The sequence below is a fragment of the Nomia melanderi genome, chromosome 4 (genome assembly GCF_051020985.1).
Source record: "Nomia melanderi isolate GNS246 chromosome 4, iyNomMela1, whole genome shotgun sequence".
Taxonomy (NCBI): Eukaryota; Metazoa; Arthropoda; class Insecta; order Hymenoptera; family Halictidae; genus Nomia; species Nomia melanderi.
In genome coordinates, this window is record NC_135002.1 from 18,383,525 (window position 1) to 18,455,613 (window position 72,089).

The 72,089-nt window shown below is 35.3% G+C and overlaps 3 protein-coding genes across 3 annotated transcripts; 2 read left to right on the forward strand and 1 right to left on the reverse strand.

The window, feature by feature from the left end:
• Nucleotides 1–44,350: 44,350 nt before the first annotated feature.
• On the forward strand, nt 44,351–48,557 carry LOC116425337 (uncharacterized). Its single transcript, XM_076366555.1, has 3 exons — nt 44,351–44,495; nt 45,564–46,020; nt 46,390–48,557. Exons 1-3 carry the CDS (start codon nt 44,412–44,414, stop codon nt 47,928–47,930), a joined length of 2,082 nt encoding a protein of 693 aa, XP_076222670.1. The 5' UTR covers nt 44,351–44,411; the 3' UTR covers nt 47,931–48,557.
• Nucleotides 48,558–52,136: 3,579 nt separating this feature from the next.
• LOC116425288 (uncharacterized) lies at nt 52,137–54,433 on the forward strand. The gene is made up of 3 exons (XM_031972793.2): nt 52,137–52,306; nt 52,772–53,258; nt 53,792–54,433. The coding sequence occupies exons 1-3, from the start codon at nt 52,223–52,225 to the stop codon at nt 54,331–54,333; spliced, it is 1,113 nt and encodes a 370-aa protein (XP_031828653.1). The 5' UTR covers nt 52,137–52,222; the 3' UTR covers nt 54,334–54,433.
• Nucleotides 54,434–56,243: 1,810 nt separating this feature from the next.
• LOC116425336 (3-hydroxyacyl-CoA dehydrogenase type-2) lies at nt 56,244–58,048 on the reverse strand. The gene is made up of 2 exons (XM_031972917.2): nt 57,750–58,048; nt 56,244–56,645 (listed from the first exon to the last, which is right to left on the reverse strand). The coding sequence occupies exons 1-2, from the start codon at nt 57,973–57,975 to the stop codon at nt 56,449–56,451; spliced, it is 423 nt and encodes a 140-aa protein (XP_031828777.2). The 5' UTR covers nt 57,976–58,048; the 3' UTR covers nt 56,244–56,448.
• Between the last annotated feature and the right edge of the window lie 14,041 nt (nt 58,049–72,089).

The window sequence follows — 72,089 nt, forward strand, 5'->3', positions numbered from 1 at the left end:
CGTGCCTCCTAATTGCTGCGAAATGCGCGTTAATATTCCTACACGTTTCCGGTGAAACGCGAAAGTCGGGAATTCCGTGACGGTATTGCGTATGAATTTTTAATTAAATTTAATTAAGGTACGTGCGTGGATTCAATACGTGGTAAACATGTGTAAACACCTCCACGAATGGAATTTCGCGAATATTGAAACGTTTATGGTGCGATTTTATGCTATACCTTTTTGTTTTGTTAAATATAACGGTATGCCACAGTAGATATATCAATTATCATGCAACATTGTTATGTGATAATCTATTGATTTATGCGTTTGCCATTTAAAAAGTAAGCTTAAATGTGCTTCGTTATTTTGAACGTAAACGGCCCTTTACCAGAATAATTAATACGCTTGTTGTTCAGTGATAACAACTGCATATATCATCAATTTCAGGTGCGAAAATTAAAAGTTAAAAACTGTACTCTCTGCTGTGTATACATATAAGAGTATATGTATTGAAATATGTTAGAATTTGTAACTTCCACATATTTCATCGTGTGCAACTCCATCCTTGTTAACTCTTCAGCAACTATAGACTATTATAGTCGTTCTAAATTGTTTTGGAACCAAATGTCGTCTAGTGAGTACTCTACATTACGGTAACATTCTTTTGCTGTGCTTTGCATTAACATAGTCTAATAAAAAACTATATACTTCATTTTCCTCTTAATCTACAAGTTCCCCTGACACGGTAAAAGCAAAACTGAGTAAAAACTGTGGATAACGAAGACTTTCTTCCATACAATAAATTCATAAAACTTTTGAACATCACCGACCGATTTCCAATCAACCCACCATTCACCTTCTCATTCACTTAACAGATTGTATGCGGGAAACGTAAAAGTACTATTTCCATGTACCTCGAGTAGTATTAAGTAAATACTTGTATAACTTCGTTAACATTTTTGGTAAATGTAGATAGTTGATTCCTTTTGCGTATGCTTGAAAGTATTTCTATTTGTAATGGAAACTCTCGAAAATATGTTGAATAATAAATAAATGAATTGAATGAAACTGATATAAGTTGAAATGAACAAAATGGCCCGCACGCAATGTGTTAAAAAGGAAAATATCGCGCGCAAACAATACTCCTTCAGTAATGCTAATCCTCAATGACCATTTTATTGTTACACGGTGCCATTAGTGCTCGGCAAACACTACCTTCGGCAAATTGTCAGGACTAGGTCGACGAAACCGATCATTAACGATCCCTCCCCCTCCACCGGTTCTGCGGCCCGTACACCCGTTCCAGTCTCCGTCCCGTTCGGAATGACCTCCGCGTGCAGTTTGTTTTACGAGACATTCAGAAGTGTGTAACAGTCGATTTGCATTTATATTAGTGTTCGGCGGACCGTGAGTCTTGAACTATTGTCCGTACCACCCCGTCAATTTGAGCGTTGCCCGTAACGAATCGACCTGGTTTAGAGAAACCGTTCCTCCGACCCTTCCTTTTCTGACCCCTCCCCACCGGCCCGCACTCGAAAACTTTAAAGTCTCCAGGGTCTGTGTTTAATCGGACGGAATGATAGCCGAGAGATATGAGAGCGGAATGGCGCAACAGAAGCAGACTATCGGCCCGTCCGCGGGGAGCGAGAGCCGATCGTCGATACAACGGGGGTTAGGCGCGCGCGTTAATTCGCCCGGTGGATCTCCCGGTTATGAGGAGGGCAGATCCGGGAGAACGATAAATGAGAAGGGCAAACGACGCGTGAAATACAATCACTCGCGGCGGAAAGTCGTCGCGTACGCGGAAAGATTGATCGGCGAGCGGCGAAAGTCAGTCGACCGTGTGCACTCGCCGTTCATAAGTCATCGGTCACTTTGGCCGGTGTAAATATAAATTAATCCTTTATACTCGAAAGTTTTTCACTGGAAATATTTAACATTTTTCGACGAGATATAGGCGACATTGTTTGGAACTAATTTCACGATGATTCACAGATAAATTAAGCGACGAAGCTATTTTATTTAAATATTTCCTACAGCGATACAAAGTTTAATTTTAAATACTAAATATTCACTTCATAGTTTTGCTGTGTGAAATTAAGTGGTGACTGTGAGTCACCTCTCGAGTACAAAGAGTTAATACTATGAGTCCACTGGTATTACGGAGTGAATGTGGAACGCTGACGCGCTTATAATTTTAGTAATTTCTTCATTTCCGTGGTTCGTGGATATTTAAATTGAAGTATATTTAGCGGATATCTAGATGAAAATATTCATCGATGTTTTGACAAAATTTCACCGAATTTTTTCATTTCGACTACTATGTGGGATGCTCGTTGAAGTGGAAAATATCTGTATGATAAATATAGGGAATTACTTTCTTTTTATGCCCGGCACTCGAGAGGTAACTCCTAATTATCACTTGATTTGGTGCAATGAAACTATAAAATGTGATATTTAATGTTGAACTGTGTATAATGCATCGATATGTGAAATATTGGAATGTAATAGCTTTGTTCCGCGATTGATGTGGATTTCTTTCCAAGTTACTTTCAAAATATGTCACCGTTGTCTCGTCAGGAAATGTTAAATATTTCTAATGAAAAAGTACCGAGTGCAAAGGGATAACTTTGACTGCCAACTGAAGTCGACTGATACAGTTTTTGAAACACAAGTTTATCATTACAAAGTATTTGTTGTTATATTTGTAATATAATTTATACTGCTTACATTATTAGTTTAAGTTGTAATATTGGTAATAATATTTATTATGATATTATTACATTCGTTATTATTATAAAATAAGAACTAATTTTTCTATTAATCTATTCTGGAATTATACTTCATCTGGGAGAGTAGAAAAAGGTTTATTAAGAACTGAGATTATATTTGTGGTTGAATAGTAAAGTATAACACGCAGAGTTTCTTTAATTTTATAATACTGTAATTTTGAAGTTCATGCAGTCGTAGAAGTGACAAGAAAATTGTATTGTAATATATGTCGCTTAATTACAAATCCACCAAGTAAATAGTATCAGTACCGGAAATCATAATATAGTATACAATAGCATTACTCTTTGTTTATTGCTTCACAAATTTTCAAGGTGGAATTATTTAAAGATACACATGTGCGAATATTAAAAGAATTATCCTACACTCACAACTTACAATTTTGTACGCACTGTTTATTACAAAAGCGACAAGTACATTTTTTAAATAAATGATAAAATAAATAAGTTCCATATTATTTAATTATTATTTATAGGTAATATAAAGTTGGTATTTTTAAGTTTCCACATGTTTTCATTGATTAAAAGTTCATTAGTAAATACCATTGTATTTCCATTTATGATAAAAATGGTAAAGTCCACCCACAAGAAAAACATGGATACAATGAACTATTATAAAAACCATTTATACTATATGTTTATTTATATTTTAATTCACAGAAACGTGAGCAACCTTAATAGATTTCATTCACACTTTTCTATTTTAAACTTTTAAATACCTCAGCACAAATAAAAATGGTCTTACCTTCAACCATTTTTCTAATAAACGATCCCCACAATTCACTTTCTTCTCAAATGTATGGTTAGTTCAAGAGCTCTCTGTATAATGCATCGAATAAATGATAGCGTAAATAGCTCGTATTGCTTGAATGACTTTCACAGCGAAGCCGAGCACAATAAATATATTTCGAGCGGGGCACACGAAACGTAATTCAAGGCGGGACAAACTGAGGCGTTTGATCGTACCGGCATAATGTTTCCACAACGCGAAAAGCGTATCTTAACGGGCCTCGTTTCTCTTTTTAATAGTGCTCTGTCGTGTACGTAAATAATAAGTCTCGCGCGATCGTTTATAAAAGTGTAGATATCCTCTAGAGGCGCGGATCGTTGCGGACAAGAATTATCAAGTTACGTGTTGCATTTCCTAGCTGGGACGTGCTTATTATCGGCGAGCCGAGGCGGTTGCCCAGAAATAGCGAAACATTTTTCTGTCCGCTTATCTGACCGCGTTACGTTCCACCGACGGACACCTGACAGGTTAATTTTACCGGGCTGATTCCGGCGACTGCTTGGCCCGCACTTGCTAAGAAATTAACAGCGAGACGTGTTCAGCGTACACGCGAGAATACCCGCTGTTCGGAAAATATCTGAAATACTTATTTCTCGGCGGTCTTCGTCGTAAGATGACAATATTTTGTGTATATTGTACAGATGTTCCCTACTGAGAAAGTATCTACGTCATAGATTCATAATGGCATGTTAAAAGATTTTACCAAATGTCCTTATAGGATAAATTCTAACGCTTGTAGGAGTTAAACAGAAATGTTAAGAATATGAATTTTCAATATCAAGGAAGGAAATTGTTCAATTGTGAAGCACGTTCGTTACGAAAGGAATTTGAAACTTGTACTCGATAAGAGGACGAACATTTTACAACATAACGATAAAATTTTAAACATTTTGACACATTTGAACTATTCGAACAATTTTATAGACTTCAAGGAACAATGTGTTTTTTGTTTAAACTTTTGTTCGCTATCTCTTACTGTTTTCAAGATATTCCACGGGAAAGAAAAATTTTCATTTTTATCGTGGGGTGGTTTTACCCCTTCAAAGTGAAATTCAACAGAAAAAAATTGCAATGTATTATACTTGGCTTACTCTACTTACATATAAAATTTCATGATTTTTCAAGTTTCCAGGTTCGATACTTTTTCTTGTTAATTACATATTGCTAATTCAAGAAGTCATTAAGCTAATCTATGAAGACTTGTCAACAACTGATTTATTGGAACAACGTTTAAGAAGAAACGCTTAGATTAATAGTAAAAGCTTCAATAACTCATTATGACATACATATTGCAGTATTGAAACTATTAAGTTCGTCAATAATTTAGTACCGAAAAATTCCAATAAAAAGTTATTTCCTACACTTAAAATATTGGAAACAATTTAAACAGCAATGGGACTAACTACTTCAAATTTCATTTTCAAATATTAACTACTATACAAAGGAGTTATGACTGCCTAGAAACACGAATAAGGGACGAGGGAGGGAAGAATCGGTCTAAGAAACCCTATCTACGGAAAGTACAGTGTACGGTCATAGAATAGTTGATTAACTGCAAGTATCATGTTTTACATTTTTGTAGGACATACATAAAATAATACATAAAACTTTAGAAGTGTTTTTCTCGTAACAACAGTTACGTAACTAGCTGACACGGTATCTCAAAACCCAGTGGTCCAATTACCCTCAAACTTTACGTGTATGATCAATATGTAGATTGTCTTTGTATCGCTTGAACTACGACTAATAGTACGTCAATATCCGCATAACATCAATTTTGCTGCTAAAAAGCTAAAATATTTTGTGTGAAAGCAGATAGTTCCTTTTATTAATGTTGCTACAGTTTTGCTTTTCCATGTACCTTTTCCATTCTGATGAAGACAATGACCAGGTTTTTTCAAATTAAAAATCATTTTAGTTCTCTAGTTGTTTTCTAATACAGTAATTCCTGTCATATGGGATATAAATAATAATATTTTCCTACAAACACATCTTTACGTGTTGACAATTCAGTTGCAATTTTCAAAAGGTTTCTTCATGTCTAAATCAATTGAAACACAATTATATCAGAATTGCTCTTATGAAAAAAATACCTGAAGTATATGTGATCATTGAAAATGTACGTTGTATGGTGCAAGATACTTTATTTACCTACGTTTAATATGATTCATATGTTGTCCTTATAAAAGTTGTCACGATAGAGTCTTTCCAGTTTCTTCGTACAGTAATTATAGTACTCAAGTGAAACTGTTCATTTTTAACCCTTTGCACTCTAAAGATGACTCTCAGTCACTATTCGATTTAATATACCAAAATTATAAAGCCTTATAGACAATATTAAATTCTGTATAATTCATAAACATGTAACGTATAGGAACAATAACTTTGTTTCTTAACTTATGTATGTTCTATCATTCAGTGCATTTCAAAAAATGTCGCCTATAACTCGTTAAAAAATGTTGAATATTGAAGTCAAAGATTTCCGAGTCCAAAGGGTTAAAATCATTTCGGATATTTAATACATTCAAGATATGAATAATTGCAAAATAAGAAAACTGAGACCCGTCATTTTGTCAGATGTGGTAGTTCTAGTACTAATATTATATATTGACTACCAAACAAACACTCATCAAACTCTCATACAGTCGAAAGAGCTCCTTAATAAATGCAAGAACTAAAAGATCAAGATTCTTCATAGTGATTAGTCGACTGTCCTTCTATCTTATTCATCCAACAAAATTCTTCGTATTCTTCGATACGTCATTAAGAAAATTAATCTTTGAGACAATTTAAAAAACGATATCACCTGAATTTAGGTAACGTGGCAGCCAACGTATTAACGTTAAACATTTACGATGCTGGTCAGTGTTCTTGTGTAAAGGAGGAGCAATATTTAATTCCTTAATCAAGCGACGATCCAACTGCATACGCATGCAGAGAACAGTTGCTTGACACTTCGGTACCGATGAATGTGCCTCTATGAACTATACGCCTTTGTACGCGATAATTGCTTGCACTTGTTGAATGCCAAGGACAAGCTGTAGCGTGACGATATTAAACGTTTCAATTATTAGCCATATGCAGGAACGAAATATTAACATACAGGATCTCTTATGAATTTGTGGTCTTGCTAATTGCAACTTATTGTACTGGTTAAAACTGACCTTTACTGAGGGTCTGTTTTATATTATAGATATTAATTTTCTTTCTAATTCCGTAGAGTTACATATCTCATTGTGTATAAGATGTAAGGGACTAATACGTTTATTTAAATATTACTTCAAAACATTATACGATAGACAGTACGTGATAATTCATATTGTGAAATGTATTTGTCATTGCTATAATATAATTTTTAATGAAAGGTAAGTTTAAACTGAAATAAATACCAGAAGGAAACATTTTGAAATGCGAAGTTGTAGGCCTAAAAATACTGCAATTGTTAAAATTTAATTATTAGTTTCTACCTTTAATTCATATTGTCAGACTGATTTTATAAATTGAAAATTATACAATTTTTATACTACAAATGAAATTATGTTAGTTGCATGGGTGCGTTTGTATTATTAATATTATATTATTATTACGATATCCAGACGCAAATAAGCCTTGTTGGTACGTTGCTTATTTGCGTTTTATGCTGAGTGAATATCTCTAACATATATTTTCAATCAAACAAAAAATTTGTATTATGTTATGGATAACTACAATAAAAGGACGAAATAAATGCACGAAAATGATTTTAAATAATAAATCCCCATTATGTATTGTTAGAAGAATTTCTTATTTCATTGTTTAAAATTCACCCGATGAATAACTCCCCACTCTAGAAATATGTCGAGCATTTAAATTAAATTTGATTTCGGATAAAATTTACCGGATAATATCGAGAAAGGGGAACAATAAAAAAAGTGAAAATAAAACATCAGGGAAATTTAAAGCAATTAAATATTAATATTTGACTAGTTTCTATTGTCTCACTGTGAGGGACTTAAAAAATTCCGTTGTTTCAATTTCAAATTTACTTATGTATTCGTATGTGATCTTTCTTTTTTCGATTAAATTTACTTTTGGTCTACCCATGTAAATAGTCACAATTAACTGTATTATTCTCGTTTCAACAGAAAGAAATCATCCGTTATTTGTCGTTGTCTTAGCCGACTCTATTGAAGAATAAAAGAAGGAAGACACTGCCAAGTGTATCGTTTTTCAGATACTTCCGTCAGCCAGGAAATTTCTTTAAAAAACCAATCTTGCTGCCGCTTAATAGCTAATTTTTTCTCATAGAATTGCTATTTACGCTTTTACGGAACGAAGCGTTATTATAATATCTTCCCCGCGTGAAGTCATCTTATAAAGTGTTCCTTCCCTTTTAAATGTGATGATATTGCGTAGGACACTTTAAACGCGTAACAAAATATTTTTTTGAAAGAACGTTGTAAGCGTTTGAAATAGATTACTACGATAAAATTATAAATTTTCATTTCTTTCTTAAAAATTATAGATTAATACATTAAGATTATAAATTTTCAGTAGCTTCCAATACATAATTTGCTGAATATAATATTGGTCTTAAGGAGATGAACGTGAATTTTTATCCGACTGGATTCATGTATTATATTCATTTTAAGCTTGATGTCAACTCTATTGATTTATGAGTAGTCTTTTGTTTCAAGTACTTATAATAGGTTATATTTTGTATCGAAAGGAAAATGGCAAAGGTCGCCGTTAGGTGATCAAGAAACAGAATTGTATGAGACACGAGACTATGAGACATTGTGAAGAAATTCATAAAGTGGATCAAAAACTAAGACAATTGTATTGTATCATTACTCAAAAGACGCTAATATTTTTTCACGATAATACACGATCATAGGTCTCCCGAATTACTATGCAAAACCGATAGAACTAAGATATGAAATTTTACCTCATCCCGCATATTCGCTGAAATTTTCCCCAACCGATTTTTATGTTTCCAAGCACATGGACCACTTTCTGTGTGAAAAAATATTGAAGAATCAAGCGGTTCACAAAAAAATTTAAGATGTTGAAATCGAATAATTCCTATTTTGATAGAAAATTTTCATTATAAATAAAGATACATTGTTTGGAAGTTCGAACATTAAAACGATAATTATTTTGGCATTTACCTCATATATTTTTAGAATATTATTTTTCAAAATGGTATAATTATGACTCTTTCCTTAGTTCTTCCAAAATTGTTCACATTTCGTAATTATACAATTTGCGTTTGTACTGTTCGAATTATAGTATTATACAATACCGTCTATTGAATTTGTAGAACCACGAAACATTTATATAAACAGAATTGATCGATTAACCTCCTCAAGGATATTGGCACGTATGTGTATATACATTTGATTTTATTTTAACATTTAAGTTCAAGTAGATACTTGCTTTATTTTCGTATAATTTTCATAACTGTCTTCGTTCGTCTTAGTATTGTTTAATTTGTATCAATTCGAACAAAATAAATTACAGTCAAACGAAAACTAAAATCATCTTTGTCTGCTCCACAAAAAATTCGCCTTTGAATAAGTTTAGGAAAGTTGGATTAATTTCACGAAATTCGAAACTAATTGTTCGTGAGAAACCAAGCCTGATCGCTTAAAAACTTTCTTGGTCCGTATTGACAAATGAATGTAGATGTTCTCATGGAAAAGACTAAAATTCCTGATGGTTCCCGGACCTCCCTCTTCAGTGAATTTTCTTTGAAAGGGAGATAGGAAGGTTGGAACCCTCTTGCTTGGAAGTGGACGACCGTTCTTTAAATTCGCAAGCTTTTCCCAAGATTCCGATCAACCGTACGCAACGACTCTAAAGTTGTGACCAACTACAAAATTACAGTTTGAAGATTTAAATTTGTGACAAATCGATGGTTGTCTCCTGGCTTCTTTTACTCCAATTTATTAGGTTCGTCAAAGAGTTTTGTCGCATATTAAAATGAAGATAAAAGAAAAATTTTACTATAGTAAACTAAACATCATTGAACTATGCGTTGCATATTTAATTCGAAAGTTTTCTATTGTCTTTTAGTTTATCTGTTTGTAACATTTATTTGTAAGATAATATAAACGACAAGAACTTCTGACTAATATTGTGCACGTTTAACTGCTAAAACTCAAGACGAATATTTGTCATCTTTTTATTTTTAATTCTGAACATTTAATGTTTTGGTTATCCGGCGTTACAAATACCTAAAGAGATTGTACTTTAGAGTAAGACAGATTGCTGTAATTCTTTTTGGTTCATAAATAAAATGATTTCTATAAAATTTATTAAGACGATGTATTTGGTTTAAAAATAGATTGAGTCCCTTTTTTGTAAATAAATTTCCTATCTATTCATGAAGACACATCTTTCAGTCTTCGAAAAATTCCCGTACTTTGATGAAACGACTTTGATTATCTTTCAAGAAAAAATGAAAAATCTGAAAAATATTCAATTTAAAATGTGTTCATAATTGTAAAATGAGAAGGCATCAATTGATTTCTAAAGCTAATGATTCCTGTGATATTTCATTATTCTTAAACATATTGTACTACCATGTCTTTTAATGACGAAAGCCTTGATTTACTTTTGTCAGAAGTTATTAGTAATTCTCTCAATACAACAATAAATATTCTCATAAAAGCGCAATCTTATGTAAATAATTCTCAACTTAATTCTAATAAACTAAAGTTGTTACAAAAAAAATTGGCGAATACTTCTTTTTGTCGCTGTGCGAATACTCTTTTTGTGCGTACATTATGTCATAAAAGGGAATCCATTTTCGATCACATAAAAAGCCAATTGCGTACACTTTTAAAATATGCTTTTGATAATTTCTTCTCGATCCTCAATTTATCTGGCCTTCCTGCCTCTCAATTAAGTTCGTTAATCAAGGTTCTACTGTATCCTCAAAAATTCAATAACGAACGCTTCATAAAGCTTGCTTTGTCGAACGTTACATAATTTACTCACAATCAGTAGCATCAAGCTGAAAAAAATGGTCCAATAGTTATTACTTATTAACAGGGACTTCTAGTTCAGCGAGTCGGAAAATGAATTTTCTATCATTTCTTTTGACTTTTACATTGTTAAGAAGGTATCCTAAAAAAGATTTTATATAATTATAAACATATAAATATGTATACAAATTACATATATAGATTACTACAGGAGTTTGTAAAAACTCTCGCAAAAACATTTTCATAATTTAAATACTTACAAAATAAGAATTCTGTAGTGGATGAATTTGATCCGTCTGGTAGTTTTAGTGTTAACGATAGAAGAATAGGTATAAAATTAACATTTTTGCTCTTGGACACCAAAACAGGTAATGATCTTTCATAAAACATTTAAACCTTCGCAATAATCGAATACCTTTGTTCTTTATAGAAAAGTTTCTTCTCGAATATTCGGAATCTTTATGAAAGACTTTCAATTAAGTCTGTCAAGTCAAACCAAGGTACGGTCCACATGCAGCATAATTATGGGTATCAGATTCGAAGCTAATAGTTCTGCGTCACCGAAGCACGGGGTATTGTTGCCACCTCCCTTGTTGCCTCAAGGCTCTCTATGTAATTACCATTACCCACAAGCTGATACCCCACCGTGCTTATCATATTCTGTGGCAATAATAGCGTTGATACAGCGACTATGCCGTGATTGCCTGCGATTCGAGAAACTGTGACTTGATCGGAACTACTTCGGAGACGGCGATCTAGAAACTTCAACTCATGCGATTGAGTTGAAACTGAATTTCGGCTGGAACCTAAGGGATGCGGGCAAAGGAGTCTGTTTCCGACGCTTACCGAGATTTACGAAGCATAAGGTCTGTACATTTGTAAATACTGATGTTATAAACGATATTTATAAATTATATGTAAAATATTATTATAATATAATATAATTATATTATATTATGTTGTATTATATTATTATACTTAAGTACTCACGAAGAAGAAGTTTCACATAAAGAAATTTGAATGAAAATTCTGTCATTTAGAAACTCTGTTGTTAGGTAACGAGATGTTTCAGATTCGAATTTTAGAGTAATTGCGAAAACGAATTGTAAGGCAAGGGATAAAGATTGCTCTCAAAGTAGTCGATTTAAAACAAATCATTTGTGATGATTATAGTTCATGGACTCTATGAAAGATACTTATCGCCAACAACATAAATTAAAAGGACTCTATATATTTCTGGCAAACAAATTTGATCGTGTAGTTCGTTTTGCGTATATTTAAATCCTTAAATCAAATAAAAAGGCTACATCGAGTAAAAACGATTATTTTTAATATTTTTAATTTTAATAGTTTTATTAATTGTTCTAACTATTGTTTACTAGCACGTTACATATAAATCGAAGGGTATTAAATACATCAGTCAACATTTGTTAATGTTCTTAAACTATCTCTTCCATTGCTTAGACATCAGCCACTACTGAACCAAACGTTGGTAGTCAACATAATATAAAAGGAGTAAATTGTAAGATTTTTCAAAAAACGTAAAGATGTAGGTACATGAAGTCGACAAGATTTTCTCAGTGGAACCGAGTAAAAATTTGAAACGGAGAATCAGCGGAAGACAATTGAAAGTGAAGTCAATTTTCTGGCTATTTTGCCAACGTCAGTATTTTATTACCCGTCTAACAGTAGTATGTGTTTACGTCACGCTTAATATTCTATGCTTCCATGAGACAACATGGAACGCTTTACGACCGCCGTAACGTACCATATAATGCAGTTTTAAGCAACGTCGTCTGAGTTCCCGAGACCGATGATAAACTGCTAACAATAATAACGGTTTATATGCAGTCGCTTCTTCCTGTAGGGAATTCATTGCAGAGACTGTCCATTCAGCGATAGTATCGGAAGAACAAATATGTCGCGTTACCACTGTGTCGTAGAAATATCAGAATGTTTATAGTGATCCAGGTTTCTTAAATGACTAGTAGAGTTAAATGATGAGGAAAATATATTCAGAGAAATTTTAGTGAGTTAAGAAAAATATTGCATTTCGATAATATTGGAAATATTGGCTATAGAAAAAGGAAATGGTATTCATTGGAAAATTAATTATACTCATTTAATCGACTCACTGGAAAATATTTATCAATGTAAAGATTTCAATCGTTCAATTTGTACATTATAATTTCTCTTGCGATTTAGAACGTATGTTTTCCTCATACTCTTCATAAGTTTATTTTGATCATATTCCCAAAATGACGATAAAATTGTCATTTCATGAATATTTTTCAATAGTATTATTTTACTAGTAAAAATAAGATAATTAAGAATTATAGAACCGCTCACAAGATTTTTTGAGTTTATTTTTATTTCGATGCTAATTATTAAATATTTACAATCCTTAAACAGAATATTATTTCTTATTTTTAAACCATGAAATAACTAATCTTACTAATATACTCTTCAATAATAAGACTAATCACAATCGTGAACTAGCACGTCACGTCGTATAACGTAATCTAATAATTTTCCTTAGAATTATTATACAAATCATAGTTCAACTCGTTTCAAACACCAATATATCCTCAATAATATCAAAAACACGAATATCGTGTCAACAAAACATCAATTTATAAAAACATTAATATACTCTCTTCGAAAAGTCTATTAATAGGTTTTTAATACGTAAAATGTTAGAATAGCAAATATACCTCATAAATGGTAGACAAATACAAATACTAATATAAATAGATACAAAGAATCACTCTCGCAGATGCGTATCACGGTTCCCGCTTCGTTTGATCAAACATTATCTGTCAAAACCAAGATATCACAAACCGAATCGCTTCAGTTCAAACTGGAAATAATAGTTTCCAAAAGTTTCGTACAACAGTTGCAGAATAAAAATTTCATTCGCCTATTTCGGGATGATCCGGAGCAGCATTGAATTTGATCGATCCCATTCACGAGCGCGAGGAATCAATAGCAGGAGCCCATCACGAAAACCAACCCAGACATTGAATACTTCAGCGATTTCTTTTTATTTTCTACAAGTGTTCAATCTCTATTCGTGAGCAAACGATCCATTCATGCGATAAAATAAATATACTCAGCACGAGCGGCGCTGATGACGAAGGACGAGACGCTGGTCTCGCTGCGCTATCGGTCGTCTCTGCCTGTCTGTTGGGTTGCGATCCCGCATTCAGCCCGTGCTGATAAATATTTCCGCGTTTTGAATCGACGCCGGGAGAGAGATCGTATTGCAACGTGCACCTCGCATACGAGCCGCACATAATGGTCGCGCCTCTTTGAAAAATCCTCTAAAAACCTACGTCACGAGGTGAATACACGCCGCGACGTTGGATTTCATTACACGTGCAATCGCACGCGCCGGCAAATCGTTACGACGCATCAATGTGGCCTCGTTACCTCGTTGGTTCCGCCACGATTTTTCTTTCGGATACGCCTGACCCTCGATTTACGCGGACCTTTTTCATGCGAGCTACTTTTTTATGCGGTAAATTGGAACATTATTTACACGGTAGTTTTTACGCGCCATCCGAATTTAGTAGCAGCGAATAAAATATACTTTTGTTTTCTAAAATGTCATTATTATTATTTCTTTTGTTAAGCTATGTGAAATAAATATACATTTCTAGAACTTATACCAGCTTTTCCTTTCGATATTTTGTTTTCTCTTGTATCGACAGGCTCCATTTACGCGATTTTCGTTCGCGTAAAACGAACCTATGTGGAACGGATTTTTACGTACATCGAGGGTCAAGTGTAATTGTAATGAGCATTATGGTGTCCAACATGCCAATCTGCATCTTTTTTTCTTTTTTCACCTTTTGTGTATGGACATAAATATCGAGCGTGTATATAAAAAATATTTTGACAAGAACAATTTCCACAGTTTCGAATAAAAGGGAAATGGTTTTGGTTTTGTCCTAGAGACAATATAGGATATTGGGACGATAATTGGTGTTCTGTAAGTACTTTTTGCTAACTGGGTTTTATATAAATATTGAAAAAAACATTCTTTGTTCAGAATCGTTTAATTTTTTGAGATGGAACACTATATTTACGAGGAGCGTTATAGGACTATTTAAGCAGTATCAGTTTACGCGGTCTGAATTTAACGACACCGAATAAAATTTACCATTGTCCTCTGGTATGTCATTATTATTCTTTCGCTAAGCTGTTCAAAATAAATAGGTATTTCTGTCATTTATACTAGCGTTTCTTTCCAATATTTTGTTTTCTTTTGTAATCACAGATTCTATTTATGCGATTTTTACTCTCGTAAAACGAACCCACGTGTAGTAGATATTTTGCGTAAATGGAGGGACGGATGTGTTCTCACATGTGTTACATAGTGAAAAAAGGGTCTTGGGAAATGATGAATACGGGTTCTGAAAATAAAGGCGCCTGTACTTCAAAATGGATCAAGGCCGACTGTACATGAAACTGTAACACTTTGAACTTGAGCGATTTTTCAACGAAAATCCTCCGATCCTTCAATTTTGTACACCAGTATGTAAGTAGTTCGTAGATAAAATTTAAGATTGTAAAACTGAAAATAGTTCGATCGAATTTCATTCGTATCTTCCATTCAATACTCACTTTTTCTTCTAATTGTTACGTAAAGAAATACGAGTAATCTTAGAAAAGAAGTGAAATAAATGAGACTTGTAAAAAGTTCTTCTTTTACCTTGTTTGCCTTCTGTAACTGGTTTCGCTAAAAATAAATCATTAGATAACCAATTTTACGTGACATATCTTATGTAACAATCTGAATAAATGTCACACGAAAAAAACTGGTTTGAAAAAATCTGCACAGAAATCTCCCGAATTCGGACGATGCAGCAGTCAAAGTGTTAATCTGAAACACGTGAAAACGATGATCGCGCGGGAATTAAACGAAGATCAATTTGGAAAAACTCTCATTCGTGAAACGACTTTATTACTCGGTTCGGTATTTCGTCGCGCGAATACATCGTTGATTTATAGGGGACTGCGCCAAATGCCCACTAACACGTATAATGAGACATAGAGATAACGTCAATTCAGGCGAATATATTGGTTGGAGTTTCGCAATAAATCTTGTTCCGCATTTTATTTTCGACTTCACCGCAGCTTGATCCACGGACAAAATATTTGCCTGTACTCAACTCGCGGCTACATTAATTCACCGATTCAAAGTAATATATTTCCAGGTTCACCGGCTGAAACAGCTTTATGCGGAAAATTTAATTAATAATCCGGAATAAGATATATGGATCGCGTTACGCAGAAATGTTCTTAGCTGGCAGATTCGGGTTCGGCCACAATTCTCCTGGTAGTTGGACCGATACGGAAAACTTGCTGTTCCTCCATCTAATCGCTTATCTATCGTGGTTCGAAGTTTAACGGAGTTCAATAAACTCCCCACCTATGCATGGTGTGGTATATTTGGAAATTCTGTATATTAAATTGTACCATACGAAATTGCTTTTTTGTGAGTCCAATTAAAAATAACCACAGAGAATAAAATAACTCGATACACGGATGAAATAAATGAAGGAAGCTTATTAATTTTAAATTACGATACTGCGAATAATGCAAATGAATAAAACTAATACAGATAATATTATGTCATGCTTAAAGTAACATCTGCTGTAAACAAAATAACATTTATAATTTAATACAATAAATTGTTTCATTTACACTGAAAATATACTGCTTTTTAATCAAGGTGCAGTCGGATTTCAATTAAGTAGTGAATTAAAATTTCGTTACTTGAAGAGAGAAGGGAAAGAAAATACGTCAAAATTTTAAACAGAGTTATTGGTTCCATTCGACTTTTCGCATCGAGACGTGTATAAACAGTTCAGTGAACATTAGATCAAAGCATCTGTCATTAACTCGAAGGATCGATAACGCGTTACGTTTCACGGAAGCGAATTAAAAAATAGCTACAGCGAACAATTAAGTGAAAATTCAGACTAACTGATTAAGGGAGCAGGGGCGTGCTGCCCATGATAACCCTTTGAATTCCGAGAATTTGATAAAATGATCAAAAGAACAGGTCACCTGTAATTTGTTCTAGCAGAGTCATCACACGTTCTCGCAACGTTCTCGTCACAGGCCCTCTACCAACTGGCGACTCCAAATCACATTTAAAAAAAAGGAGAAAATTTGATTTCTCGTTCGTTTCACTGTTACTCTGATCGTTTGGTAGCTATAATCGAATTATTTTAATTGCATCACATATCTCGCAGGATATCACCCTGTTAGGTTCAAACGTTATGTCGCGGATATTCTGCAAATTGTAAGCATACTTTTGACAAGAATTAAGAAAATCGTATAAATATCTACTAAAACGTCAATTTCGATATTTCTTAAATTCTGCAAATTTGTGAGGTATTAAATTGGACCCAGCAAATAATCCGTATTTGCAGTACTTTTCTGTTCTTTGCTAAGAATGTCATTTAGTTAAACGTTACCTGTTATGTATATATTAATAAAGAATTTGAGTGCATTCATCAGGAGTTATTAAATTTATTTAAAATAGTTACATTACTAACCAATTTGAAGAAATATTAACTTTTAATTGTTGTGGTTAGATTTAAGTTTCTACGAACACAATTTGTACCTTTTAAACATCGCATCTCTTTGTAAATTCATTACGCTTGTGAACAATTATTGATATTTTTGTTACAATTATTTTAATATTTGTGTACTATTGAGTTCTTGAGAAGCATGAAACAATTGATAGATATCCAATGAAGTTAAAACAGTATTAAGTATCGTATAATTATCCATTTACAAAATAGTTATACGAAGAGTGTTTTTATCATTGACAATTAATAATGTTATTTTATTTAAATTTTCCCCTGCTGGTCGATAATCTTTACGATAGAGCTTCGTATATTATTACATTACGAATCCTTTCTTATAAAATCTACACTTCCAAAAAATTTCTGTTTTGAACAAAGGAAACATTGATATGAACATTTAACACATAAAAGCATTTCAAGAGCAATTACAATGTAAACTCGTGTACATATATGTTTCATCATTTAATTTAGAAGTCTTCTGATTTTCACCTCCTTAGCATATATTGTACCATGATATGCAACGTTATATTTATGGACATTTAATTTACAATTCGTTTTATTGAATCTAAATAAATGGATATTCATGCAAATAGATATTGTAAATTGAAATTACGAAAACAGAGAATTGGGATACGTATTCGTATAATTGCATGAATCAAAATCGACACGAATTTTCACCGAACATTGTTTATACAATTTAATATCCATCAAATTGACGAGTTCCATAAATCTAGTCTTCATAAAGTCACACAGTTATTCATTTTAATATCAACAATGTCACGAATAAAAATAACGTATTAAAAACCTGCAAGATTCTGACTGAAAATTCTTTTCTAAAATTTTCATTTTTCGACAGTGTTTTACGATAATCAGATTTGAAGCATTATTTACATAGACAATCCAATCTCGACGCAGGATTGCCAAGGGGGAAACGCGACGTCAAGCCAAACTCGACACATCACCGCAAACGGTTAAGCCAGCCACAGGCCGCCGTTCTTTCCTTTCGATTTGTTCGACAAACATGTCTGAACGAACAGAAGTTAACACCGACATATTTCATCCGAACCGGACCGTCCGTGCGCGCGCGCTATGGAAGCTTTGCGTAAACCTGCATGTCCGTCGGATAAAGGTCGTCGCCCATCTAACAGCATAACGTAGGTCCAGCGTCAAACTAGCTTGTACTCCGATTATTTACATACATTATTTACATACAAGTACACCACACCCTCAATTTACGCGAAAATCCGTTCCACGTGGGTTCGTTTTACGCGAACGTAAATCGCGTAAATAGAGCCTGTTGGTACAAGAGAAAACAAAATATCGAAGAAGAAAGCTGATATAAGTTCTGGAAATACATATTTATTTCACATAGCTTAACAAAAGATATAATAATAATGACATTTTATAAAACAAAAGTATATTTTATTCGCTGTTACTAAATTCAGATCGCGTAAATTGAAATCGCGCGTATAAACTACCGTGTAAATAGTGTTCCATTTCACAGCGTAAAAAAGAAGCTCGCGTGAAAAAAATTTGTGTAAATCGAGGGTCAGGTGTATATACACAGTGTCGATACGTTTAGTGCCAAAATGCTGGAAATAATGTATTACTTTTACTAAATGTAATTGTACAATTAACGGAAATATTTAGAGTATTTATTTGTTTTTATTACATTGTAAATGACGATTAGAATTGTGAAATTTATTATTAGCAGTTGTTGAAGTTTTTATTTTTTTTTAAACACATTGAAATAGTAATTTTAAATAGTACAGTAATTTTTTGTATGATTGTCAATGATTGTCAAGATCATTCATTTCAAGTCACACTTAGTTGTTCACTTTTTTTCATCTTGACAAGAAACATAATCACAACAAAGAAAGATGTAATGGACATAAAATTTGGGGCACTTTAAACAATTTTATCCGTTTTCAATTTTCTATAAAATATGAATCGATTTTGCAATTGTAATCCATTTCTACGACATTTTTTCTTATATAACTTTTTTAAATGTTTATCGAATCTCAATCGTGTGAGGTATCCAGTATACATAATGAAAGACCTCACAAGAGAGCTGTCCAAAACTGCATAATAAAATTTTCCATTAACTACATACAATCCTTAAGATAACACTAAACATAATATCACTGTTTCCCCCGACCAAATCATCTTACTGATCACGAGAATTCTTATATTCCCGCACTATTTTCACTTGTATCTGCACTCACATTAATTTACATTTGCAGACAATACAGGTTCTTGTAAGAATGTTTTAAATCATATCCATTAGCGTATCATTTAAATCATTTCAGTATACTACACACAAACAAATAATAAAATTAAATTTTAAACATGTTTTCCTTAAACAATATCTCCGGTCAGCAAGGTGTCAACACTATATTATATGCAATCATACATTTACTCTACTCGAATAAATGAATAATAACAACCAACGCATTTAATATACGTAAATAAAATCTGTACGTTACAGTTTAAAGGAATAATATTCGAGTAAAATCGCCGGTGAATAAGGTGTTAATAAGTCATCAGCGAAGCCGTCAGCGTTCAGCGGTATCAAATCGAGATCATTCGTCAACTAGTCAACCTCACCCGTTCCCCAATCATCAATATTTTCCCCGGGGAACGGGGACCGATGAGAAACAACCGGCGCAAAAATTTGTTCAGTCCGCGGTAAACGTCAACCGTGACTGACTCGCGTCTGAACTATCGGCGTTAGGCAGTCGTGCAGCGCGAGCGGTCGAGCGCGGGCCTGTAATCGTGCAAATTTGGAAAAGGGTTGAACGGGAAAGCGTCGGGCACGAGAGGATAGGGGGGTACGGGATAGGTAGGTTGGACGAGTGGCAATCCGTAGCGAAAATGCGAGTCGCGCGGGGCTCGTTTCGGACGGACCAGGACAGCGCCAGCGGCTTTTAGTGTGAAATGAATGCTTGTAATTACGACGGTGACCGGGGGACAGCGGATAGAGGGGGAACTCGCAGCAGAACCGGGGTTCGGTCAACGCTGCCAGTGGAAACGGTGAAACCGTTCGGTGGGGATAGTATTTCGGTTACGAAACGGCGGAGGGGTGCGCGAGGGCGGAGGCGACCAGTGGGGAGGAACGGTTCGGTAGAAACACACACTCCGTTTCGCAATGATAGACCGTGCCGATCCGCTGGTCTGGTTCATTCGTGTTGGTACCACGCACCGCTCCGTACTACCATAATGTCCGCTAATTGTAATAGCCACCCTTTGTGTGCTGCTACCGTGTCCCGTCGAAGACGAAAGAATGAGGGGAACTGCCAACGCGATCTACACAGCAACGGGGATATAGGTGTTCCTGCTTTCTGGCGTCACGCATGCGACTCTAATCGTACATTTTTCTTGTAAACTTAACGCGTTATGATTTATTGCTCAATTGTGCTTGATAGAACAATTATGTCGTTAATAATTTAGTAGGAGATTAAACGAATTTTATACTTTGTATTTATACTTACTTCAACCCTTTGCACTCGGGAGGGTGATTCTCTGAAATTTGTATAATGCTTCAATATATGGAATATTGTAATAAAATAGCTTTGTTCCTCGATGTACTTGTGATTTCCGTTTGAGTTAGTTTCAAAGAATATCGTCTTTGTCTCGGCAAAAAATGTTCAATGTTTCTAGTGAGAATCTTCCGAGTGCAAAGGCTTAAAGGTTAGAAATTAATAATAGGCGAGTAATATTTAAATTATGTTAGAAATGAATAAGTACCGCTTAGATTTGTCGAATTCGCTTTGAAATTTTCGGGGGAGTATTCGTTTTTGTTTCTTTTTAAATAATACTGATTTCTAGTTTTCTTATTTGTTTAGGTGTACTTGCGTTAAATTTACTGTGATATAATATGTATAATAGACTGTAATATTGTGATGAGAATATAAATAAAATTGTAATTGTAGTTGCGAAATAAAACGTTATCATTCCGCGCTATTTGTGCCTGTTTGGATATCGCAGTCGAGAATTCACTCGGTTAATGGGTTAAGGTTGTTGCTGGTGTAGCAGCGTAACGCTTGTCCAGCATGGTATCGTCACCGACGTATTCATAACTGTCTCTCATTTTACGAACGTGTCGAAATTCAGTATTAACCACTCAGCGATAACCTTCGTACACCGTATAAGTTGATGGTTTCTCGGATATCATCGAGTTTTATTAGTTTCTAACAATACGGACCTTTTATTTAACTGGTTTTTTTATTGTTGTGAATTTTGTTGAAATCTGGAAACATTTTAAGATGCTTATAGTCCCTAATTCAATATTCAAGCGATACTTTAGCCAAATTTTCGTATTATTTTGCAATAAAAAATAAGAATCGTGATGAACTCATAAAGAAATGAGTTTTTGGTAAGCCTTTAATGCTCCATATTGCCAGTGTAGGGTTAATGTTTAACACTAAAAGTACCGGTAGTTTGTATAAATCTATTTCTACCGTAACCAGTCAAACAATTGATTATCATATAAAGGTAAACCAGTTAGATAATCAATTTCTCTTAGTGGAAACAGAAACGAAAGGAAAAACAAAAATTGAAAATCGATTAATCGGACAATATAAGACTTGATATAAAGTTAAATGGCTGAAAGAAAATGCAGAATTTTGAATCAAATTTAAAAATCGGTCGTTTAACCGGTCGCGGTACGGTTGGTATTAACAGTACATTTTTCTGATGACGAAAATTGTCCTTTCTAAATAAATAAATCTTTGTTACAACAATTTTTCGTTTTTTAGACCGATCAACTTAAATTGCACGTCTATACGTAACAACTGAAGTGAAAAGACCTCGAATCAGAAATTACGATAGCAGTGAGAGTGACGAAGGAAAAGAGAAAGGAAAAAGGGGTAGCGGCAAACCATAGGAGTCGGAAGTTTTTTATTGTCTAAATATCGGACCCAATCAAGCACCCTCGACTCTTTGCGCGCGCGAATATAAATACCCTCCGTCTCGTCTATATAATCATGGGAGTGTGAAATTAAACAGCCAATCCGGCAGCCAACCACAAAACCCGCACACATCGCACGCTCTGAGCCGACGGGCAACCCCGATTGGCTCATTCAGAATTTTCTGCGGTGTCGGAATTTAAATGCAGATCCGAATAAGGGGGTGTTGGTGTTCTTCTGCGTGGAAAGGCTTCTACGCACTGCTGAGAAATGATAAATGTTATCGATGGATTGTATTAAAGGGATTTTCCGCTCTACGGTGACCTCTTAGAAATACCTTTAGAAGTTTTTTTCTTACAATGTACATATTTCATAATCCATATAAGTTTTTAAGTACTTTTAATATTGTTTAAATATTTATGAAATATATGATTTGTCGCAGTTCATTATAATAATTAGAATAGACCGAGGAGAATCGGTTCAGTTCGGATTTAACAGCGGAAAATTAATAGGTAAAACTGAAAATGAACATTTTTTTAATAAATTTGTTATTAATACACATTCAGTTTCAATATCAATAACAAATTTTAAAAAGCTTAAAAATCTCTGTTTCATAAGTAAAAAGCTGAAAAAGATCATTCGGGGATCGAAAAAGAAATTCAGTTTTAAAAATTTAATGACAATAAAATCAATTGTTGGCGCATTGGTAAGAAATATATTGTCCTTTTACACCACTTCTGTTGCCCAGTCTTCGTGACACCACTCTTTGCAATGATAACATCCAATCCAATCTTCTAAAGGCAGGTAGATACATTTTTCATAACAATAAATGCAACATTATTCTCTGAAAGATCTTGTATTTAAATTATTAATTTGTCCTTCCTTATTAGTCTCCATTCATTTAAGTCCTTCTTTGGCCAAGTTTTTAACTTCTTATGTTGTTTTTCAAGAAGAATCATTTTATTAACATTATGAACAGAATTATAATAATTCGCCTGTTTAATTAACTAATATTTAATAACAGACTATTCATCTAACTATCCTTTGTAATTAGTTATGTAACTGCTACTTATCGGAAGAATACGTTTCTAAATGAATTCCAATTACCAATCAATTTGTCTGCATTCAAATTTCTCGACAACACCATTATCAAGCATCACGAAATGATTAGCCCGAAGTTTTAACGTTCGAACACGCGTCCCCCATATCCCGCATCAGCTCCGCCGAGTAGCCTTACCGCTTCACAGGCCCGTGCCGTCATCCCCCACTCAAATTCATCGGCGGTGCCGGGAAATCCACAGCCATCACTACTTTTAATTACATTTGCATGCGATTTGCATATTTCCGGCGCGCGTTCGCGGTTTCTCCGGGGTCGGGGCAACGTGATTTTTCAAAAATCCCATACAGAGAAAAGGAGCGAATCGAACACGTTGTACGGGGCATTCAGCGTGATGAACAAGTGCCAGCGAAGAGGAGATTTGCCGGCGCGTCGTGAGCGAGAAGGAGGGAGAAACGCGGAATCGAAACGAAGAGGATGAGGCGATGCAACAAAGAGACAACACAGAAAATCGGGTTTCCGCGTGGCACAAGAGTGGCCATCGCACAATGGCGGCAGATTAAATGAAACTGCCGCGCGGGGGGTAGTTTCTGTTTATCGCATCATATAAATACGGAATTAATTAAAACTGCGGAGTTAATTGAATTTTTATAACCTTTTGCAGGGACCGTCGCGGCCGACGCCGCCGCTGCGTTAACTGGGTAGTTACCCGAAGCCTCGACGCACCCCTATTCCGCTAAGTGTAATAGCGTCACGGAAATATTACCCTTTTGTGGAGAGAGGAACGCGTTCGCCTCCTGCCGCGCGCGTGCGCGCGCAGCCACGGCTCCTCGCATCCTGATAAAATCGCCCGGAGGTATTTACGACGACGATGCACAATCTGCTCACGAATAAACGGCCGTTGTGTACTTTTAACGAGGTAACCGAGTTACGCCGCCACTCGTACACGGAGTCGCCGCTGCCGCCGATCCCGGGGACGTTGTTCCAGGCGCACGGCGGCATCGTTACAAGTATCATTATCGCTCAGAGCTCCGCGGGAACCGTGATTTTTTAAACATATCACTTTTGACGGCGGAAACGCGATTAATGATGACGGACGCTTGCAACGTGTTCTCGTTAGCTTTTATACAGCACCAATGCATGTTTGCGCGAAGATGACGATGTGATTTCGAGCAGGGAAGCGTATTTGTTGCAGAGATCATTGGTACGGCGTGAGAGCTGCTTTTTTGCGATGAATGCGCTTTTCGAAACGTTCACTGCTTATGGGGTTCTGTAGTTTGCTTTTATGTGTACGGTGAGGGTATAAAGAGCTTAGTTATTTGAGAGAGTGTTATTGAAACCTTTCAATCTAGTAATTGGAATGTTGTACATAAGCACAGCTTGAATTAGTTGAGTGTATAGCGATTGGGATAAAACTGATTGCAACGTCTACTTTTACAGTAAAGGTATTCAATTCAAATCAACGTAAAATTATATTTACATAAAAATCCACAGTCTACGAATCATATAAAAATTCGCGTGTAAGACGAGTTACCGTATTACAAAAGATGCAGTTGTATAGAAAGAAATTTCTTCAAATTTATAAAAAATACAAGAAAAAGTAACAAAATGCATCGTATCAGCTTAAGCGCATCAGATTATCTCTGTACTGTTCTTCAGTTATTCCAAAGAGACAGTAAAATAACACATATTTTTCCCATTCCAGCATGCCACCAACGCGCAGTCCGATTCCACATCGGAAACACTGAATAATTAAATAAAAAGTGGGCATAGAACGCAGCAACACTTTGCTAGGAAAATCCCTCGAATCCCAGCGGTTCCAGATCACCGAACAAGCTTTGCCGCGCCGTACTTTCCTCGAACGTTCCGCCCGCTACGCCAAGGAACTTTCGAAGCAAAATATCGTTGCAGAGTCTCACCGTATAGAGATTGGGGGAGGATATTATCTAAAGCCAGTCTGCGACCCGTCTATCGGTCCGTACGTTTCGTTGCTCCATCGAATCTTACGGATCTCCAGACAGGAGTGGGAACTGGCCGAAGGGGGTGGAGAGAGGAGCGCGGCTGGAGGGGTGAACGGTGCAGAGGAAAGAAGTCGGCTTCCAAAGGAATATTTATCGAGTGGATATTGAAATTGATGGTCGCTACCTCAGACATGCTAATCCGACGAGCGAGCGGATTTCTGATAACGCCCGGCGACGGGCAAGAAATAACAGAAGAGTAATTCAAATCGAAGACGCGCCGCCGGCGAGATTACTTATGAGGTTTACTTACGTGCCACCGTGTCCCATTCGCCGCTTTTTCTTTCGCGGTTATCTCCGAGGGTAAAGACATTTTGTTAGAAATCGTAAGGAAACGAGTCAACCCGACGATCTCAACCCTCGGGCAACAGGTATACCTACTGTTTCTTGTTCCGCGACCGCTTTTGCAAGAAAAATTTCGTTTCCTCTGTAGCTTCTTTCTTCTTTGCTAGAAATGATGATATTTGGGAAGAAGTGAATCTAACGCACACGTTGGTATTGTTTAATACGAATGGAATTGCTTTTGCTTCGACTTATTGGCAAACTTCGTTGTTCAAATTTGATAGCATTCTGAAACAAAGTGAATTGAATTGCATATGGTACTGTTCGAAAGTTGTTATTGACACAAAATCTCACCATTAAACTAGAGTGGAATTGTTTATGTTTTAACTTGTACTCCATTATCCGAACTTTAATGTTTTGTTCACTACAAATACATATAACGCGTCATAACCCTTTTTACTGCATTTATTTATAAGCAATCTTGTACAAGTAGACAATTTAACTTTGTTATAATTAGTTTCATAGAGCAGTGAATAATATGAAGACTTACATTCTTGTTATTCAAGTAATTGGTTATTAATTATAAGTCAATAATATGAAAGAAAATTTTGCTGCTCGGATTATGTTACTTTAGGCCTTGTAAGTGATGCAAACTTGTCATACATTAAACTTTTTATATTAGTTATTAATAGCAGTATTAGGAGCTGTTTGAAACCATGGTTGTTAGTTTCGTAACATCGTTCAATGTTAACGGTGTCAGATGCGCATATTTCGTTAGTCTAGAAACTTTAATTTGCACTTTTTAATCTAGATATATCCGAAAATTTAATAACGAAAGAATTTGGAATCAAGATCAGCGAACGGGTTAATTATGGCGCAAGCAATACACATCAACATTTACCTACAGGATAATTGGTGTGCATGTATGTGGCCCTCAGGACTCTTGCAAATAGGACAGTGAAATGTATAAAACACAATAACACTCCCGATGTGTATGTACACGTGGATGCTAACGGTATTATAATACTGTTATCATATGCAAATTAATTTCTATTGATGAACGATGGCAATGATGCATGCACATGAGAAAGATGTCGAGAAAGGAAAAGGAGGAGAACGATCCTAGCAGAAAGAAGTCTCTTTACAGTAAAGTCATTATTTCTTTCTGTTCGAGTCTTAAACTAAGTAAAATTAAATCAATGCATTTTTAAAATACGCGAATAAAGTAAATATAAACCTTTAGTTATTTTGTGTACTTTTATTTGACAATATGATCTAATAATAAATAATCTAATAATTAACATTCCCAAACGGTAAGATATGCTAAGATCTCCTTACATTCATAATTAACTGTACAAGTGTAATGTAACGAATTATTATTTACAACATTGTGTTAGTACCGTTTATTTTACATTTCAATGAATTGTAAGCCACACATAATTTTGCATTCTTAATTATACCTAACAGACGATATCCCCAACGCACAAATATAAATTATCAGCAGTACGCTCTGAATGGAGTACAAACGAAATCATTCGAGACGGGAATCCAACCGCATGGTTTAGCCAAGAAGCGTTTCAGTCAGTCTGCAAAGTAAGCAAAAAGTACCATCAAATTTTTACTTCGTTAAATCCGAATACTTCGCTTCTTTCCGGTGTACACGTTCCAGACCGCTCCGCTTCTGTTTGGTCAAGAACCGTCCTGTTTTACTTTTCCTCGGCGAGGTAACTCACCGAGCATGAGCATAAGTAATGAAGAAACCTTGAAGACTTTTCCTCTGCCTCGAAAGGTTGCTACCTCCGCGATGGAAAAGACAGAGTTTGGCAGAGTGGACCAGGAAAAAGGAGGGGCGGTTTGGGGTGGGGAGTTAAGAGGAGGTAAAGGGGAAAGAGGGAAGATCGAGGTAATATTAATAAGTAGAAGGAAAAGTTGGTTTGATCAGCTAAACTGGACTGGTCCGGCACTAGACCACATCAGAGAAAGACTCGAAGCGCCGAAGCTATTAGCATAATTACAATACTTCCGTCTGGCCGGCCCAACTTTCTGCTTATTTTAAGCCACGGCTCTGATATCTCTACCGTGATAGGATTGCGGCCGAATCCATTACGCTGATGTAACGTTAAAGAGCCAAATCATCGGAACGAATGTTCTGTCCGCTCGTCATTCATCCCTGAATTTTCGTGTCATGTTCAACCCTTTATAGTTCACTGCTACACATTGTGGGTTGGTTACATCGAAAAGTTCAAGGTAATAGTCACTAACGCTGTTAACACATTACCGTCTGTGAATTAGGCGATTGTAAACATGGAAACGGTCAGTTCAGACTTGAATTCTTTTTTCACTATTCGACTTTCACTATTTTTTATAATTACAAATGAGCGAAACAAAATAAAATCCTATTCTCTTGTAAATTGTTAGTGATAACGAGTGTTACTGATATTAATATCGAAAATTATAAAAATAAAAGATTACACGTTTATGTTTCATAAGCTACGGGTGATCCCTACAACTTTTTTCATTAACATTTGTCTATTCTTCAAATAGAAAATGATTTGAAAATAGACGTTAACGAGGGTTTTTCATGATAGAATTTGGAAGCTCATTAGAGATTTATTTTTCTTGTATATGTATATGATACAAAGGAATTAATTGTTTAGTTTCCAGTCGTTAAAAAAAGAAGACATAAACACATACTGGAATGTGAGAGGTAGATGTAATTTTATTTTCAGCAATTTCATGATTACTTTCAGTATTGTAATGACTTTTACAATCAACGTGGTTACTAGTGATCGTTTAATGTGAAACAATTGTCGAACTTGATTAATATTTTTCATTATGTGCACTTCGGCAGTTCATTGCTGGTAGTTCTACGGATTTTTAGTGTGTACGCAATTTATCAATTCATTCCACAATCCCAAATACGATGACCTTGTTCAAAATGTAATATATGGAATTCTGAACACTGCTAGTTGAATCCTCGTTCTTGAAGATATCAAAATTTAATGAATAAAAAAAATATGATGTGCTTGCTTATACACCCCACGATCTATTACGCATGACAAAGTATTGCCCGATATCGCGAAGGTGTTACGCTGAATCAGCTGAAGTCACCGAACCGAGACACCCTTCGCAACTTCTGGCCCGTTTATGTTCTCGCCGAATATAAATCTAATTCGTGACGGTGTGTGTTAGTTATTTACTGTTTCTACTCAATAAGGGAGAGACATTCTCTTAAAATTGATCGTTTCCGCTTCGATTCGCTTGTCAAAATCTATACTTTAATGACTTTTTGGCGAATCCTTAAGCGATTAAGAGGGTTGTGACAACTTTCAAATAATCTTCGTATGAACCTTATTAGTTGAACGAGAAAATGAAAACTGAACGAATCATTTATTGTGCCAATATATTTCTCGTCGCGGAAAGCAATGGCTACAATTGATGACGGAAATTAATAGGGCATTCTAAAAATATCGTCTTAGTATCAAGAGTATATGTAAACACAATTAAAAGATTGAAAAACTGCAGAAAAATTGTAGAATTTATTCAATAGTTTGATGAAAAAGTTCATAAATTATTCTAGATCCGTGCTTTTGGAGCAAAACCCTTAAAAGAAACTGCATCGTGTGCTCTCTAACAGTTGAATTTAATGAGCTTAGCGTGTTTCAATTTAGTTTCTACGAATAAACTCATGAATCCACTAATATTTGTTATATACGAGTATCCACAACATATAATAGCGTCTTGTTTAATATATTAATCGTTCCATCATGTTGTGTCGAATAACAAATAAGGTATGAATAAATTTGCCTAAGGTAAAGCCATAAATTTGTTTGTAACGAGCAATTAATTCATCATTATCTAGTGATTCGAATAAAATTGCTCGAGTCTAAAGCAGTTCGATCGTGAGAATGCAAAAATCTCATTTGGCAGGAAATGAAATGAATTTTTAAATCGTTAGACCGTAATGAAAGGTCGTCGACATCACTGCGAAATGACCGATGGTCCGCAGCGCTGACAATATTATTAATGGATTATAATAGAAAGCGTAACAGCTCGTAGAAGATTAATCGTTCGCTTGATCGGATCAAATTACTGATGAGACGTGATATTCAATGCAGGGATTCCTTATTCTCGACTGCAAAGACGGCTACAAATAATGTTTCATCTTTCACCACAATGCAGATGAAAGCTTGCGATCGGAGGCGGAAATTCGAGAAAATGGCGTGCAGACTCGTAGCGTTTTTATCTCTCCCGGTGAAAATATATTTCTCGTTGAAATATGTATTACATTGATTTTATAAAGCAATTCACAAACCTGATAACTCAAGTTATTGCATTGACACAATAATTTCAATCTTTTTGTAATACTTTTCCAATTAATTGGCAATGGTAATGGCAATGAAAGAAAACAAATTTGAACATAACTTAAATAAATGTTACATTGCGAGCAATAGATTATGTTTTTATAGGTAAATACTTTAAAAATATCTTACAAGTATAATGTGTATACTCTGTATACTGTTATATTCAAATTAATATTTCAAACTGATTAGAAGAGAATAGGCAATCCCTATTACGCTTTATATGAAATTTAATTATAATAATAAAGAATAATGAAGATATAATATATCTTCGGTTTTAAAGCAATGCAGACAATAATAAAAATAGAGTGTAACATTATTTTATGAATTTCTACGTAATAAATAAGTACAGTAACAGATTATTTGTGTCAGAAATTATTTTAATATTAATTATTCCAAAAATCTTTTTCAGCTGTAATGCCATTTTAACTACAGATAGAATACAATAATAAAGTTCAGAGAGTATTAGCTTCAAATTAGAAAGGAATAAAAAGAAAATTTGAATTCTTATAGGGTTTCTTAAAAATTAATACTGTAATCTATTGATAACAGAGAATGAAGATTTAAATTTAATAAATTGTTTATTTAATCTTAACTACTTTTCCTGTTTTAGAATTAGTCTTCCTTACTCTTTCAGATGAAAATTTAAACTTTCAAACAATTATAATACAGTGAGTACTTTTTTATATTTATACTGGTTTTCTTTAAAACAACACTTTAAAACATTCAAATTAACTGTTAAATTAAGGAAAACAAAATTTGTAGACAAAAGTTGGACATATTTTAATCATTTTAATGTGAGTTAAGGTTCGCGGACGTGAATACTATAGCATTCATCTTCATTGTGATGCCAAATGACTTGGATGCTATAACATTCAAATTTATAATCCACATCATTACGCATTTAATTCTACATAGCATTAATTTGTTGAAAATGTCACTCACTTTAACTCTCGGAGAACTGAATTTGCAGTTTTTCTATATTTGCAGCTCATTAAAATTCTTACTGTCCGCGAACGTGTTAACAAACGAGTTCATTTACTCAGAAATTTCGCGTAATCGAGAATCAGTAAAACGCGCTATAGATTGAACATTGCGCAACGATCGTTTTGCAGAAAGGGAAAAAGATGGAAAGAGGGAAATGAGTTAAACGAAGTTGGTCGCCGAGCAGTTGGAAGCGAAAAGCAGAGTGGGCTGCGGTGCCAGTGACAGAGTTACGTTGTCGCGTGTAACGAAGTAGATTAGTCAGTGTGACAGAAGACCGTAATTTCCTAGGCAAATGACACCGATCGTGCAACCAACGCACTGTGCTTCCGCTACACCTGGCACGTGTTCCCGGTCCCGGGAAATCTGCACTACTGTGTCATATTGTAGAGTATCAAGGGAAGTCGGGGGTGAGAAGCGAACAGTTTTTATTACTGTTACATTCGTCTTCGAAATTATACGTATTTTCGGAAAACGAATTAAAACCACGTGTGCAGCATATGGCGGTAACGGAAAAAAGACAATTTTTATAAATTTATGAACAAAAAGTATAAAAAGATATTTCCACATTTGATTCCTTTTCGAAAAAATTGATTTGGGAAATTTGTCAGAAGTTTATAAAACAAAATAAACTTACATTATTAAGTATAATATACTTTATTAAGTACATTCTTGCAATATAAGTGTGATATTATTTGTCCCATCGCATCTAAACAGCTTTCTAATGGTGACAATATTAGAATAATCAATCGAAATATTAATTCATCTTGTTGCATATCGCAGTGCAATTTATAGGACTTAATACACAACTATATTAATAATTAGTTCATTAAGTCACCTTCGTTTCCGAGAACGAGTAAAAGGTTATTTGGAAGGTAAAGCGATCATAAATTCATTAGTTTAAAGATAAACTAAATGAGCATTTATCTTCTCGAGAGTGAACGCAAGCTGTAACCATTGACTCCGCAGGGGAAAAAGGCGAAAAAGGTGAACAGGGTTACTTACACGTTGGTCTAAACTGGTGGTGTCTGATCCTAGGGGTTCGGACGGCGAGTGGTCGGAAACGATTACATGTGATTTAAGGAGCTCTCCAGTCTCGGACCTGTAGGTTGGTCAGACCACTGCATCTAGCTCGCACTAGACTCTAGTCTGTTTTATCTACAAAGTGCAGCAGTCGTCTCCACTTACACGCCTATTGGCCCTCCTTCTTCCGTCCATAAACCACCGATTACTTTCTTGCATCTCAATAAAAACATACGACGCGATCACCGGTCGATTTAACCAGCCCGCGTTTGCTTCTAATCTTGACTGATATATTACTGCGCGTTTAGTTACATTCCGTGCGGTTATAAGATACGTTATAATAGACCATGTTTCTTATCGCTAGACTTACCCGGCGGTCGAATTGACTGATCTATGTTTTCTTACACAAATTACAAGAGTGCAGTTGTCGGGACTTTAACACGTTGATGTTGTTCTGTATATTACTTGTTCTTTGGTAACGAAGCAAATGGTATCGGAATCGGCAATTAATGGTTTGGTATCATAGTTATCGAATTACAATATTATTTAGTAACTTGTGTTATTGAATATTTTGATTCGATACCAGTTTCCTTCGTGTGATTGTCTTCAAGCATTTTGGAAGCGCCGGTCATCGGCGACCACCGTAGTATCTAACATGTTAATTTACCTTTACTTTATTGGGCTCAACAGTAAATGAAGTTTTTCAATCATTTCTCGGGAAAGCGTTATTATCTTTTGATAATTAACGATAAAGGAATCATTCTAGCGTTGAATGTATTTCGTTATAGATGAACTTATATCAATCAAAATTCTTAGTAATATTTTTTAAATTTTCTAAATTTAAAGTGTAACTAATAAGCATAAGAATAGACCAAATATGTTGCGTACTGCCGTTATCAAAATGAAACTATTTTACAGTTCTGAGAATACAAATTTGATTGCAATGTCTTGTTTTAATAGGAAATATTTAGAAAAGCATATAAGAATACGTGTAACATTTTTATAGAAAGATAGGCCGAAATATAACAGAGAAAGGAACGTTATCATTAAGACGTGAGCTTTCAGTTGTAATATTGGAACGTTCCTTTTATAGAATACTGGTTTCCTATAGTGACGTTTTGCGTAAGATGTATTAGTAGAATATTCTATATTCCTTTTTCATTGTTACTGATCATGTCTAGAAGATACATACAGATTAATTACAGATTACAATCAGTCGATTCATTGCAGAAGGCCGTACACTGGCTTTAAAGATTCGAAGGACCAAGGATCACGTAAAATTGGTTATTAGTGAATGCCAGTGTCATGTCAAAGTCACTCGAGCGACTGATGAACCAGGATGTACAGACGCTATCCCATTTCCTTCGAGCGAGTGAGGTTTGAAGCAGGTTGCAGCCTCTCGAGACAAGTGGCACCATCGACATGGTAACGGCCTGGTAACTGCCTCGTAAGCTATCTAACGGAGCACTGCCGACTCGAGCGGCCGATCCTCGTGTGGTGATTTGAGTTCCAGGTTCAATGACCTCTTCATCAAGGATCACACGTCTAAATCCTTCGAGTTGGACCATGAAGCGTTCATCTGATCGAGCTTCGTGGAACTTCACAGGGACTATACATAATACATTGCTGCATACGCACAAGAATCGAATCCTCTAACCTGCAGAAAGTTTAAGTAATTATTAATGATTAATTAATGGTTCAGCAAAGTATTTCTCTTCAATGACACGTGTATGTACATACATTCTCTAGTGTGTCTGCTACAGTTCCAAATTATTTGATTACTTGTAATATGCAATGTTTGTAGAAAGGACACATAGATGCATGTAATGTTTTCTTCGTTTTATTTCTCTAATTTCAAGGATTAACTTTAAATATATAAGATTTCAATATATAACACTGGACAAGTCAACCAAGCCATTAATTCCTAATGAAAAAGGTGTGTATAGAATTTTATAAACAATCTTGATATAAATACTCAAGCACCAATCATACAAAGTGGACCTTCAATTTCATGTAACAACAGTGAAATCTCATATCAACGTAATAGTATCATTAGCATGTTTATGTTTTATTTTGACAGATTAAAATTGAAAATAATAAAAAAAGATATTCTTAAAAAGTGTTTTATAACATATACGAACTCAAAAGTTTGTATCAATGGTTTCAAGCCCTTTGGATTACTACCGGTATGCTTCTCCGCCTAATTGGACTTTGGGCACTGGCCTATACTTACTGAGGTCGTAATCGACGCGATCATGGTTACGCTTGTTGCCGCTTTTGACGGTGATAGCGATACAACGTTCGGTAGCGATTGATTGGTCGAGATTGCCTGTACGTTTCCCCGATAATGCTATTCTCTTGTTTCTCTTCCGCTTGGATGAAGGGTGTATTGTGGCTGAAGGTATCTCATTACGGGGCCACTGTTTAGTCTCGGTTAGAGAAGGAGAACGCCTGCTAAATGAATCACCTCGTCGCCGATTAATTTGCATTTCGAACTCGAGAGTTTATTGTTCTTTCCTATACTTCCATTCTCAGTTCTGATTAACGGGCAGTTTCTATGTTTGTGTAAGATACAAAATCAAGGAAAGTGTGCAGGCAATACAGTCAAATTAAATAATGTTATTGGTTCTCTGATGTAACCGACCGTAGTGAAACGTTTGAATATTTTTCGGACCATTTTCATGAAAACTTCGGAAGATAAGAATGAAATTTTCTGTTTACATCTACGCAGAATGTTTAAAAGATTGAACAGAATGTGAAAAGCGTATACTGTTAACTGGAATAATAAGATAGCAATATATAAATGCAGTTTGTAGGGTGACACAAATTATTCAATTACTTTAGTTAATCGTGCAATTATTAAATTTTTTCTTTTGTGCTTAGTTTTCTTTATTTCAGGTCAAATTGTTATTAAAACTTGCATTGAAACAGATGAAATAGACTGAAATATTTGTGAATGCAGCGTCAAATTTTACAGGACGAAACGGGTGAAACATTTAATAGTGAAGGGAATTTTTCCTAGTAGAATTTTGTTTAAACAGAACGAATGTGAAATATCATACCACAATTGGAAAATAGACGTTGAAGGAATTTAATTAATGCCTACATTTATAATAGTTTCGGCTATTATACAAATCAAATATTTTTTTTCAGAATAACTATATAAAGGCCTGGAAAAGTGAATAATCAGGATCCACAACAAGAATTTATTACAATAAGTATTCAAAGTTAATTAGTTGTACAGTTGAAAGTGCTCAAAATAAATCTTTGATTAATTAAGAAAAGACTAATAAAAATTTATTAAAAAGATAACTTTCAAGAACAAAATTTATAAATAATAAATATGAAAACTATATTATACAATTGGGATTTTGAAATTTTTACCGATATCAAACCTATTAACACGCAGATTCAACGAATACATTAATGAAAGCCATGGATTGTCAAATTCCATTATTTCTTTAATCACTCTATGCTACTTTTTCAAAGTATCCAATTGCTTACAGAATTGTCTATAGAATTTACAAGTTGTGGATAACAATAAAATCTCGTAAACCAATTCCCTTCATTTCTACTAAACACCATAAATTTAGCATCGATCAAACATTTTCAGCACTAATATGTGTAATATAAATATTACTGTTCACAGAACAAACGCAATCTACTAATGAATTAATCAAACCGTCGCGTTAATAATAAAATTACCGTTCACCGGCTCGAAATAGAATGATCATTCGTTTTAACATACCGGTCCCCGCAATCAAGTGTTAGAAGAGGGTTGGAACGGCTTCTCCCCGTGATGCGCCGGCCACGCGATGCAGGCCGCATGCATCGGCGCTGCACTGTTTGCCGATCAAACAGACTTTATAACGAGATGAACGCGTGCAGTTTGTTGACGGAAAATATTGGACGATCGTAAGGCTCGACATTGTGTTCGACAAAAGGGCGACTGTTATATTTCCACTGAATAGAAACGGGCAATTGGGGATAGAGAGGAGGCAAGGGGAGCGGGAGAGGAGGAGATTGAAACGATTCTTCCGAAGGCAGAACTGAGCCCGGCCGATTTTCTGGCTTCGTATTAAGTAAATCCATTCAAACCGGTATCGATGCTTCTGACACCGATTCACCGAATGTCAATTTAATGGCCAGACACGATCGTGGCGACGTCGCCAGCCAATTTCTTCGCGACAGGCGGGAGGAGCATCCATCGAAGCATCTTTACGCTTTTATGCCAAAACTTACTGAACGGATGCTCGCCTTTCGAACCGGTCCTTTCCTATTGTCATGTAACTCGAGACCCTTCGGAACAACTGCGTCCATAGTAACGTCGATACATTCTAACGAGTTCTTATGCCGTCCTATTGTTGCCACGGTTCGCCTCTGTCTTTCTTTCTGTCTTCCTCTCTCATCCTTCGATTGTCGAGCGTTCTTGCAGGGCAAACACGAAGCACCGTCGACAGTTGCACCTGACCACATCGTGAAGTCCCAATGCTTCGCATTAGCATGATTCTGGAGATCGTAAAGTAGTCTGGGCGCAGGCTGGGTTATACTGGGTGTTCTGAACTTGGTGATTTGGGTTTTGGATGGAGTTTACTCCTGAAGAATATATGTGTGAATAGATTTTGAATTAAAAATACCTTGTATTTGTGGTATTTTGTTTGTTGATTGTTTTTATTATATGGTTAATTTATTCATTTAATGTAAAACGATGGCAAACTGTATATTCTACTTTTGAAAAATAAATTTTAACTGATTGCACCATAACTTTGCTAGTTTATATAAATATTATAAGTAATCGTAAGGATTAGAGAGAATTTTGTATTATTGAAGAATAAATATTAAAATGGTGCAAACATGAAGTAGTATTTTAAAGCAATATTACTAAAATTATAGGAACGCTAATTACAAACACTACACTATCTAATGGAAGTATTTATTATACAGTTTTATTATATATATCTATGTATGTATGTATGTATATACAAATGTATCCTTCTATAAACAATTTTTAATCTTACACTGACCCTCAGTTTAGCAAACTGATTTGTCATAAAAACAAATCATGTACAAACTTACAAAAGTGTCTTAAATATATATTTAAAGGTTCAAAAATTTATTACTGCCGATAACAGAAAAGTGATTTTCGTTTATTCTATCTGTATAAACGTACTTATAATCACCTAAGCATTTAAGTGTTAATCGATCAACTATAAAACCACTTTAAAGCTTCTAATTTTTAAAACAGAATTCTGTTTAATAATAAGCAACAGAATCATAGAATTTTCATAATGATAAACGATTATGTTTTGAAAAATTAACAACCAGCAATATCAAACTAAAAGGTGTCTACATTACGATTCACGTATTTTGGCAAATCGATTTGCATAAGAAACAATTTCACGTATCGTTTACAACTTTAGTCCTTCCTTAATGTATCTCGTTACGGTCAAATTCAAATGAAAATCTCAGTAAGTTATATCAGATCTTTGATTGTACTGACTTTCGATCTATCGATATTGAAATAAATGCATAATATTTGCAGTCTAGTCGTTCTAAATTGATCGGAGTTGTCGTTTTTTTGATACCTAATTTTACGCATCTAAGAAGACGACCGGTACCCGTTGGATAAACCCGAGTATTATCAAACCCGCCTGCAATCTCGACACTTTGCATCTGTGCCCAATATCTCGACCTTGGGAGTTGGCCCACCCGTTGTAGTTTTACGTCTGCGTCGCGACGACAGCTCGCCTACGCGAGGCACGATGACAAACGCTGCCATCTAAACAAAGGGTCTCGGGTTATACGTGCGGCAGACACGCAATTTCCGCGGCATGTAAACCACGCGAAATGAATTTCTGCCAATCACGCACGTGTGTCAGCGATACAATAATCGGTGCACCAGCTGATATTTACGAAAAATGCGTTAGCTTATTGGAAAAAATTGCAGTCACCTAATTAGGTACTGATTTTTCGTATATTGGATTAAATTGTGTAGAATATTAGCTTGCGTTCTCCATGTTTATATTAAGTGAAAATAATTATAATTAACTCTTGTCTACCAAATGCTAATACGTGTCTTGCATTAGTATCAGAGTCAAAAATTGCATTGCACTTAGCATGCTTACCATTACTTAAATGTTACCATTCAATATATTTTACCATTTGTGATGAAAATTATTTTTAATTCATCAAAAAGCTTCTAATTTTTAATTTTAAACCAAAAAGTAGACAATATGCTTACGTGCAAGATTTAATGAATGTTTTAGTGAATGATTTAGTGAAACAATCTTCTTTGGAATGTATGGAAGTGGATAAAAATTGTAAAAATTATTATTTGGTCTGTCATGTAGAAGTTAATGTGCATTCTAAGACACCACTTCCTTCGTATCAAAGGATGTTAAAGAAAGAAGACTTAATTTGTTTGGTCAGAAAGAATTTTTAAATAACTACCTCCAGTAAGTAGATAAATTCGTAGAGTTCTCATAGCATTTTGTTGTCGCTTCAGTTCCTTGAATTGTTTAAATATACGCCATTATTTTTACCAATCTTCTTACAATAAGATATATTTTCTTCCTATTTACATAAAATTACATTTTTGTTACATTGACAGGTTGTTCTGCGATAAAGTGTGTACAAGTTTGAAAGCTTTGTAATTCTCATATACATTCCTGTTAATAAGATCGTTGAAATTTGCATGGTAAACAAATATCAATCGTTTAAATTCGACAGTTCAGGACAATTTATTTTTCAACTATGATCGATATAACTACTCTGTTATTAATAATTTACTCAAAGAAAGAACAGATCTACAGGCATATTCTATATCAATCTTTTCTCTAGAGTATAATAATTGATAACAGAAGAGTAATGTTCAATTTAAATTCAAAGTAATGTTGATGCTTGTTCGATTCTGTTTAAAATCTACACCACGTGTTTGACGCGTTATTGTAAGGTATGGGGTTAATATCATTATAGCAACAGTAATCATCAGCGTCACACATATGTGACACTAAGCTCTCTAAACGAGTCGTGTCACACATGCGTGACGCGTGGTCGCGAACGTGTTTACCCCTTGCCCTATGACTTAGTTCTCGACTATGATCGATACAACCTCTTCATCATTAATAATTCATTGGGAAAAGAAAGAATTTATATTTGATGAATTATTATTAATATTAAGCTAGCAAAAGCAAAAATGCTCAACGTTCGTATATCTTTAGTCTAAACAAAGGCGATAGAAAGACAACCAGATGTGTCTGGATTTTGTCACGCGAAGTCAAGAGACTTTTCTCCAGGCAAGGCCACAAACGGTCTTGTAAAGAAAAGCGAACCCCAATTTACTTTCCGGTGTTGCGAGTCATTCGCATTCGAGAATATGAAAAAGCTAGACGTGTCTTCCAAAGCCGTTATAATAAAGTCACACTGTAAAATATATACTGTTTCTTTATTTAGTCACTCATTTCCAATTATATTTAAAGGGAATAAATAACACTTGGATATTTAGTCTGACACGATATTATAGGTCAAGGGTTTAAGGAGTAACAATAAGTATTTCAGAAAAGCAAATTTCGAGCAAGACTGAAAGGGAATCGAAAAGATAATCCACGGATACGAACAACGCGTTTTTTCGCGCATTCATCCGAGCTGTCGATCGAGTCTTCCCGCGATTCGCATATGCCTGCTCGATGGCCTGCCCCGTCGACGCTTCCATAGCAGTGATTGATGCTCGCCGTCGTTTCGCAGACGCGACTACATAAATCAAAAGGCATCCTTACACGCGCGAACCCTTTTCTTGTCGCGTGTGTGCGCGCGTGCGCCACCCCTTTTTCTTCCCTTTCGTTTTTTTTCTACTTTCGCAGTCGTATAAGGCGCCCCGATGCGTTATCAAATCCGTCGATGACAGACGAGAACGTATTAAATACCGAACGGGAGGGGCATCGATTGTCGCGGAGACGCCGTGCTGTATGAAAAGGGTGGGCGGCGAACGAACACGTGCATCATCCCCGAGGCTGCGAGACGATTGAGATATGTTTTCCACTCGTTCTCTTTTTCCCGTACCCAACACGTACCCACCCTGATTATGCGTCCCATGGCGCTTGTTCTGTACATATTATTTGGCACTACGAAGACGCTGGGGTGCTGCTGACAGATTCGCCTTGGGAATTGCTGTTTCTAACAGTAACACGTGCGGGAAAGAACCTATGCGTGTTATTTTGTGTATGTTTATAGCGAGACGTCTGTAAATATTCTTTGAACGACGAGGTAAAAAATGATAATTTCACGGATGAAGATTTTTCAAAGCATTACTGATTTATTTCATAGAAAGCTAAGTTGAATATCGAACTCTTGAATACTAGAAAAGGAGATTACATATTGGTGTTTTATTTTATAAATAATTAAATTTTTTAATTGCAATTTTTGATTGCGTAAAGTAACCATCGATGAGGATAATATAGCGGTGATCGTATTCGGGGGACTAATTATGGAATAATTTTCTCTTCTGTTCTTTGTCTTTTAAAATTCTATTTTGAAGATGGGGGCTGTATTTTGAACGAATTTGTAATAAGATATTTTGGAATGTTTGTAACGTGGCTCAGGAATTAGGGATTATCGATTTCTTTTATATTGATAAAAGAGTAAAAATTGAAGAAAGAATTGAATTTTTATAATGAGTAAATTTCAAATCTTTATGCAGTTGTCGCAAACTCAAATGTTTAAAATGCAACGAAAGATGTATATTAACAAAAATGAATGGTATTTTTGTTTCGTTATTTAATCAGCAAGAATATCCTATCCCTTGTCGTAGGTTAACTTGGAAAATGGAAATTTGCATAAATATTCGTGGTATAATAGCAACGTAAGTGATGAAAGTGGATATATTCCATTAATTTACAACATGTTTGTAACGGTACGCTCTGTTACAGGTTCGTAGTCAGGAATTCCTGCTGTATCGATACATCATCCCTGACAAGGAATACTATCCAGAAGCGTAGAGAAAGGGGGATGTTGTAAGAGTTGTGAGAGACGGATGAATCTACACTTTTGTGCGTTAATATCCCCCGCGTGGAGAAACGGTGAGAAGAGATTTCAACAGCTGCGTCACTTATTGTACCAGCAACATCCATTAAAATGGTCCATTAAAATTATACATTCATTTCGGGACTATTTCCATGTGACTATAGATAAGCATAGCCGAATTTTCAAAAATATCACTTTCGATTTTATAATGTCCTTTAACTATCATCAGAGAAAAGACAATTCTTTGAGCATTTTATATTATTGTTAATAGATTGATATTATTCCTTTTTAAAAAAGTAAACTTCAATGCTTCATAACTTTTCCAATACAAGTACCAATACTCACCGTCAACAGTTTATAGTCCTGGGTATACAGAACAAGGGCCTTAACAATACACGTCAAGATCAAGGTTATACGAGGGTTAAACTTTTTGTAAATAAGTACGAAAACTCTTCATTCTCGGACATATTTTTGAGAATATCTAGAAAACTAAGACACAGCTGTGGTAACATGTATATGAAAAAGTTATTCAGGATCAAGTCGCCTACAAGATATTTCAAGGTCATCTAAATCAGAGCTGTAATTAATTACCATTAAGCTTCTAAATTCATTATAACTAAGTTATGTCTCTTCCGCAATTCTTATGTTATTATTCATACAACTAGTATATTATTATACAATAAGTCATTATGTAATAAGTATTATTCAGTAATAAATAATGTATCCAAATATTGGTGGTCACTAATGGCTTTACTGTTAACACGTTAACTGTTGCGGTGGTCACCGATGACCGGAGCTCCAAATTACTCGATAACAGTAACAATAAGAAAATTTATGTCAAATAAGAATATTTGGTAACATAAGTAGCTGAATAACAACGTAATATGAATACTGCGATAACGAAACATTAATAATTATTTCTATTACCGTTTACTCTTGTCATGAAAGAATAATTATTACGATACAAAACGTTCGAAACTATCGTGGCAGTCAACGTGTTAATGTGACCACCTTAAAATAAACTCAAATATAAAAAAAACATAAAAAAAGACCTATGCTAAACAGCTTTCGCAGGGATTTAATAGATTCCTCGTAGAAAGGGGAAAGAGCTGTTATATGAATTGGCTAGATTCCAAGGACGAAGTCGGGGAGCACTGCTTCATCGTCCTTGCCTTGTTCCATTCATTTCTCCAGACGGGCTCTCTTTCTCCAACGGACTAAAGATCTGAGGAATAGTTGAGAGTCTGACCGATCGTCGGTCGCAGCGTGTTTTGTTCCGCTCGGAATTGAGCGAAACAACACGTGGGAGGTTTAACAACGGAATCACGGATGTGAAACGAATCCTTGAAGGAATTCTTCTCATGGGATACGCACCGCGTACCCGTAATTTGTTTAAATTCTGCGCGGAAAGTTGATCGTTGCGTCACCGGCGAAATACTCGGCGTCGTTTACGAATCAGTGGACCGCTGACAAGAAAACTTTTCGAAGCGGGATGCCACGTGTTCATTTCCTCGTGGAAATTCCACGCTGGATCCTCCAAAGATTCCTCGTCTACTTCGAACTTGCTCGACTTGTGAATTCCTGTACAACTTCCGGAGGAATTTCAATTGGAGGTCATACGCCAGAGATTATGCGGTTGAAAAATCGAGAACGATTATATTGTTCGCAGAGTGGTGCAATTTGAATTAGCCTTATCCTTCCGCGGATGATTTTGAATTAACTCTGTCACGCCGCACAGTGGCCGACTTGGTCATTGTAGGCGGTCAAAAGTCGATTTCAACAATTTTGCCTAAGCTGGACAATTTTTGCTTCCTCAGATAGTTGAATGCGCGAGGAATAAGGTACCAAATGTTTTGTTTCATTCAAAGTTGGGAACTTTCGTTGCACATGATTTACACTTCTAATTCTTCGAAACATTTCCGTGTGTTTCAAAGAAATTGTGTATACTTCTTTCCAAAATCAAAGTTTCTCAAATAACTATATACTACATACTTGATACTACGTGATTCATTTATTATGTATCTCTGTGTTATTATTTATATTTAAGCATGATTTATGATCAATGATATTTCTTACGATTATGATACTTCTGCGTTGCTGATAATTTTCTTTAAATCCGATCTCAGTCCAAGGTCGGTTTGTTTTATTTCCTGCAGTTTCCAAATGATCGTTGTCTCCTGCCTTATGATTCCTTATCATGGTGACTTAGAAAACGACGTAGTGATCGTCGTCTGTGAGATACTGATAGATGTTCACGCTTGCCTTTATCACGCTCAGGAAATGATATCTTATAAAGAAGACACGAGTCTTGTCAAGTATTATATTATTGGCGTCTGCACATATACAGGGTGTCTCGAAACTCATGGTCAACCAATTAGGAGGTCATTCTATATGTAAAAATTAGTCGAAAAAATAGAATAAAATTTTTTTCTGCGAGTCTTCGTTTTCAAGAAAATCGAAGTCGAAAGTTTACTCGGTACCTGTACAATCGGTACATGTCGACTTTGTGCATCTCAATATACACTTTTGTTTTGATTCTTATTTGTATTTAAAGACATAGTAATGACAAAGTGCAAGATACTGAATAATTATACCGCTAATAAAATATCACGAACGATAAACTATTAACCGAGGTTATTACCATATCTTTAAATAAAAATAAGAATCAAAACAAGAGTGTAGGGTGAGATGCACAAAGTCGACATGTATCGACTGTTTTTTCGACTCATTTTTACATGTAGAATGACCTCTTAATTGATTGACCATGAGTCGCGGAACACCCTGTATATGTGCCAACTATAAAATTCTAGACTTGAAGGAATGTCTTCTTATCAGAAGAACTAAATTATAACTCATGTTTCAAACTATAATTGCAAACAGACTTTCTGCGATCGTTAATTAATCCTTGCCTTATACTTTATTTTATAAAAACTTAAATTTCTATATATTTCATGTATATACTACATGTAAAATTGTATAAAAGAAATATAAAAATTTCAGTTCCCATAAACGTACATACACTCTCTTCATAATTGTATAAAATTATTAATAATTTTAAATGGAATATTCTTGACATCAAGGTATATTTAAAATTTAATAGTTGAATTCTGTAAACATTATGTTTAACAATAATTGATACGTTAAAGGCTATTGATATTTTTCTTCTAATGCCCACATTATTATTAACTAATTTGTTACTTGTATATACATATAAATTCATTGAACATCGACGGAGTATATTATATACTAAAATATTTTCCAAACGTAAATTACAAATTGTATTAAAGGTATTGCAAGCATTAGAAGGCAACTCGTGCTATGTGTAGAATATGTTATTAGATACGCATTTTAAAAAGACTTAATGAATTTCGGAAGATGCGCGACAGTTGCGCGAGTATTGATAATTGAACATATCAAATGTGTATCAATAGGTTAAGGAAGTAGAACAATGTTCCACGAAATTGTTCCTACTCCCAACTACCGTGGCATTGTTCGCCATAATTGACGGATACAGATGCTTAATTACCATTCGTTTCATCAATCCTTAAAAGCTGGATCATTACTCCGTATAAATACCCGAGAATTTGTTGGTAGATTCGAGTAGAAGCAAACGCAGAAGCAAAAATGCGTACAACAGTACTGTGTCTTCTCGCCATCGTTGGCGCTACGTGCGCCCTAAACATTCCATCTCTTCTGTCTCCGAAATCGGTAAACTTTCACTATTTATACATGTAACACTCTTCCTTTCTTTGAAACATAGTGACTGTAAAAGATTGTATCTGAATTTGAATTTAAAAATATAATGAAAATATTATTCGTGATATTTAAACTTTACAAACTTCGCGAGGAACTTTAAAAAATTATTCACCTGAAAATATTCTTACCTTCTATGAAAAATAATTTTTGGTAAAGTATCAAATGAGTTAAAAATTCATTTAATTATTGCTAAACTATTTCTCATCCAGCTTATTCTTTAATTAGTAAGGATATAGATGATTATTCTCTGCCAGTAGTGTTTGTACCATTAACATTAAAAAGCTCATTTCTTAGAATATGTTTTTAAATTTTTAGCTGATGCTTAAGAGAAATTTTAAGGAACAATTCGTATTTAAATTCGACACGAGAAACTATTTAATTACAAAATTAATTTAAATTCTCTAAATCAAAATGTAATTAATTTTTCAGTATTACATTGTCTAATTTTATTAGTATTTCCATGTTTATAAAACAGGAGTTTCAAGCTACCTAATTTTATTTAAATTGATACGTTTGTTGAACTTAATGACAATAATAATAGATGATCACGAAAATAACATTTAGATTATTTTGAGAAATAAAACTTTCTTCAATAAGGATTTTACTAAATTGCAAATGAAATAATTGAAAATTTAATGAAATGTTATTTACGTTATCCTTTGTTAATTCTCAGTTTCCATGAAAATACGACAAATCAAAAATAAAAGAAAACAATGCATACGGTGTACTATAAAAAATTAGCAAATTACAATTCAATGCTTCAAAGATTGCACTGTTATGTACATATATAACTCTAAACATACGAATTTTCCTCAAAAGAAAATAGATCATAATGTTGAATCTCCTAATAAACCAATAGAATTTCTTTATAATTATTTTCGATTTTCTTTTATATGGATAACTGTAGCAGTTTTAGTGTACATTCATTATACTACAAAAATTAACCGTTTAATTTATCATTACTCTACGTAAACGAAACATATAAGTGTGACTAAATAAATTTCATTTTCGATTGCATAGGCGATTGATCGTGGTACTGCGCTGTTAAATGGAAATCTTCCTAAACAGCAACAAGCTGCAAGCCAATCGTCCGATAGTTCCTCTTCATCTTCCCAAAAAGATGACAAGAATACTCAGGACCTAGCTAAAGAATTAGCGCAAAAGCTTATTGAGAATGCCGAGCACGGCGTAGGATCCATGGTACAATTACCATTGAAACTAGCCACTGGAGGTGTTAAAAGTTTTGAAGATGTTGCGAAAAACTGGTTAGGCGAAGTACTTAATCCAGATCAAATGAGGGACGAAGCTAAAGTTGCGAAAGCAGCCGGTGAAATGGCAAAGAAAGCCGGTTCTGTCATGAAGGATTCAATTGAGAATGCTGGAGTCAATTTGCTGCGTCCTGTAAAACTGAAAGCAAATATAATCGACAAAATTGCTCAGGCTATTGCAGGAGTGATCAAAGATCTTCTTGGTTCAGGTAATTTAAATTTAGCAATCTAATAAGTAATGTTTAGTGTCTCTTTTCGTTGTTGTATTCTATAATATATTTTCTAATCTACCAAATTTTTATTTTATACCTCAACTCCAATCTTTGATTTTACTAACGTTAATCTTACTAGTTATAACTCAATCGATTCCTCACTTTCAACCTATGATCTTGCTAATATTTTGTCTTCAAACTGTTTGTATAGATATGTATCTTACATTTAATTTCTGACATAGTTAATATAAATCTTGCCTGCAATGTCCAATCCCATAATTATTCTAACTTGAATTTTTGTCGTGTTACTACTCCTATTCCTATCGCCGCCTTTCTATTATTCTAATCAGAACCATTCTTTTTAAGGTTCTTCGACTACTGCAGCTCCTTCTACAACAGCACGACCTAGCAGGCCATCCCCATCCAGACCTGCTACATCAAGCTCAGCTGCTCCTTCTACAACAGCACGACCTAGCAGGCCATCCCCATCCAGACCTGCTACATCAAGCTCAGCTGCTCCTTCTACAACAGCACGACCTAGCAGGCCATCCCCATCCAGCCCTGCTACATCAAGCTCTGCCGCTCCAAGCTCTCCTGCTGGATCAAGCTCCCTGGCACCAACTTCGTCTTCTCCTGATGGATCAAGCTCAGCTGCTCCAAGTAATCCATCTTCGTCAGAGTCCCCGGCACCAACTTCGTCTTCTCCTGATGGATCAAGCTCAGCTGCTCCAAGTAATCCATCTTCGTCAGAGTCCCCGGCACCAACTTCGTCTTCTCCTGATGGTTCAAGCTCAGCTGCTCCAAGTAATCCATCTTCGTCAGAGTCCCCGGCACCAACTTCGTCTTCTCCTGCTGAATCAAGCTCCCCGGCACCAACTTCGTCTTCCCCAGCTGAATCAAGCTCCCCGGCACCAACTTCGTCTTCTCCTGATGGATCAAGCTCAGCTGCTCCAAGTAATCCATCTTCGTCAGAGTCTCCGGCATCAACTTCGTCTTCTCCTGCTGGATCAAGCTCGGCTGCTCCAAGTAATCCATCTTCGTCAGAGTCTCCGGCAACAACTTCGTCTTCTCCTGCTGGATCAAGCTCGGCTGCTCCAAATAATCCATCTTCGTCAGAGTCTCCGGCATCAACTTCGTCTTCTCCTGCTGGATCAAGCTCAGCTGCTCCAAGTAATCCATCTTCGTCAGAGTCTCCGGCATCAACTTCGTCTTCTCCTGCTGGATCAAGCTCGGCTGCTCCAAGTAATCCATCTTCGTCAGAGTCTCCGGCATCAACTTCGTCTTCTCCATCTAGCTCGCCCCGCCCGACTCGTCCATCGAGACCAACTCCATCTCGTCCAGCTAGACCAAGTCCGCCTCGTCCGACACTTCCCTCGAGACCAACTCCATCTCGTCCAGCTGGATCTAGCTCGCCTCGCCCGACACGTCCATCGAGACCAACTCCATCTCGTCCAGCTAGACCAAGTCCGCCTCGTCCGACACTTCCCTCGAGACCAACTCCATCTCGTCCAGCTAGACCAAGTCCGCCTCGTCCGACACTTCCTTCGAGACCAACTCCATCTCGTCCAGCTGGACCTAGCTCGCCTCGCCCGACTCGCCCATCGAGGCCAACTCCATCTCGTCCAGCTAGACCAAGCTCGCTTTTGCCGACACTTCCCTCGAGACCAACTCCATCTCGTCCAGCTGGATCCAGCTCGCCTCGCCCGACACGTCCATCGAGACCAACTCCATCTCGTCCAGCTAGACCAAGCTCGCTTTTGCCGACACTTCCCTCGAGACCAACTCCATCTCGTCCAGCTAGACCAAGCTCGCTTTTGCCGACACTTCCCTCGAGACCAACTCCACCTCGTCCAGCCGGATCAAGCTCGCCTCGTCCGAGCACAACCCCATGTCAGTGCAATGCATAACTGTGTCTCATCTAATGAATCCTTAAGTCTCATCCAGGTAGACCAACTTCACCCCGTCTTACTATCACTAGGGATAGTATTTTGAGAAGTCTGAAGGTTCATGTAGACATTTAATTTGGGATTCAGCTACCCATCAACTCCTCATAGCTACTGTAAGATTAGTAAAAGGAATAGGCTTCTATTAACGTGACTTATCTAAACAACTTGATCAATTTTCCTGGATTAAATGATTAGTTCCTATTGCAAGAAATACGGCGACTCAAGCTCTTGTTCCTGGACTGCGGAAACACCCCCTGCGCTATTCGATAAGCTGATAACAACGTGATGTGTAGTTAGAAATTTGTTGGTGGAATAATATTCGTTTATTGTATCATTTTGCAAATGTACAAAAGTGTGCCACGTACCGGTACAATTGTATTTGTGATTAATGTTATACTTGAAAGATGTTTGCAAGCGATTTTGCTGAGTACCCTATTAAAGATGTTCTGGCTGCAGTGTCTCATATTCTTGGTTGAGACGGAAGGTTATGATAAATGGATGATTTAATTAGTATACATGTAATTTGCTTTTATTGCATGTAATATGTACAATGTAGAAAATATAGATGCATTTAAAAAAAATGATAAATGTGTTGTTTTATTCCAGTGTAGTGATACTTGCATAAATGTTAGTATAGCTAGACGACATTTTCCTAAAGAATTGAACATTATTGAATTCAATTACCTATAAAATTCTTTACCCTCCACCTGAAATGTGTACCTAACTACAAGATATAACATCCACAGGAAAGACTTTTATAAGATTATAATATATAAAATTACTTTGTTTCTATTGACTTCAAAGTCACTAAGTAAGTTATTTGTAAACGCCTATACAAATATAAAATTCAAAGTCGTCGAATTCTTATTCTTATATTTGAACACAGAATATAAATTATAAGTTCATCTTTTCTTAAATCTGTTCTTAGAAATAAAATACTTTTGTTCATACTCGTATTTAGTGACACCGAATAGCGTTGGTGTTAGATAAATTTATTTTTCGCATTTCTGTTAGAAAGTAAATGAAATCTATGTGGATCCATTTTATGGGGAGGTAAACTACGAAGTACCTTATCGTTTGCACCCTGATCTTACCCAAACTCAATCCAAATAAGAATAAACGTTACTTAACACTATTCCCACCGCGACCGGTCAAATGACCGGTCTTTAGCACAACTTATATTTTTTAGTATAGAATGAAGATAATAACCAATTTGACAGTATAAAAATATAGTTTCATTTATTCAGAAGTATATAATGTACATTTTATTCGTTTCCACCACGTTTTTTACAAACAGGCTTCTTGATTGTACATTTTTTTCATACGTACTTTTTACATTTTAGACAGATTTTGTTAGTCTTATTGTCTTTGCAATATCTTATCTGGCATGTATTCCGTTCACGTGAACCTCTACTTGTATTTGTGACGGGTGTTAGTTGATCTTCTTTGCCTAGCTGTAATACTTTCTGCTATTCAATGACAAGTTCTTCTACTAATTGAAATAAAAATTCTTGTCTCGAAATTTCTTCTTCCGTGGTTTCCTTATATAAAACCCGTGCATTTATCTCGGCTAAGTCTAGGATATTGAAAAATACATGTAAAGGCCATCTCCGACATTTACATTTTACCGATTTTACCGAGGCCGATAGGCGAACGAGAACTGTAAACACTTGGAAGTGCCGTAAAGCAGTCCTTGAAAGGCACTTCTCGGCTAAAATCATGCCACAACTGCATTACCTTTCGTCCGTAACGGCTTTATAGTTTTGAAATTGAGTCTTTGAGAGAATACAATTACAAAAACAAAGACTACAAATTTTTTCAGAAAATGACAATTTTTGAGGGGAGTGAGGCAAGGGGAGCGCTCACTCGCGGTACTTGGCCCGGCAGTTATGGCAACAGTGACGCCAAGTTATTGGTCGAGTCGTGCAACAGAAAATGCTCGGATTTCGGCGACTTTTACCGAATTCCGGGGACACGGAGACTTGACTACTATGTTTCCTGGAAGGACCGAGATGGAGCGTGTGTCCGTTTCCCCTTGCCCCTCTCCCCTCTGAACTTTGCTGAGCTCAGCCAAGATGAGGGAAGTGCACTGTATGTTCTTAATGAAGGTAGATAATTTTGCCAAGAAAGTTGTTTATCTTTATTCGATGAAATGTTTTGTTTTATTCAAGAAGTAACCCTTTGAGGACGAATGTCGTCATTTCAGCGACATCAAGCTTTCATATATCGAATACAAAGTTATGAACAAACAACTGATTCCTTCAAATAACAAGAAATCAGTGATTAGTTTTCTTTTCCTCTCGCATTTAAGACTTCGATGTATAATTTAATTTCCATCACGAAGTGTTTCCAATGCTTCAAGAAATCCTCATCCGCAAAAGGTTAAATATATGTTGAAAAACCAACTTCTCGAAAGTTCACTGAAAATTTTGTTTGAATATTTTTATAATCAATTAAGTAAATGGTGTAATTAATGTGTTCGCATGTTAATCTACTAAATTTGTAACAGTTCATTTATTATTAATTTATGTTAAAAAGTGGTAATACATTGAATGTTTAAATTAGATACAGAAGAAATAAAAAATGTAAAGTGTATTGAAGTTTGAGGCGAATTATAAGACGTTAGGAAAGAATTTTCTGAGTTCTAATATTTGAATTTTGGAATACAGTATTTATATTGTTCTAGATGTTTCCTTGCAGAATTAAAATCGTCGAAAATAGAAGTATCATCTTTATTTAAATAATTATAAATCTTCTGATAAATAAATTGTGCGTACTATGTGCCTCTCATGTTCTAAGTCAATCCTTGAAACTGAAAGTGCATGGTGGAAGGGGAAACATAAAAAGCCGCCACTGTGTAGAAACGAAATTTGACGTCAATGTTCGTTACATCTCACTGCGTCGCATTTTGTTCCGTCTGCTGTCTTCGTCACGCAGTTCGGTCAATAACGTCAACTGTTGTTCTATAGTTATTGTCGCGAGCATCCTGAGTGCAAGAGTCCCCTTGTCCCCGTAACTTTTTAACCTTTAGGATTGCCTCAGGATGTGAGAGGTGCATAGTTCTTTGGAGGAAATAAGAAACACTGTGGAGGCTTATAACTGATTCATCTTTATTAAATAATACTTAAGTAAAATTAGAAAATATTATATTGAGTGTGTTCATTGTATAAAATGAATTAGAAAATAGAAGAGAATTCTTGTTCATATAACGAAGTTAGTAATTTTAAGAAAAATGAAAATTTATTAATAATTATTGAAGAAAGTTACCTTTACCTGAAAAAAGAAAAAAATTTGTAACATTACAGTAATGTTTATAAGAGAAATATTTATTTTGCATGTATAGTTATTCGTCAAAATTTATATACACAGTTAAGTTAAACTTCTAATAATTAAATAGTAGATTTTATAATTACGTATCTTCGGTTCATTTATATTTCTAGGTATATAATTGTAAAAAGACATCGCCATTACTATTTTACTTTTGAAATATCTGAAATTCAGTAACATATTTACATATTCATAAACTAACTATATTAAATTAAAGTAATGTTTAAACATAAAAGTTGAAGAAATAACACCATAAATAATGGAGTTGTATTAATGTTGTAGTCTATACTTTTTATAATAAAAATATTTAATAATTTTAAATAGAACACTTTGATCAGGAAAGTTCATCATATTTTTAACTTAATTGTAAAATTGTATATAAATTATTGTCAATAATAATATTAATGTATTTTTAAATAATAATTTATGTATTAAAGATTTCTCGTCTTTCTGTTATAACGCATATCGTATTATTAACTTAGTTTATTTTTAATGCATACTGTTTACTGAAAGTACATATCGTACATATTAAAATATTTAATATTTGCTCATATAATATAATTCCTTCAATAATTGATATTAGAAACTAATACTACACGCCAATTATTCTTCCTGCATTCATAACACGTTTCTTGTCAGTTTTGTATGCTAATAAAGACCCGATGATGTTCTGGAAAATGCGCGACAGTGTGCGTATGTATCGAACATTCTTCCTATAACAATAGATTACGGAAGTTGAAACAATATCCTGCGAAATCATTTGTTATAGTCGTGACACTGTTCGTCATTATTGGTGAACGCAGGTGCTCGTTTATTATTTTTCTTATCGTTCTCTAGCAAATGGAGCGTCGCTTGCTATCACCGTATAAATATCCGCGAATTCTCTGGTAGATTCGAGTAGAAGCAAAAGCAGAAGCAGGTGCAACATGCGTGCAACAGTACTGTGTCTCCTCGGTCTTGCTGGCGCCGTGTGCGCCCTGCAACTTCCCTCACTTCTTCCTCCAAAATCGGTAAGCCATCGCTATTATACGATACCTTTCCTTTCTTCGAAGGATAGTAACAGTAAAAGATTATTTCTAAATTATATTTACCACTTCTAAGTTGAAACGTTGTCTTTCATGTTTGAAAATGATGAATTTCTTGCTAAGCTTCGCAGAATTATTACTACATGGCAAGATTCATCACTTTCGTATATATTATTCATTTATTGAAGTGTTCGAAATAGAGAATTAATACTTTGCTTATTAGAAGTCAAGATTTACATTCTACTATATGGGTTTGATGTTCCTAGTGTCTTCTAATTAATAGCCTACGCTCTATATAGGGCAGCCTGAAAGGAACTGACGTCGAACGAGACATTATATTGTTACTATTATTATTATTGCTTTATAAAATTAAAGTACTCAATTATCCCGTTTCCTATACAGTTGAAGTATTCTGAAATTCCTAAAGAAATTTCATTTTTGGTTTTACAGCTGGTTAACGCTGGTTCCTCATTATTGAACGGAAATATTCCTAATTTAAACCCTGTACCATCTAAAAAGCCTGACCAATCAGACCAATCAAGTTCGTCTGAAGAAGATGATGACAAACAAACTCTGAAACTTGCCGATGATTTGACAAAAAGGCTTATTAAGGTCGTCCAGAATGGACTGGGTACAATGAAGTCAACAGCAGAGCTACCATTCAAAATTGGCTTTGGACTAGTAAACTCACTCGTAACTGAAACTCAAAACTGGATGAAAGAAACGATACCAGTCTTTCAAAAGGACGCTCAGCAGACGTTCAGTCTATCCTTACAATTGGCAAATAGTATTGTCAGGGATATCATAAGGTCTATTGAAAACGTCGGATACAATTTGGCCCATGGTTTCTTAGTGACTGAGGATTTGAAAAGAAATATTAACGCAGATGTCGCAAGATGGTTGAAGGACATTCTTTCACCTCCGGCAAGACAATCAGGTAATGGAAATTGAAGAAATATTCGAGATCTAATTTAATTGAAAAGTAATATGTAAGTCCTTCCCTAGCTATAATAGGTAGTCCCTCTGCTTCTGATCCTATTAGAACCATTTTCAAATTCTGTATTTATAGCTACCTCAACCTCAACGTCTTATCCTATCATCACTTCGAGTGCAACTTTTAGTTCAATCGACACTTTTTCTTCAACTTCTAAGCGTAGTGGACAAACTCTATTAGTTCTAACTCATTCTTCTAGTTTTGCTACAAGCGATACCTCTTCTTCATCTTCTTCTTCTACTAAGCTTGTTTCAGCTGCTTCTGGTCCTATTAATGCTGGTTGTTTTACTCCCGTTCCGGCTATGCTGATATTCGTTTTCTATTAGTATAACTTTCTCAATTTCTAAAAGCTCCTCTTCGTCATCAATCTTGCGATATCCTGCGAATTTCACCAAGTTCGACTAGGCTAAGTCCGATGCATCCTACTAGAACCAGTTCATTGAGACCTACTTAAACAACGAGTACATTTCGTTCAGGGAAATCCTCGAATCACAATGAAAACAGCGATGAAACAAACTCGAGGCAGCGGAGAGGTCTCGGAGACATTTTGTCGGGAGTAGCAAGTGGCTTCGGTCAGCTACTTAATGCCAGTCCTATTGGAAACTTGGCAGCTGCTTTGTCTTCGGTTGACTTCAGCCAAATCACCGAACCTATACCTCAAATAGAGGAACCAGCGGATGTAAACGACTTGGCCGATCTTCCTGGATTAAAAGATAAAATTCAGCAAGCGAGGAATTTGACGACTCAAACTCTTTCCCCTGGAGAGGAGGATCTTCCCGCTGCTATTCAATCAGCTCTAAACAACGCGGTACAGAGTGAGAATCCTGTTGGCAACATATTTAACCTGGAACGTAATATCCTGGCGATATACAATAATGAGGCAAACAGCAGCCCAGTTCCTGAAGTAAGCGACGCCATAAATCAGGAAGGTTTGCAACTGGTTAAAGAGTCCATTGACAGTTTGCTGAGTGTTTTATCGCAAGACGTTCAAGATTTAGTGAAATCTATTCTTGATTGAGATGAAAAATTATAATAAATGATGCTTTTAATTGAAAATTAAATTTGTATAGGGCATATAACATGTACATTGTAGAAAATATAGATGCATTTCAAATAAATTGTGAACGTATTGTTTTATTTGAATTTGGTGAATGTTTAAAAGATGTTCGTAGCAGCAGACGTACTGTTTCCGAAGGGTTCATTATTGTTCAACTGAATCGATTGAATGTGTTATGTATATATTATTCAAAAAAGAAAAAACTTCGAAAATATCCCCTTTCTTCCACCCCCATTCGCATTTACACTTTAACCCTTTGTGGACGAATGTCGGAATTTTGCTGAGATCAAATTATCATGTTTGGAATACCAAGTTGCGAAAAAATGATTTAATTATTCGAACAGCAAGAAATCAGTACACAGTTTTCTTATTCTCTATGATTTAAGCATTTAGAATTTAATTTAGCAGAGTCTGCAGAAGGTTTTGTATACTTTCAACGATCTTCGTCCGCAAAGGGTTAACACTATTAGATAAGGGACACTATCCTACACCGTGATTCGTTATCTATGCATCAGAGTAAGTCATGTTCAAAGGTTCATCCTTGGTGAATCGCTACCATCGAGGTAGTTTGTGATTCGGAACTCAACGATGTCAAAATTAATGAATGAATCGTGAGAAGTGGATGATTCCCTCTTTCCCATCGATCCACTACATAACAACACATTGACACCGACGTATCACTGACAGAACAAACGAGTTTCTTTCATCGAGCGGCGAGTATTACTCTCCGTGCTTTATTAATATACTTCAAGTACGTAAACATAAATACCAAAACGAATAAAAAGTGAGATACTTTTGAAATCACTGTTCAGTTATTGACATCGATTTTCATCACAACTGACTTTCTCGAGTACAGTATTCACCCGATGGAGATCATGACAATTAACAGAACCGATCGATACCACGAGATACCAATTACAGTGGCGAGGTTAACACGTTGAACGCTTTCTAGTCTTGACTATTCACTCGTATCCCAGAAAAAACGGACTACCGGAACTGTCCGAGTCGCTGCCAGTCACTGCTAACAATCTGTACCGTCGTGATAAAATTGTCATCTTGCGTGCATAAAACATGAGGATATTCCGGCACGCGGGAATGCGCTCCTGTACCGCAAATCTACACGCGGAAATATGAAAGAAGCTCTCGACTATGTAGTTCTCGCGGAGCGTCGATGCGAAGCCTGTAGGGTTGTCGATGGAGACTACCGAACCTGGCTCCGGGTTCGGCGGGAGGAGGCGACCGAGAGAAAACGAATGGTGCGGGAAAGGAAAGGGTCGCTCGAGCGCATATTTCCACCTTGCCGCCTCCATCGTGAGCGTTAAAATACATTTTCCAAGGAAGTGTCGTCACGGGAGGGCCTCCAGCTGCTGGTCGTGATATTCTACATGCGTAATGCTCACGCGGATATTTCCATACATAAATTTCATCCGGGAGAAAGTAGGTGGCGGTGCAGTTGCACGTCCTCGCTGATGATGCCGTCTTCAAGACGTGCTCGAGAATCCGCCGGCTGATCGCGTCTCGCGATGCTTACGTCCGCTATCATTTTTATCGTTACGCAACCCGCGTTAAAATGTTTTTTTGGCAAACTTTATTGTGTGATATTCAACAGTATGACCGCGGAGTTGTTTAGTTCTATACGAGTGACTCGTGGTAATATGCAATGGTCTAACTACTATTTCTCAGTTGTTGGAAAAGAAACTTTTGTGAAATGCTCTTGGATTAATTAAATACTAATACTACAATGTTCTTAATATTATTAATCATTGTTAATTATTAATATTAGTAACTGTATATGTTATTCATATATTATTAATTGTGTATTATTATTATTTAACTATACAGGGTGTCATATAACTGGTTGTACTACCGGATAGAAGCTGACTCTATGCGAAGAAATAAGTCGAAAATAAAGAATAAAATTTGTTTATATGAGGCTTAAGTTTGATTGTATAGTTTACTATTGTATATTCGTGCACCGTACAAGTATTTGCTTTAGCCACATTACTTTTACTTAAATACATAATTAATGCAGGCGCACGCGGTAAATGTATAAAAAAAAGTTGCATCATCTTTTCTTCATTTCGAATCATCTTTTTGACCATCGTCTGTCTGATTATATCTGTAGCCCATATCAATACGAATGTTTTCACCATTAATTATCGGATTTTCGATGCACGCTTGAATCAGGTGAGCAACCTCCTCGCAACATCCGTAACGTCTTGGCGTCAAAGTCATGTTGATGTTGCGTTTCTTGACTTCTGGTTTTTGTGTGCCTGAAAAAAAGAAAATAAAATATTGGTGAAAATGTCTAAGACATGAACAGTTTTAAAATGAGAAATCTTCTGTTTTATTAATTCGGCAAGGTTTTTAATCTTTTACAACTGAAATTTTTCAATTGAAATATCAGAAAGATTGAACAAAACTTGATAACCCTACTTCTGCTTTTAACTTTTCGATTTATTATACAACTTAATTTCAAGATTTTGGACCAAATCCTTCCATTTAATTTTCTTTGGTGCCCTACGAAGGAAATAATGAAAGCTAAAATAATAGTATTGCTTTCTAATGAATATATTTATGTAAACAAATATCACGATGAATGAGCACAAAAATTGCATAACATTCCCAATACGTTATAACATATATGATAATAAAGTTTGACACTTGGAACCTATATCTTCGAGATGTTATAACAGTGAAAAGGCATAACTATCTCTTTATTAAGATTTAACAGGGTTAAAACTTGACAACTTTTGCAGTGAAGTATCAAACGATCCAGTACGACATTCATCTCATTGAAAAGCTCTTTTGACGCTTTTATTTGGATTCTAATCATTATACTAAATTTATGAAATATACTGTTTGTTAACATACTGCATACTGTTAACGAAAAATCTCGGTTTTATATAAAGACACTTGGCTATGTAACTTTGCTGATTAGCACAGCATTTAAAAACATTAAATTTGATTAGAACTGATTATCCATTTAAAATATATTACATTACAATATGATATTTTAGTGTTTCTATATATAATGATGTAGATTAATCTCACTGAAAATCAGAGGTAACTCTCACTCACCACTTGATTTCATACAGTAAAACTATAAAATCTGATATTTAATATTATACTTTGTATAACGCATGAATTTGAGAAATATTGAAATAAAATAACTTTGTTTCTCAATGTATGTGTGATTTTTCGTCGAGTTAGTTTCACAAAATATCGTCTTTATCTCATCAGAAAATGTTCAAATATTTCTAGTGAAAAACTTCCAAGTGTAACGAGTTAATATCATTTTGTGAAATAAAATGTATGCCGTTTGTCTTAGAAATATAGATAGAATAACAAAGATGAAAAAGTAAAATTCATCTTACATGTCATAGGGCTGTCTATGTAACCAGGACATATACCGACGACTCGTATCCCCTTCTGTGCAAGCCCTCTCGCTAAAGGTATTGTCATGCCTGCAACCGCAGCTTTCGAGCCACCGTAAGCGACGAATTCCGGTGGCGCATCATACGCCATCATACTCGCAAGATTGATAATGACTCCCCTCTGTCGATGCGCATCCGGTTTATTTTCCGCCATGAGACCCACCATTAACCGGGTGACGTTAAACACACCCCACACATTTGTATCGAATTGACATCTGTACAAGTCCACCGAATGTGGTTTTTTGTTCTTGAAATCGTATATAGGATGAATACCGGAGACACCAGCGGAATTCACGAGCACGTTCACACCGCCGAATTTTTCCTTCACGCATTTTATACTCTCCAACACGTCCTTCTCAACTCGCACCTGTAAAGTAATTTAATAAATTACTTTTAAGTAATAATGAAATGGGAGACGAGCTAATTATTTGGATGTACAATAATTTTGGCAGAGTTGGATGGAACAGGTAGAAAAGGTAGGCAACTATGTAAAAGGTAAAACAAAATTTAGACCACAATGTGTTTTAAGATCTAAGTATACAAATATATTTTTCATTAGTGGAAATCAGAGTACAAATAAGAAAAATTAATCGTATGTGTGGGGATGAGTACTATTTATTAAAAGTTTCAAATCGAAATATCGGGAAGGAAGTAATGACAGAATTATTGTGTGAACTCGTGTTTAAATATGTCGATGATAATAATTTCTCAATGACTTCTAAATTGAGTATATGGAATTAACGTGATTTGTAGTAATTTGGAAGTATCGTAGACATTTTTCTTATGTCTCTGTATGTCGTTATTGCGTGTATAGTTTCCACAAAAGCTTTCTATACTGATTGAAGCTTTAGATATCTACTGACAAACAATTTTTACATTGTTCAAGTATTTAGTTTCATTACTATTGCAAACTATGTAATCTAAAATTATAACATTAATACATGTGTATGAAATAAGTCATTGATAAAGAGAACATTATGAAAATTGTTGAGTTATAAAGATAAGGCTTATCAGTAAGCTCTGTACACTATGCATTAACTAATTTTATATGCAACATACAGTGACATAAAAATAATAAAACTTACATTTTAAAAATGTTAATTTATCAGAATGAAAGAACAATCGTCACTTACTATATGAACCCGATTGTTATGATCTCTATTTAATTTTTCATTTAAAATATTTTCCAGGTCTATTCCATAATATAGTGTAGAATATATCGAAATAATGATATAAATGGTATTTATAGAACTACATAAGCTTTAAACGTAGCAGCAAGTGTATAGTACAAGATTCAACAAAACTACGGCGAAATATGTTCACCTTCTCGAAATATTTTTAACAGTCTTGATAACATAACTTGTATCGTAATACTATTTTATGTGATGTAACGCAGCGGTTTATCCGAAGGAATTATACTGGATAGAGTTCAGTAAGAATCTCGACTTACGTCGGTACACGAAAATAAAGCTTTGTCGCCCATGCTCTCAGCAACTTTAATTCCATTACAAGATATGTCGGCCAGCACTACTTTACCACCTTGACAGAAGATTTTCTCGGCAACAGCTTTTCCTATACCATGAGCACCGCCGGTTATATAGGCAACAATATGCTAGAAAATAATTTTTAATTTGATTTTTTTTCCTTTAGATACATCTTCAACATTTAACGCCTGGGAGCTTTTTTTGTAATACTCAACCATAAAACGTTGTATTACGGTAAATATTTTTTGTCGGTGCATGATCAACAAATCAACGATGTAATAAGTTGCAATATTTGATAAAGAAAATTACAGCGATGATAAATAAATGAAATGAAAACTAAATTTTTTCCATGTCCCCGTATTAGGGCCTTTAGACCGTTGATGGTTAAAATACGTATATTTTAAATTAATAAATTTCGTATTAAGCCAGAGCATTTAGTTTTATTTGATTGTTATGTTTAGTAGTAAAGAACATGATAGTGGCGTCAGATGTAACAAAAGCATATTATAAATAAAAGGACAGGATTATAATTACCATTAAAAATATTTTTAAATATTACATAAAGTATTCTGTTGTAACATCATAAAAAACATTTATATATGTATTATATATGTATTAATATTAGAAAAATTTTCTTAAAAAAACACACACATTTTAAGAAAGTCAATGTGAAAATATATTTCAATTAATTTCGATAATAAGAAAAATATCAATGAAAATATTTCGTGCACAATAATTTATAGATTTATTCAACACTATATTTATTTTGTGAAAATTCTTTAAAAATTCTATTATTTCGTTGACACCGTCTCTGTAATTCAATAATTTAACGAAAATTTGAATAATAAGATTGCAAAGAAATTTAAGAAGGAGAATTATCTTAAATGTTACCTGCATTTTCCCCATTTTGACATTCCTTGATTATTACACACCGCGGAGCTGAAATTGGATTTTCCTTGTTCCTTAACTTTCCCTCGTTTCGTCTAAGAAGATTTCAAGTTACTCGAGTGCTTCGAACATTCTAAAAAACGAACTTTAAAAATCCGATGAATCGAGTTCCTTCCTTACTTCCCCTTCTTGAGTACTTATTAGACGATGCAATTATTTTTAATGGAGTACGAAATCATCGGATTTTCGGAATATTTATAAATCTATGGTTCGTATTAGCTAAATGCTTATAGATTTAAATAAATAACTACCACTTACGAAGTTTCCTTTATTTCTCCGTCAAATCTTTCATCAATCAGTTTACATTAAATATCGTCAAATGACAGTTCTAAACAGCAGTCGAAAGTGAACGACTGTCATTCTCTTTGGAATTATTCCCCATGAATATAACTACAGTAGTAATACGCACTGAAGTTATTTTCAAATTTATTTCATGTTTCAGGGTAATATATTATTTTGAAACTTGATTATTAATAGATTATTATTATCGTTGAAAGAAAGTACCTTGATTTAATTATGATGAAACTTCACTGGCAGTTAGGCTATAGGTCACATGAATTATTACAGAATAAATTATCGCACATAAGTTATGGTACTACCGATCTGGGCATAAGGGATACAACTCAGGGACCCTACTACGGAATGAAATATTGAAATAATAAATATACCACATCTGAAACAAAGCATCGATACAGCAGTATCGATTTCTGTATGATACATTAGTATCGGAACATTGTACAAAGATTTTGAAATTAAACATACCTACGGACGAATGAAATATCATGAAAAAAATATAAATATACATTACATAAATGAAAGCTATTCAACTGTATCGAAAAAGTTATACGAAATTTTGTCAACAATGAAAATTCAGTTATAACTTGGAAGAAAGGAATACTTGGACATAATATTTTGTGTCATACAAACTTTATATTCGTACCTTCAAAATTTTGCAAATGGCCAGTTCAGTTTTATTTCAATAAAATATAGAAAATCGCGTCAATTGTATTTAATTCCTTGAAATTGTAACAAATATTTCGTTTTATTGATTTATCGATTGTCATAGACAACAATGAATAATTTGAAATTAAAGAATACTTTTATAAAACGTTGCATGTAACAAATTCATTAAATAACTAAAAAATAATTCCAAACATAGATTTACCAAATGAAAGATCAGAAGATTCTCTGAAGTCAATATTTTCCTACTTGCAGGAGTATTTCTAAACAAATAAAGATTTTTATGCGCGCTGAAGAATAGGTACGCACTTAAAATGGATTGTGTTGCAGAAAAATGTGTAGGAAGCATCGATTTGTTAAGGCGTCTATGTTAGACGGACCATGTAACCTAATTCTCGGCGATTAAATGCAACGGTTGTGATAAGGCTTGTAAATTGAGCGAATTATGCCGCCGGTACAGTTGCTCGACGTAGCCACGGGCCAATTAACATGCGCATTACGCCAGGTAGAAACACTTGGTCTGACATTTACATTGAATCGTGTCAAACAACCTGAGACCTTTATAACGCCTGACGTCTGGGATTACTTGTGCTGTTCTATTTTATTGATCGGAAACTGCGGTTTTGTCATTTGTCTTTTCTTTCAACGTTGACAGAAAAACTCACGAAAATATTTGCATACTACTGCATATAAGCATCTGCTTTGTTTATTTTTATAATATCTATAAATAAATATTAACGTAATATGTCAGTTAATACAATATAATAGTTTCCATGATTTATTTTTGAAATAAATGAACAATGAATAACTCATTGTTAATAACTAATAATTATTCAGGGTTCTTCATTTTCTTGAAGCGAATTTCTTTGCAGTTATTTGTGCAACTAATATTTTTAACGTGGGGTCTTAGCTGGATTTTGCGTACAACTTTTACATACTTAAAGGTGAAAGAAGCTCTGACATTATAGGTATCAATTGAAAAAATAAGTTTACAAACCTGAACAAGTAAAAATTTAAAGAACAGAGGCCATGTTAAAATCATAGTAATATTTTTGTTATAACACATATTAACCGAAAAAATAAGGGTACAAATAGGAGCAAGTAAAAATTTAAAGAACAGAGACCGTATTAAAATCATAGTAATATTGGCGTTATAATGCCTTACAGTCAATCACCTAATAATACGATTAATCCGTGTTGTTTGAGTATGTATTTTAAAAATCATTAAATTACATATCTATTATATTTACAGTACAAACTATAATACAACTTCAGTACGTATCTTCTTAATTGAAGAATATTTTAGTGAACAGGATAAAATACTGCTATCAAGAATTGCCAAAAAAGTAGATTTTAAAGAAACCGTGTATTCGAAGTACAGCATTATACGAGAGTTCACGCAATTTTTGACCGTATTATTTGAGACTCTTTGTAACTGTACATCAATTAGTTTAATGGTAAATAGTCCACCTTACAGATTTTACCCTCAACACGCTGAACCTGTTAATAACTCTCAAAGTCAAAGCAAACAATAAGCAAAGCAAAAATGAAATGTATCGTCCACGTGACACATTGCGGAATAAGTAGGGGAAAGTAGGGTGAAACGGGACAGTAGTGTTTTTCATAGATAAAGAGCTCGTATCGAATTAATATCGCATGACATGTTTCTAATAAGTTCTCGATGTAGTTTAAGATCGACTTCAGAGCAGTGCACGAGTTATTTTGCGATTAAAAGCATTGGGAAGATATTCAGTGACAAAGTTTTAATATTATATAGCTGTCTGAAGCATTTTTTTTTATCAAAAATTGAATTTTTGCCAATTGAACAAGATAACTACGGTACCGGTTTCTACGTTCCAAACTGTCTTTTTGACATTTCAGTTATTTCTTTATCTCATGCCAAACTGTACACTTTAAATGCTTTTCGAAATTATGATGCGCGGGACAAAACGGAACACTCTAGCACAGGAGTAACAGGAGTCACTTGCTATGTGCTTCATTTATAGTTTCAATTGGATACGTATAATCGTATTGATGTGTAGCAAGATAGAATCAAAAAAGAGGTCAAATCTGACTAATTAGATTGCACCAGTGCAAAAAAGGAAGATGACACATTTATTTGTGATTCTGTTCATAAAATCATATCTATTTATAGTTTATTTATATCAATTAACAATTAAATATATTCAACTAGTAATTTTGATTGAGTAGAAATAAAGATTTCGTACTTTCATATGAATTTTTACATGAGCGTTCCATTTTACCCTACCATTTTTTCCAAGTAGATATTTCAATACCTTTAGAAAACCGTATTTTCCTACGTAGCTAAATATTTTTAATATAAAATATTATATTTTTTTTACAGCCAAAAGGTCCACTTAAGACTCTTAGGAAAGGTTTCGTGTATTTATTGCTCCAGATACTTTGTTATCACGATTCAAAAAGAACCGTTCCATTTTACCCCACTTTCCCCTACACACATTTGAAAAACATTGTTCGTAATCATTGTAATTGTTCTCTTTCCCCGTTAAATCGCACATACTCGCGTCGCCGCTATTTCCCGTTAAATTTTCATTGGACCGTCGCGCCATTCGAAATCTTATTAAACGTTTCAACAGGCTACCAATAACAGTTCGATCAAATTCTCCCCGATATACTCGGGAAGGAAGGCGAGAAATAGAAATCCTTTAGAATGGTGCGCGTTAACAGAACGATCGACGACCGCGACGTGAAACGCTCCACATTTACCCCTGCCCCCCGCCCAGCCACCCCTTCCGACAAATTGTTAGTTCGTATGCTCGAGCAATTTCAATTCTTCGCTACTTCCAATTTCCTGGGCGTCATTACCGGCGTTCGTAAACCCTCGGTCAGGAGAAATCTTACGGTGTTCTCATTGGAAGAAACCAGTCCTACCCTAACTGCCGTCGGAGCTCCTGCTCGCGACAGCCATCGGTTTTCGTTCTTCTGCCATATCCGCAAACCCGTCTCGCCTCCTCGACCGATCGTCCCTTAAACCAGCAATATTCAGCCGCTAGTCAGGACTTCTTACCAGCGCCCGCCCACGCGCGACACATCTCCACTGTTGCGTATCCAGCAAGTGTAAGGCCGCTTTCACACATTGACAGAAACAAGATACCTGATAGGCACCTCACACGTGTTCCCGCCATTAACCCCTTGCCCTATGATTTACTTCTCAACTGTGATCGATACAACTACTTTGATATTAACAATTTTGTCAGAAAATAGAAAAATTCTAAACATGTTCTATGTGAATGTTTGCTCTAAAGTATAATTATTTATAACAGGAGAATAATGTTTGACTGGAATTCGAAAGAATCGAGTAATATTGATCCTCGATAAATTCTCTTGAAAATCTTCATCACGAGTCTGATACGTTGTCATAAGGCAAAGGGTTATACGCTATAATATCATAGCAGATTCGTAGTGAAGATTTCTAGTAGAATTTAACACTAGAACTACCGAGTAGATAATACGATTAATATGTAATCCCTATAAAAATTGTAACAATAGATTGTTTCAGTTTCTTCGGACATTCGTTGTAGTATTCAAGTGGAACTATTTATTTTGAAGGTCAATTTGAATGTTCAATGCTTTTAAGGCGCCAGTAATTGCGAAACAAGAACATCGGAATCAGTCATTTTGACTGGTACGGTAGTGCTAGTGTTAATTATCGTAAATATTAGTCAATTCGAATTAAATGGTATTCATCTGTTATCAACTGTTATACTTTAAAGCAAATTTAAATGTAGAATGTGATTAGACTTCTTTCTCGTCTTTTAGTAAATTGTTAATGAGAAAGTAGTTGGATTGATCGTAGTTGAGAAAAAAATCAGAGGGCAAGGCGTAAATGTGCTATTCGTCGACTATACGGTAATCAATGAATGTAAATAATAAATCAATAAACCTTCTACGTAAAATATTGGAAAACGGTATTAAGTTACCGAATATGTTGTACCTTTAAGCTTTAAATGACAGTACCTGTAGCTTTAATTTCATTTTTTCGTACGGATAGTATATTGGAATTTTGGTGACATTGCGAAAGACTTTACATCAGAACACGGTACATGCTTGCAACAGCATGCATGACATTTTTCGACGGACAACACGTTGACTCAAATTGCGTTGTTCACACGGCAACCATGCGACGCAAGCTTGTGTGTTCGATAAAAGATCCAGCTTATTATCGCACCTCGCTCCGTTACCACATCCTGTTACCTACGGGATGTTTCTATGTTTAATATAGCAAATGCTGACCAAAATTTGTACACATTTGTGTACCATGACCTATCGCCCAAGTTACAAACAATGGTAACTGGACAAAGTTACTCATATTCATAAAATATGAATAATCCACAGAGAAACAAAACATATTTCATTCCCGGGCGCGTATCTCATGTTTACGTCTATTCATGCCTCTACAGCAGTGTTTCCCAACCTTTTTTGTGCTATGCCCCACCTAAGCCTTTCTAAAATTCTTATGCCCCCCTATTTAACATACATATATAATTTTTAATATTATATCATAATATTTTCATAATATCTATTCTAATATTTTTGCTATTTTGTTTAAGTGCGTAAATATTGTGAAATATGTGAAGTGATGTTTCAAATTTCAAATTGCCCCCCTGTGGGGCGACGGGCCCACGTTGGGAAACACTGCTCTACAGTATACGATACTGCACACAGTGTCCCGCGCAGTTGGATAAAAAGTATTTTCCAACCGTTTAGAGATGAAACAAATATTGAAAACGAAATTAAATGATATTGAACGAAGCATAATCTCTGAACAAATGCATACATTTATATGCATCGATGTAGGTAAGAAACAAAATTACTCCTCAAGCTGTAATTCGCAGATTTGTAATCTCTACAAAAAGATATTAACAGGTTCGTTACCAGCGTCACATATTTGTGACGGCGTAGTCCTATATTTTACATAATGAAAATCAAATTAATCCTATAGATATTGTTATTAGAAATTATAAACTACGATATTATATTTAGGAACTCAATGACTCGTTTCAGTTTCATTTTTCTAATATTTTGTTTGGAAGACTTCTTGGAGTGAAGAAAAGATAATTGAGGAGACCGTCGCCGAAATAAGCGCGGGTAGCGAACGTGTTAAAACTGTCGTCCTAAACCAATCGAATTAGAGGTTATTATCGATTAAGAGTATGCTGCGTTCGGTTTCTTATCACTAGATCTACTCAAATTTACTGTACAGTTTGTTCTATTATTCTTAGAAAAATTGTTATCCGTTCATTTAGATCTTAGGAATTAAAGGTTCAAGAGTAGACCTATTAGGATACATATTTGCGTAACTGCGTTAATAAAAATCGACCCAAACATTTACCAAATAATGCGTATAAAATTGAATATGAATGAAATTGACTTGTTCCGTAAATCTACACCTGACCCCCGATTTACGCGAAAATCCGTTCCACGTGGGTTCGTTTTACACGAACGAAAATCGCGTAAATACAGCCCGTCGGTACAAGAGAAAACAAAATATAGAAGAAAAAAGCTGGTATAAGTTTTAGAAATACATATTTCTTTCACGTAGCTTAACAAAAGAAATAATACTAATGACATTTTACAAAATAAAAGTATATTTTATTCGCTGTTACTAAATTCAGATCGCGTGTAAAAACTATCGCGTAGTGTTCCAATTTACCGCGTAAAAAAGGGGCTCGCGTGAGAAAAGTACGCGTAAATTGAGGGTCAGGTGTAGTGTTATAACATAAACAACTCTTGCCATCTGAGGATACACTGATCTGATTCGGCAAGCATGGAACACTTCCGTAGTGTCACGTATAAGTGTATCGCGATACGTGTATCATCGTATGAGGGCTGTCTAAGAACTAGCCTCCCCACTTGGATCCTTCATTTCGCACACGTACGGGGCGCGAATCCAGGAAAAACTGGTTGTTGGAGAAATGAGGCGGGAGGAAAACGGAGGATGCTGAGGTCGGAATGCGAGCACGCCGGCCGGGATAAGGGGTCGTCGGGGGCAGGTCGCAGAGGTCGGACACCACGTAAATTGCATACCCGATTGCGGTCTACTGAAGAGTGGCGCCCTCCGCTGGGCAACCCTCGCCCCCCTCTTCAGATCGTACCAACCCCAAACTGGATCTAACAAGCCAGCAACCACAGACTAGGTTCAGCTTGCAACGGGACTGCCACCTCTAGGGATTGCTGGCGGGTAAAGCTGGCGAACTGTCCCTCATGTCCTGACTGGGAACCCCATGGCTTCCTTTCTGTCTCCCTTCCTCTCTCCTTCGTTAGCCGTGAAAACCTTCGAGCCCGTCCACCCGTTCTAACAAGCTCGCTTACCTTCGGCTTGCGTACCTACTGGCATTGACATCGTATGCACTAATCTATTGTTGCTTTCTTTAACAAGTTAAGCGCCATGTTAGTCACTGATGACCGAGGCTTCTGAATTTGTTGAAAACAATCGTCAAATATAGGATAACCAGTGTCGAATGAAAATGTATAATAATGTAACTAAGCTGACGATAGTCTAACGCAAAGATTGTAACGCTAAATAATTAATAATTGTTCCTATTGTTCTTTTGCTACAGGAGAATAACTCTACGGAAAAACGGTCCAGATTTTCGCGGCACTTAACATGTGTATCGTGGGGTAAGGGATTGGAATTTGGGAGTGAGTTTTGGTGGACGACTGAGGTTTGAAGTATTTTGATATATAGTGGTCCATACAAGTACTCAAAATCGATATATTTATTAAGGAAATGTTTACTCACCCGTTAGTAGATGCTTTGGAACTACCGTAGGGTAGACTGAGGCGGATCGGATCAGTTCAGATTCAACAGCGGAAAACTAATAGTTAAAATTAGAATCAACATTTTTTTTAATAAATTTGTTATTAACATACATTTAGCTTCAATATCAGTAAAAGAAATTATTTAAAAACTTTAAAACCTTCGTGTTATAAGCAAGAAACTGAGAAGTGAGAAATATCCGATTCGTCCAAAATCCCGAGGTGAATTACATAGTTAAATTTTTAGGAATTAGGAATTGCTTAATTTAAGTGCGATGACAAGAACATCTGGTATGCAACTCTACGATGTATTGAAAAAACTTTAATTACGATGACAATAGTAAGCATAAATGTGTATTATTCGAATTCGCTTGTTGTATTTATTAACGATTTAGATTGAATGGTTGTTTTTAAATCTTGCAATGTTATTTTCAATTTAAATTAAGAATCTACTACAAAATATAAATTGCGTTTCTGCATATTTACTTATGTAAAATATTAATGTAAAATATTGTATAATTAATTTATGAATTACAACACTTTTTCTTGCTTTTGACAGCCTTGTATCGGCTGTATATAAATATGCTATGTTACTAGACTATATTCTTTTTAAAATACACTACAGATTGTCATATATGATTTATATTACAATGTCTGCAATTTAAATACATCTATCTATTAACGTGAAATATTTTCCTTGGAATAAAAATTTCGTAAAAATATTTTTTACGAAAATTAAATAATTCTATTGAGACAAAAGTATAGTAGCAACACTTCTATTTATTCTCTAAGTTATACTCTTCTCTTAAAAATATACACTTATATTGCAATTTTTATACTCCACTACAACCCTACTATTTTATGCAATTCTTTGTATGTACATTATAAAAATGTCTTTTCAAATGAATAATACTTCTAAAATGATACGGTATGAAATGATACTGGCCATATTTAAATCCACTTCATATATTTGTATTGTATAGTTCGGTCATCAGGCACTTTTATCGCAAACTGATTACCATTTTCGTAACAGCATGTGATGGCGCACACGGTATGTCCATTGGGCATATCAAACTTTTGTATTCGAAGGGGGCACCAGGCATTAGCATACGACGAGTGGACCCGTTTAAATGTGAACGAGCAAACCCCTTGATTTACATGATAAAGAAACGCGGAATCTGCTTGAAAGATTCTTCAAACTTGTTCGTCTGAAAAAAAATAACGCGTGAATTGGTCCATTGCATTTCATATAATGCAGATGAAACCAACGACCCAGGTTAGCTACTTAACCTGTCCCCTGGTCACATCTGACACACTTTCCTTGGAGAAACGATACACATCCAGATGGAATATTATTCAAACTACTGTAGCAAAAGGCTTTTACCAAAAGCGTATTCCTCTTCAATGGGAAACGTATGTAAAAGTGGAGCACGAATTGTAGAGTGTAGATGGGGCGCGTTAATTATTATGTAAATTGAGAGACTAAAGGAGTACAAATGGCGGGCATAGATAATATCGTTGAATGCTTATATAAGATCACCAGTGATGAGGCTTTCACTTAAAATTCAAATACATTTCAAGAGCAGACAGGATGAATCATACGTATCATACAAGTGTTTAATAAATTTTAATACAGCTAAAAATGCAGGATGAAGCAATAATATTGGCCACTTGGAGTTCTATCGTTATTTTCAAAGGTGCAAAAATATTCCATTTATGAAAGTTGTACGGTAAAAACGTTTCTTATAAGCGGGGGTCTTCAATCACGTCTAATTATTTTAACAGGAATTAAAGTAGTTACTTCTTATAAAGGAGTGAAACAAGGATTCTTCTTTTAAGGAGAATGTTCGACACGATATCGTTTTGAATGGGCGTGTGACTGCAGTCATGGGACTACTGAAACTCTCTTATAATATCTAAATTTTTGTTCCTCTCCACCATTTAACGTTAAATAGTTTTTCATTATATCCGAGTGAAACTGCTGAAATATCTGTTATTGTTTTAGAGATAAGGAATTATAATTTGTCATTTAAAAAAACTGACATGAAGTTGAAATTTCCCAACTGTTTCTCATTAAAAAACAGTATTATGAAAGAGACTAGATGTTCTGATTAATTTTTATTCTTTTTGTAATGCATTTTATATTAAATACTCAATTTAAAATGAAGTCGAGTATATATATTATAAAACTTGTTTAAAATTTGTAAAGTTGAATATACATACATTTATACATACTGATTATACAGGTATATACCAATAGTGAATTTAGTATATATAATATGGATATTTCTGTTAGCAAAAAGTTTACTACTATTTATTACTTCACTAAATTGTAAGCGTACGACTGGCAAAATTCGGTGTATTTTAGAAATTCTATTCTTACTAAAAAGATTAGTTTAGAAGTATTATAGATCGCTTAAGTATTAAGAATAGATTAATGTAATATTCAATATTCAATTAGCACTAACGTTATGCTATAGTCATACAAAATTATATTCCACAATGAAAATAAATTGAGTACACAATTGTACGAGATTATTAGTTTTACTTAAACTTCTTAATTACTCCTCTAAACATACAAATCAACACGAAAAACATTTCGTACACATTCCTGCACATAGTAAACATTCAGATAATGATCTCATAAGACTGCCAATCAGTCTCCCGAGAATCCTGGCAGACATTCCAATATCCAACGAAGTAACCAACTTCATTCCGCCGCAATTCCAAGCAGACGTCGAAGTAGCAGACACTACCCCGACCGCATTATATACTTCCCGAGTATTCAAAGATAACTTTTCCCAATCCGTGCGCCGGTCCTTGACGCCTCGTCCCGATATTCCCCAAGTTCAGAGCATTGTAATCACCCGGTCGCTAACACCGTTAGACCTATCTGCTGATGGGTCTTAATGTTGTTCGCTGGAATTGAAAAGAGTCCCTTCGAACAGGGTTCGATGACGTGGAAGGGGTTAGGGAGATGGGTCAAAGGGCGAAGAAGACAAGTTCCCTGGTCGAGAGACAAGAATGAAGGCTGAAATTGAAAGGGCAGGACGAAGGCCGAAAAGCAGGAACGTTGGAGGAAACACGAGTAGAGAAAAGATGAGGGATTAAGTGGAAAGGGAAGGAAGACGGGTGGGATAGGAAGGGAGCGTGGAGGCACGGAGCGAAGCTTCGAAGCTCGATTATGTGATATAAAGTTGCCAGTAAGGCGGATAAGGAAGGAGGGCCAAAGAGAGATGCACCCTCGTTGATTGAGCCGCCACCTTCAACGTGCCGCGAACACATGTGCTGGTGGCAACACTCTGATTGGAAGCCAGATGGGCTCTTCAGCCTCTTACCTTGGCATAGACTCCCTCCCTGTTTCCTTTAACCCGTGTTACCCTCTCGCTCGCGCCACATCGTTTCCTTCTCCGGCATCGTTTTTTTCCTCCGACACCTGAAACACAACCCTCTTTTGCAAAATACCTTTCGGTGGAGCCGATACGGACGGCTATCGAGGCGCGCACTCTGCGCCGACTCGTCTGCGTGGAAGCTGCCAATGCCGCGATTAGATTGAAACGAACCTCGGATAAGGATGAAAAATGAGGAAATAAACTCGCTGAATCTTTCAAGTAGCCCGACGAGATCTTTTGGGTGAGTGTAGCGGGAATAGAACGTTTATCTATGGGTGAAGAAGGAATGGGCTGATTCTTCCACTTGTGCTATTCAACTATTGTTCTGGAAATAAGAGATTGAAAGTTTTTGTATCATTCTCTCGGTTACTAGCATTTCTATAGATGGTAAAATTAATTTTTAATATAATGCCATAGCGTTGAGTTAATAACGATACCTACTGTTTGAGTCATTACAGGAATTATTCGTAAGTATTTAAAAATCATTTTGAGTGCTTACAATGATATATAACATTTTAAAAGATTTTATAAATTTCTAACATTCAGATCGAATGGTTGTGGTATTGTAATGTAAGAATAGTGCTTTGAGAAGCTTACTATTCAGAAATATACGAAGAAAGTAGTTTTATTTCCAAACCGCGGAAGGTCTTAGATAAATCAAATAAGTTAGTATATTCTAACTGCGGCAGCAACTG

Bases quoted from the DNA above. Each gene is read 5' to 3' on its own strand.
- LOC116425337 (XM_076366555.1), top strand. From the start codon at position 44,412: ATGCGTACAACAGTACTGTGTCTTCTCGCCATCGTTGGCGCTACGTGC. The intron at 44,496-45,563 runs GTAAACTTTCAC...TCGATTGCATAG, and splicing joins CTCTTCTGTCTCCGAAATCG to GCGATTGATCGTGGTACTGC. The intron at 46,021-46,389 runs GTAATTTAAATT...ATTCTTTTTAAG, and splicing joins CAAAGATCTTCTTGGTTCAG to GTTCTTCGACTACTGCAGCT.
- LOC116425288 (XM_031972793.2), top strand. From the start codon at position 52,223: ATGCGTGCAACAGTACTGTGTCTCCTCGGTCTTGCTGGCGCCGTGTGC. The intron at 52,307-52,771 runs GTAAGCCATCGC...TTGGTTTTACAG, and splicing joins CACTTCTTCCTCCAAAATCG to CTGGTTAACGCTGGTTCCTC. The intron at 53,259-53,791 runs GTAATGGAAATT...CATTTCGTTCAG, and splicing joins ACCTCCGGCAAGACAATCAG to GGAAATCCTCGAATCACAAT.
- LOC116425336 (XM_031972917.2), bottom strand. From the start codon at position 57,975: ATGGTGGGTCTCATGGCGGAAAATAAACCGGATGCGCATCGACAGAGG. The intron at 56,646-57,749 runs GTAAGATGAATT...TCTTTTTTTCAG, and splicing joins CATAGACAGCCCTATGACAT to GCACACAAAAACCAGAAGTC.